The sequence below is a fragment of the Cornus florida genome, unplaced genomic scaffold, assembly GCF_030987335.1.
Source record: "Cornus florida cultivar Cherokee Brave unplaced genomic scaffold, ASM3098733v1 CherokeeBrave_3.0.0_Hap2_Chr04, whole genome shotgun sequence".
Lineage (NCBI taxonomy): Eukaryota > Viridiplantae > Streptophyta > Magnoliopsida > Cornales > Cornaceae > Cornus > Cornus florida.
This window is the reverse complement of record NW_026775574.1, coordinates 28,027,616-28,099,704: the sequence shown is the minus strand read 5'-3', so window position 1 is coordinate 28,099,704 and position 72,089 is coordinate 28,027,616. Positions and strand designations below refer to the sequence as shown.

Below are 72,089 nucleotides of genomic sequence, written 5' to 3'. Positions count from 1 at the left end.
AATTTTATATTAGTTAATTATTTAAGTGATTTATTTGTTTAATTGAATTATGTGTTTATCTGGCATTTCATTAATTGTTTAACTTGTTTAGTTTGTTTAAGTGACATTATAGGGTTAAATTGATTTATTTTGTTTATTTAAAATTCTGTAATTGTGTGGACTTAAATTAAGTGTTAAATTAAATTGATTTATTTCTTTTCCGTCACCTCACAAGATTAGAATTAGGGTAAAGTAATTGACCTATAAGTATACGTGTATAAGTCTGCCGAGGGTTTTAGAACCCTATTCATGAACAGTGGAGGCAGAGACAAAGAACAAAGAGGTTTGAAAGAGAACTAAGAGGGAGAATAAGGTTGGCTAGGAACAAGGGTTGAAGCTTGCTTGTAGGTTGAACCAGGAGCAACAGAGGGTCTATGAAAGCAACCAAGTTCGTCGGATTAATTAGCAAAGAAGGAGTTTGAGGTTTTGAACCAGAAATCTCAAGGCAAGTTCATATTCTGACTCCTTCCCTTAGACCTGTGTTTTATGCATGCCTATATAGTCTTCAGAACTTAAATCAAACTTTAAAACGGTTATTGTATGCATGTTAATTCAGACTGTAACTATTTTATATATTGACTAATTGAAATTGATTTATTGAACAAATTTGTTTCAGTTTATGTTTTGATTCCTATTAACGATGCGTACTGAGTTCATATGATTTTCTGGATGATTTGGGACATAGTCGGACCTCTAGGAACTTTAACTAATGAATTACAGAGGGATTTTAGCACCGTCGGAGACGAAGACGATGACGGGAAGCAAGGACAGAGCCGGCTCTCAAAGGGATATAGCCGGCTCCCTAAGTTTTTCTGGCCGAGGCTCTCTGTGAAAGAGAGAGCTGGGTCCATAGTAAAAGGAGCTGACTCCCTAAGGCACAGAGCCGGCTCCAAGGGTAGGGGAGCCGGCTCTTATTGGTACAGAATTGCCTCTCAACTTTTGAGAGCTTGCTCTCTTGCTACGGTGTGTACGGAAAGCGTTTTTAGGCACTGTTTTGGACATTTTTGGAATTTCAGAACTGTTATGGGTTATTAAAAGGGGATTCTAAATAATTTTCATGACATATTAGGATCCCATGAGGCATGATTTTTATCTATATGCTAATGATTTGAACAGTATGAAAATTTAATTAAGTTTGCATGCTGTTAGTGGATATGGAGGATTTAATTGTTAAATCTTATTTTAGCAATTTAAACAACAGTGACATGATTTCTAAATCTTGTATTGGATGCATAATATAATCATATATATATCAAATTGTCATTATGCATAAGCTTTGGATTTTAATTGATGAAATATTATATCTGTTTATTAATTAATTGATTGTATTGTGGATAATATGCACCAGTATAGGACGGTGACATATTAGGGATGGATTAGTTTAAAACACTAAGTCCTACCTATTCGGAAATAAGAAATGGATTTAGTATAAAAGTTAAGTCCTACTTATACTTTATGTTAGGTCAATAAACAGTTGAATGCTATACCTTTGTTTGGATGGATTTATATATATATATATATATATATATATATAAAATTATGATACCGTGATATGAGCTTGAGTCTCAGGATCACGGTTAGGGTGCGTATATCGCCTAGGATAGATAACTGGACATAGTAGATACCTGATCCCCTGGTAAGTCTAGGTATACATACCCACGTTATGTGCGATTTGTATGTTACCTTCTACTCAGGCTGAGACAGACCTATGGGCTAGTAAGCGTCCTATACTGTGTATTTATATATATATGGACTACTTTCATTATTGTTGAGATAACTAGGATATATATGCGTATCGGGTCTCTGTACGGATTGTAGTAGAGTAGAACTTGCTCGTAGACCTGACCCACTCTTATTTTTCAGGTGTTCGTCAGTTCTAAGCTTAGAGCTTGATCGTGCTCCTCCGACTACGTAAGATTTCCTTTCTTGTTAGCTTTGGATTTTATTTTCACTCTTTACTTTCTATTGGGATTTTATTAGGGATCCACTAGATGGATTATCGAGTTGTACTTATATTGGAGGTTTTGGAAAGTTTGGATTATTTTAGTTTTATAACTTTTGAGGATTTTATTAATTAGATTAATTTTAGCTTATTTATTTATTTATTAAATTCTTTTGTACCCATGCTTGTTAAATATTAATTAACTGGTATCCCTCAGATCTGTGCTCGGATTTGATCACCCGTGGCTCTAGAATCGAGTGGTATCACAGTTGGTATCAGAGCACTCCAGGTTCAAGTGTCTCTAAGATTCTATAGTATAAGACTTCCGCGTAGCGTATTCTCTTATTTAGAGCTTAAGTTTAGGATTTATTGTATTCCTTTACGGTTCGCTTAGAACGTACTGATGTCAAGTTTATTCTGTAATTTCAGAATGTTTGGCACTAGGAAAAGGATGTGGTCCGCAATAAAAGCAAAAAAGGACCCAAGGAGGAAAAAGATTACTCCGACGATTCCCTTGCGAAGGCAGACCAAGAAGGCAATATTAGAGACTAAGGAATTGGTTCCAATAGGTGTTACTTCGGAATATAAGCCAAGGAAGATTTCTAGTGTGTGAGATTGGCCACCATACTGTGGACCTAACACAACTTCGGTAGTGCTCGAAGCTGAGCCAAGTAGAGAGGAGGACCCCGAAGAAGATCATGATGGAGGAGGTACTAGAGCATCCAAGATGGAGGGCACCGGAGTTCATGGATGAATGTTCTTTTAAGAGTAATTTTTAATTACTAGTTGTAGTGGAGGTATTAGTAAAAGTGTAGTACGGATTTAATCACGTACACTAGCAGTATTATAAGGAATATGTGACAATTTTCTTTTGGAGGTTTACGATTTAAAGAAGTTCTTAATGAAGTGAACTAGTGGTTTTGGCTATCTCTATTGTGTTTTATGATAGCATTTTGTGATTTATATATCAATAATTTTATTAAACTATATTGGAATGTGTATGATGCAATAATATAGAAATATCACAGTGAAGTGGTTGGTATTTGGACAAGTAAACAAATTTTTGCTTATAGATACGTTGTGTTGAAACGGGACGATTACCAATGAGTTTACAAAAGAAACTTGTGGGAAGCAATTCTGTAAAATGGATTGTAGAGAAGACAGTTTAGCATCTTCAAAGGTAATTGCTATATTTGTGGAGAGTATAGTCATACTTCCAAGCAGTTTTCTAAAGTAGGATAAGGACAGAGACATCATGTGCAGCAGGGACAGGGGGCATTGGTATCTTTACCTGCTCTATAGGTTCCACAGATTCAGGGACAGACATATCCAGCTTTACCAGCACCACCACAGCCTCAGGGACAGGCACCACAGCAGTTGCACTATGGCAGAGTATACAACCCCATGCCACAAGCTGTTTAGGCATCCCAGGCTATTGAGGGTATGTTTCTTATTCATGGTTCACAGGGTCGTGTTTTATTTGATACAGGTGCTCCTCATTCATTCGTATCTAAATCTTTTGTTGCATTATCTGGGATAACGATGCGAGTATGCGATAGACCTCATGGTATTTCTACACTTTTAGGCAATACTGCCATTTTACATGAGAGTAATGGCATGTGACACTAGTTATTGGTAGACTCAGATTTTTAACCAGTCTATTGGTCCTGAACATGCACATTTATGATGTGATACTTGGGATGGATTGATTATCTCACTACCATGCCCAAGTTAATTGTTATGATAGATCTATTGGTTTTACCATACCTGGTCAGGATATGTACGTCGTTACAATGTCACGTTCTAACGGGGTTGCTAGCACTTATTTGTTCCATGTGGAGGAGGAAATGGATAAGGAGATTACTATGTTATTAGATAACATATCAATTGTACAGGAATTTCCAAATGTTTTTCAAGAGATTCCAGGGTTGCCACCTAGTCGAGAAATAGACTTTGTGATTGACTTAGCTCTAGGCACTACTCCTATTGCTTGAGCACCATACAAGATGGCACCAGTGGAGATGTGTGATACCCCTTGATTCTAAAGTCATGGGTGATTAAGTCCGAGCACAGATCCGAGAGATATCAAATAATTAATATATAATTGAACACGAATACAAAAAGAAATAAGAATAAAATAAAAAAAGGCTTAAAAGAATTCTAAATATTAAAATCCTTAAAAATTATAAATTAATATAATTCAAACTTTCCAATATCCGTACAATTCGGGAATTCATCTAGTGAACCCCTAATAATCCCAAATAAAAGTAAAATACTGAACCAAAATCCAAAACTAAAACATGGAAGAAAATCTTACATAATCGGAGGAGTGAGTGACTGTATTTGCTCAGCACGATCAAGCTCTAAGTCTGGAACTGACGAACATATGAAAAATAAGAGTGGATCAGGCCCATATGCAAGTTCTATCCTACTACAATCCATACAGAAACCCGATACGCAGATACATCCTAGATAGCTCTGCAATAACTAAAGTAGTCCATATAGATATAAATACACACTATAGGACGCTCACCAACCCACAGATCTGTCTCAGCCTGAGTAGAAGGTAACATGCAAATCGCACATCACGATAGGCATGTATACCTAGACCTACCAGGGAACAGCAACTAGGTCTAGTTATCCATCCTAGGAGATATCCTGAGACTCAAGCTCATATCACGGTACCATAAATATATATATAAATCCTTCCTAATTCAGAATATAAAACAAACATCAACTGTTTTAGTTGAGAAGACATGAATCCATGTAGGATTTAACTGTTTTAGTTAATCCATTCCGTATGTATGAATAGGTAGGAATTAAGGTTTTAATCTAATTCATCCCTAATATGCCACCGTCCCATACCGGTGCATATAATGCATATGATCCATAAATGATGCAACACTCAAAACAGTACATCAAATAAAATCCACATAATCCATATAGTTGATAGAAACAAAACTTCATGGTTCATCAACCCAAATCCAGAATAACATCCCTGTAATTGATAGAACAGTATTTAATGGTTCATGAATTAAAGTCCAGAATAACATCCATATAATTGATAGAACAGTATTTAATGGTTCATCAATTAAAGTCCAGAATAAGCATAATAAAATCTAATAAGTATATGACCCTATTATGCATCCAATAAAGATTTAAAAATCATATTACAGTCCGTTAAATTGCTAGAATAAGACTAAGTATTTAAATCCTCCAAACAGTCCAATAGTTGATGCAATTTACAATAAATAAAAACATCAATTAATCCAATCTAAACATAGTTATTTTCAGATAATCAACTACACTTGTAACACTGTTGAAATATGATTAAACACTATTAAATCATATACAGAAGATTTGTTAAATTTCAATAAGCAAATAAATCAACAAATCGATACTCAACATGTAGGTTTTTCTTTAATTTCATGTCGCTCCATTCCTTAATACATTAATTTAGGATTGCTTCTAAATATTTTTATAGGTCCATAATAGTTATTTAAATCATTTATTGCAATTTAAACAACTTAAGAATACCCCAGACGGCCAAACAGAGCCCTAAAAATCACTTTATGTGCGTTCCAAGGCGAGAGCAAGCTCTCAAAAGTTGAGAGCCAACTGTATACACATGGGAGCCGGCTCCCCACATGTGGGAGCAGGCTCTGGAAAGCTGGGAGCCAGCTCCATACTCCTGGGAGCCGGCTCTGTCCTTGAGGGAGCTGGCTCCCTCATTCTGGGAGCCATCTCTCTCTCCCTAAGAGCTGTCTTTCCCATTCTGTTCATCTTCTTCGCCTCCAGTGATGTGTAAACCTTCTGTACTGCTTAAATTTATATTCCTATAGTTCAATCTTAGTCCTGGATTAATTATAAGACATTATTATGCATCAACGGCATGAATTAAACACAAGCTTAAAACCAACAACAGCAAGACTTTAATTAGAAACTTCAATCAACCACAAACTAGTTTAATTCAACTCAATTAAATACAGTTCAAACATGCTTAGAAGGTATATTTTATCATCAATTTAAACCCTAGAGTCTACCTAGGCATGCACAGAATACATGTTTAAGGGAACGAGTTAGAATAAGAACTTGCCTTTGGTTTCAGTTTTGAAACCTTAAACCATCGTCTCTAAGTTTTCTGACAGATTCTAGACTGCCGTTCAACACCTCTATTACAATTGGTTCAATCCAGAAGCAATCCCTTCCTTCCTCCTTTAGCCTCTCTGATTAACTCTCAAGTCCTTCTCTGTTTTCCTCTCAAGTTTCCCTCTGTTTTTTCTCTCAAGTCTCTTTGTACGTGAATAGTGTATTCCTAACCCTAGACAGACGTACTTATATATTTATAGGCTTAAGAAAACCACAAACTCTAATTCTAATTGCGCTTAGAGAAGGAAAAGAAAAATAATTAAATCTATAACTAAGTCGGCTAAACCCAATACGTGATTACCTAGACATATAAAACCCTAACTATGTTTTAATAATTAATGAAACTAATTTAATCAAATAAACCAATTAATTCATTTAAATATAATACATAATACAAATTACGTCCACCTAAGCATACACAGAAATTAAAACAAATAACTCATATAAGCTAATAAATACAACAATTCAATTAAACAATTAACTAACTAATTAAATTAAATAAAAAATTATAATTAAATAATTAATTTAAATAAATACACAATTAACTAAATTAAGCAAATAAACAAATAAACAAATAATCAAATAAAAACCCTAAAACAAAAATTAAAATGCAGAGACTATCCTGTTAAAATTAAGGGTATTACAAGAAGCGAGAGCTGAGGGATCAGATTCAGCAATTACTCAGCTAGGGTTTTATTCGTAGGAGTACTTCACCCTAGGAAGCACTAGTTTTGTTTGTGAAAAAGAAAGATGGTTCACTTCGCCTGAGTATAGATTACAAGGAGTTGAACAAAATTACTATTCGTAATAAGTACCCTTTATCCAGGATTGATGATCTTTTTTATCAGTTGAAGAGAGCTACATACTTCTTTAAAATTGATCTGCATTCTAGATATCATCAACTTCGGGTTAGGGAGTAAGATGTTCCTAGGACAGCGTTTCTCACTAGATATAGTTCTTATAAGTTTCGTGTCATGACTTTTTGATTGACTAACGGACCAACAGTCTTCATGGATATAATGAACATAGTCTTCAGGGCATCGTCTTCATTGATGATATTTTAATTTAGTCTAAGTTGGAGGACGATCATGCTAGACATCTTTGCATAGTGTTGCAGACGCTTTATGAACACCAGTTTTGTGCCAAGTTCGAGAAGTGTGAATTTTGGCAGCGGGAAGTGAAGTTTTTGGGTCACATAGTGTTAGAAAAGGGAATAGCGGTAGATGCAGCCAAGGTTTCAGCAGTGGTAGAGTGGGGACAGCCTACTTCACTTACCGAGATTTAGAGTTTTCTTGGATTGGCAGGATATTATCGAAGGTTCATTCAGGGATTCTCAAAGATAGCGGGACCACTCACTTACTTAACTAACAAGGGGGTACGGTTCGTGTGGGATGAACACTGTCAGAAAGCTTTTGGTGAGCTAAAAAATAAGTTGACTTTTACACCGGTTCTGTCTACTCACAGAGCGGGATAGAGTATCGTGTCTACACAGATGTTTCTTTGCAAGGTCTTGGGTGTGTTTTGATGCAGGAGGAACAACCAATTTCGTATGGATCTCGTAAGCTTAAGTCTCATGAGCTTAATTATCCAATACATGATTTAGAGTTGGTAGTTGTGGTCTTTTCCTTACACATTTGGAGGCATTATCTGTTGGGAGAGTCCTTCAGATTATTTAGTGATCACAAGAGTCTGCAGTATTTGTTCACTCAGCGGGAGCTGAATTTGAGACAGCGCCGATGGTTGGAGTTTGTGAAGGACTATCACTTCTCTATATAGTACCATCCAGGGAAAGCGAATGTAGTGGCTGATACACTCAGTCGTCAACCCTATGCGAGTCTATCTGCTTTATTCACCATTGAGTGGAATGCTTTGAAAATAGTTAGTGAGTTGTCTGATGCTTTTATGGCTTGCTTGGTAGTTACACCTTCTATCATTCATAAGGTTTTGAAGGCACAACTCACGGATCAGTAGTGCATTGACAAAGTTGCGGAGATAGCTTCTGGGGAGGTTCCATTTTACTATATTGGGACTGATGGAGGTTTGAGGTACAAAGGGCGTTTAGTAGTACCTTCTGCTGAAGATTTAAGGAAGAATGTGATGACTGAGACTCATCATTCTGAGTTTTCTGTTCATCTAGGAGGAGACAAGATGTATCAGGATATGAAGCAACAGTTTTGATGGGCAGGTATGAAGAAAGACATTGCTATTTTTGTCTCTCAGTATAGTACTTGTCAGATGGTCAAGATTGATCATCAGAGGCCGCCAGGAGCTCTACAGCCACTACTTATACCAGAGTGGAGTGGGAGAGCATTTCTATGGATTTTGTGAAGGGATAGCCTAATTCATTTAAGGATCACAATTCTATTTTGGTTATTGTTGATAGGTTAACTAAATTAGCTCATTTCTTGCCTATTCGCACTGATTTCACTTCGGAACAATTGGCGAGACTTTACATTACAGAGATTATAAAGTTACATGGCATTCAGTTATCTATTATATCGGACAGGGATTCGAGCTTTGTGTCAGAATTTTAGAAGAGTTTTCAGCAGGCTTTGGGTACAGAATTACATCTTAGTACTGCTTATCATCCTCAGACTGATGGACAGACAGAGAAAGTTAATCAGATCATGGAGGATATGCTTCGTTCTTGTGTTCTTGACTTCAAGGGCCATTGGGAGGATTATTTGCCACTTGTGGAGTTTGCGTATAATAATAACTTCCAGAAGACCATTGGTATGGCACCGTTTGAGGAGTTATACGGCCGACCATGTTGATCTCCTATTTGTTGGATGGAGGTTGAAGAGAGCAGGTTTTTAGATCCTAAGTTCATTAAGGATACTTCTGAGAAGATTGCTCTTATTAGGGATCGCATGCGTACTACCTAGAGTAGGCAGAAAAGTTATGTTGATTGTCGTACTCGTGCATTGAAATTTCGAGGTTGGAAATCAGGTTCTACTCAAAGTGTCTCCTATGAAAAGAGTAATGCGCTTTGGGAAGAAAGGGAAGTTGTCACCGCAGTTTATCGGTCCATTCATAATTACGGATCGAGTTGAAGCTGTAGCTTATCGGTTGGCACTTCTGAATCATTTGGATCGTGTGCACAATGTGTTTCATGTGTCCATGTTGCGAAAATTTCTGCGAGATGAGGATCGCTACTAGCATATCGATGTTGGGGAGATTGAGTTGCAGCCGGATGCAACATATTTGGAGCCACCATGTCGTATTGTCGACCGTCGGGATCAAATTCTTCGCAATAATATTATTCCTTTAGTGCGTGTTCAGTGGAGTCACCACAATGAGGCTGAGTCTACTTGTGAATGGGAGGATGTCATTCTCTCACAGTTTCTTGAAATAATGTAAGAAGGTAAAAGTGAATTTTGATGACGGAATTTCTTTTGTTAGGGAGGAAGAATATAATACCCCTAATTTTAAAAGGATAGTCTTGATATTTTCTTTTATGATTTTATTATAATTTTATATTAGTTAATTATTTAAGTGATTTATTTGTTTAATTGAATTATGTGCTAATGTGGTATTTCATTAATTGTTTAACTTGTTTAAGTGACATTGTAGGGTTAAATTGATTTATTTTGTTTATTTGAAATTCTGTAATTGTGTGGACTTAAATTAAGTTTTAAATAACCCACTCCACCACATGGTATGATATTTCCGCTTTAGGCCTGAACCCGCACGGTTGTGCTCTTGGGCTTCACCCCAAAAGGCCTCATACCAATTAGAGATGACACACTTACATATAAGCACTTCACCTTTCCTCTACCCAGGCGATGTAGGACTTGTGCACCCGTAGCTCGCCAGTGTGGTAGCTTGACAGTGTCTATCCCACCAGCCCACGGCACACCCACCCACAGGGTCATCACAATCCACCCCCTTTAGAGGCATGACGCCCTCGTCGGCACACTTCCGGCTGGGTCAGGCTCTGATACCATTTATAATGACCCACTCCACCACATGGTATGATATTGTCCGCTTTGGGCCTGAACCTGTCAGGCTACCACACTGACGAGCTATGGGTGCACAAGTCCCACATCGCCTGGGTAGAGGAAAGGTGAAGTGCTTATATGTAAGTGTGTCATCTCTAATTGGTATGAGGCCTTTTGGGGCGAACCCCAAGAGCAAAACCATGCGGGCTCAGGCCATATCATACCATGTGGTGGAGTGGGTCGTTACAAATGGTATCAAAGGCTGACCCAGCCGGAAGTGTGCCGACGAGGGCGTCGGGACTCCAAGGGGGTTGGATTGTAATGACTATGTGGGCGGGTGTGCCGTGGGCGGGTAGGAAAGACACTGTCAAGCTACCACATTGGCGAGCTATGGGTGCACAAGTCCCACATCGCCTGGGTAGAGGAAAGCTGAAATGCTTATATGTAAGTGTATCATCTCTAATTGGTATGAGGCGTTTTGGGGTGAAGCCCAAGAGCAAAACCGTGCGGGTTCAGGCCCAAAGTGGACAATATCATACCATGTGGTGGAGTGGGTCGTTACAATTTATTTCTTTTCCGTCTCCTCACAAGATTAGAATTAGGGTAAAGTAATTGGCCTATAAGTATACGTGTATAAGTTTGCCGAGGGTTTTAGAACCCTATTCACGAACAGTGGAGGCAGAGAGAAAAAACAGAGAGGTTTGAGAGAGAACTGAGAGGGAGAATTAGGGTTGGCTAGGAACAAGGGTTGAAGCTTGCTCGTGGGTTGAACTAGGAGCAATGGAGGGTCTGTGAAAGCAACCAAGTTCGTCTGATTAATTAGCAAAGAATGAGTTTGAAGTTTTGAACCAGAAATCTCAGAGGCAAGTTCATATTCTAATTCCTTCCTTTAGACCTGTGTTCTATACATGCCTATATAGTCTCCAGGACTTAAATCAGACTTTAAAATGGTTATTGTATACATGTTAATTCAGACTATAACTATTTTATATATTGACTAATTGAAATTGATTTATTGAACAAATTTGTTTCAGTTTATGTTTTGATTCATGTTAACGATGCTTACTGAGTTCATATGATTTTATGGATGATTTGGGATATAGTCGGACCTCTAGGAACTCTAACAAATGAATTACAGAGGGATTTTAGCATCGTCAGAGATGAAGACGATGATGGGAAGCAGGAACAGAGCCGGCTCTCAAGGGGATGGAGCCGGCTCCCTAAGGTTTTTTTGGCCCAGGCTCTCTGTGAAAGAGAGAGCCGGCGCTGGCTCCCTAAGGCACATAGCTGGCTCCAAGGGTAGGGGAGCCGGCTCTCATTGGTACAGAGATGGCTTTCAACTTTTGAGAGCTTACTCTCTTGCTACGGTGTGTACGGGAGCGTTTTTAGGCACTATTTTAGACATTTTTGGGATTTCAGAACTGTTATGGGTTATTAAAGTGGGATTCTAAATAATTTTAATGACATATTAGGATCCCATGAGGCATGATTTTTATCTATATGCTAATGATTTGAACATTATGAAAATTTAATTAAGTTTGCATGTTGTAGTGGCTATGGAAGATTTAATTATTAAATCTTATTTTAGCAATTTAAACAACTGTGACATGATTTCTAAATCTTGTATTGGATGCATAATATAATCATATATATATATATATATATATCAGATTGTCATTATGCATAAGCTTTGAATTTCAATTGATGAAATATTATATATGTTTATCAATTAATGGATTGTATTGTGAATAGTATGCACCAGTATGGGACGGTGGCATATTAGGGATGGATTAGTTCAAAACACTAAGCCTTACCTATTCTGAAATAAGTAATGGATTAACTATAAAAGTTAAGTCCTACTTATACTTTATGTCAGGTCAATAAACAGTTGAATGACATACCTTTGCTTCGATGGATTTTTATATATATATATAATTATGATACTGTGATATGAGCTTGAGTCTCAGGATCACGGTTAGAGTGCGTATATCGCCTAGGATGGATAATTGGACATAGTAGATACTAGGTCCCCTGATAAGTCTAGCTATACATGCCCATGTTATGTGCGATTTGTATGTTACCTTCTACTCATGCTAAGACAGACTTATGGGCTAGTGAGCGTCCTATAATGTGTATTTGTAACACCCCCACATTTTCCACGCATAAGTTGATCAGGCTTATACATGAAAAACGAGGGATATCAAAAACAATTGGCAATATACAAGCATGGAATACAAAATGATGATAATAAAAGAATTTAGACAGGAAAGGAACACTAAATAATACAACATCCATCCATCCTTTATTTAATACAGTACTCCATTACAACTTGGAAATCCTATGTCAAGGATCCCTAAATATAACCCTGAGAGTTCAACGTCAAAAGTAAATAAAAACTGAAACTGAAGTAATACATAAAACTTCTACCCTGAACTGGATCGTAAGAGTAGATGAGTTTGGATGGTGGTCCCTTACTGCTAACCTCAACCTTGGAACGGGTACTGACCGTATCTTGAAATAACAACAATGGTGGGTTAACCCCACGAGCAAGTCCTCTCTACTATGACCCAAATCAGAGAATCAAATAAATTAATCATTATAAATCGGATGAGTACTATATCTGTATACATCCTAAGGGAACTATCCAAGGTATAACATGACCTCAACCAGAATAGACGGTGATCACTTAGACTCACACTAGGTGGTTAAGTGTCGCCTTTCCCTACCCGGGAAATCAGCTATTATACATGGTGCACGGTAATGACAACACAGACTATAACGAACTACACAGTGATAACACCTCTCAAATTACTGATGAATATACTGAGCATATAAATTAGGCAACACATGCCAATAATATTACTAAATATACTGAGCATGTCAATTAGGCAACACATGCCAATAATATTAAACTACATACCCCGACAGCCACACATCTGTCTATAGCAACGAATGCATAAGGTATAAATGAGTCTAAACTTATTAGCCAGCTCATATGGTTCTATATGGCAACACATCCATATAATATAAATGCGACATAATTAAACAGTCCATTTATTTTCGGAAATGCACACAGCATAATAATCATGGTTTATATATCATTTAACAGTATAAACATCCCATAAGATATCATGGATAATTTATCTGACTAAAACCATGGCATTATTTAATTTAACAGTAATGTTTGATACCATTTAATAAGATAATAACACTATTTATATTTAACAATGTCGTTAAATAAATCACATTAGTATCCGTACTGTGAACGAGCCAATAAATGCTTAGAAAAGATTAATCGGCCATAAGAATAAGTAACGGGTATTAAAATAATAATTTCGTGGCTCGTTAAACCCGTAAATACCAACACAGTACCTAAAAATCTAAGTTTAAGGTTCTGGAATTTACAAAACAGGCCCTAGGGGTATTCTGGTAATTTCCAGCAGCTGTAAAGACCCCACATGCGCCCTCACGGGCCTCCCAGAGCCTCCCCACGCGCAGCCCAACCTTCCCCACTCTCCCACGCGCCTCCACGTGCGTCTGGCATCAGCCACGCGCGCGCTAATGCATCCTGATGACGTGGCTCGTCCTAATTCGTTGGTTGCATCATCCTACTATGGGCGCGCTACACTGAATCATCTCACCCTCTCATCACTCAATCCTATGCTCATAGATCCGGGTGTACCGCGGTAACATGGACCGCGATGCACCGGATCAATCAGCTTCATCTAAGGCCCAGGATGCGCGCGCACACCCTCCTATGGTGCGCCGCATCACACCGAATCACTCCAGTCATCTCCCCCATTGTCGGCGACCGGAAAACTCGCCGGAGGGTCGCCGGAAAATACAGAAAAATTCCGAAAATTGCCCAAAAATTCTAGAAAAAATTCTAAAGCCTTAAATAACAATTTCCTAAGTTTCAAATAATTACCTAGGCTAATAATAAATTATTTAACCCTTAAATAATTAATATCTCATTATTTTAATAAATTAAATAATTAATTTCTCATTGTCCTAGCATGGTTTCTAACCTCAAAAAAAATAGCCGAATAAATGTAATGAATAATTTATGGACTCAAAGGGGAAAAGTAGATAATAACTTGCCTTTTTGGATTTAAAATAAATCCGCCGGTTGCGCGTAATCGGGTAAATTCCCTACACCGGTCCAGGCTCCTTTCTTTCTCTCTTTTCCTTTCGGTCTTATACAAGAACTCACTTTTATTATTTCCTTCTTCAACTTATGTGAATCCTCAACTAAAGGGCTAACTTTTATATATATATAACTTATATAATTTAAATATTACAAATATCTATTTTTGCATTTAATTAACCACATTCCCAACCATAAGGCTTTAAGGCTAGCAAGCCAAGTCAAGCAAGATGTCCTAAGGTAAATCCTATCCTAAGATTTAATTTCTTCATCATTACATTGATTTAATACTATTATTATTTATTATAAATATTATTATTTTTTTTATTATTAATAAACTATTATAATTATTATTATTATAAATATTATTATTATTATATTATTATTATTATTAAATACAAATTAAATACTTTAATTAAATAATATTAATTAATCTAAAACATAACCAATAAAATGTCTAAACTAATCATTATAATATATAGAACAAAAAAAATCAATATTACATGCACAAATAAATAAAATTAATTAAATAATTTAACATATATAATTAAAAGGTGAATAAATCTACACATTAAAGAATTAACCTAACACAAAATTAATTTAAATAAACTCTTTAAAATTACGGGGTATTACAGTATTTATACATATATGGACTACTTTAGTTATTGTTGAGATATCTAGAATGTATCTGCGTATCGAGTCTCTGTATGGATTATAGTAGAGTAGAACTTGTTCGTAAGTCTGACCCACTCTTATTTTTCAGGTGTTCGTCAGTTCTGGGCTTAGAGCTTGATCGTGCTGAACAGATACAATCACTCAGTCCTCCGACTACATAGGATTTCCTTTCTTGTTAGCTTTGGATTTTATTTTCGTTCTTTACTTTCTATTGGGATTTTATTAGGAGTCCACTAGATGGATTCCCGAGTTGTACTTATATTGGAGGTTTTGGAAAGTTTGGATTATTTTAGTTTTATAACTTTTGAGGATTTTATTAATTAGATTCATTTTAGCTTATTTATTTATTCATTAAATTCTTTTGTACTCATACTTGTTAAATATTAATTGTCTGGTATTCTTTGGATCTATGCTCGGACTTGATCACCCGTAACTCTAGAATCGAGGAGTATCACAAAACCTCTACTAGTTTTATATCTCTAGCCAAATTTCTTTGTATTTAGCAACACTTTCGAACAATTCAAGATACATATATAAACATCTTGAAATGTATGTTAATGAATGTTGTAGGTTCTAATTATACCATATGTTAATGAAGTTTCATTAAAATATTTGATATTATTAAGTTGCCGACATTGATGCCTTTATATAGGCATCCTCCTACATTATTCCTCTAAAATAGTACATAATTAATATCTGAATTCTTTTTGGAACACTATAAAATATTCCATAAATCCAATACTTCTCTTAGTACTCTAAAATATCATTCACCGCGCATATTACCTAAACAGTTCGACTCTTGCTACATAATATTAAAATAATATGAATTTAAAATCACTAAGAGAGTCCCTCAACAAGTACATTTTATTAACGGGTGGATTGCAATATAAGTAAATGGGCTAACTTGCCGAGATTGAAGCCATTATATAGGCATCTCCGAGACTCCTACATTATTCCTCTAAAATAGGCTAGAACCGAACATAAATATCTGAATTCTTTTTGGAAAACTCTCAAATATTCCATAAATCCAATATTACTTTGAGTACTCTAAAATATCATTCACCGTGCATGTTCACCTAAACACTTCGACTCTCGCTACATAATATTAAAATAATATGAATTTAAAAATTGAGACAAATACTAATAATAATAATTTTTTTATGTATTAAATTTTGAATTAGAAAGAGATATGTGTGATTTTATCATTGTGTCACATGAGTTGTGTAAAAAATATTCCTCTTCACAGGTGAAAAAAACAATTATTGGTAACAATTATTGGTTTTAAAATTGGTTAGTTAATTATTAGTTTATTTTGATTAATAAAAAAGCTTTTGAATAGTAAAGTCTAACTTTGTGAATAGTGAGGGAATTGAAACCATCAGAGGCTATAGTTTTAGGCACCGAGTTGTTTAATGGCCCGGGGTAATTGCCTCCGCTCAAAATTCTTTTGTTAAGTGTTGTTAGATAATTCAGAATTCAGTGTTTAATTCTGAACGAACAGAATTAAACACTTATATAAATAAGTGTGTTTGATTACATAATATAAATATTATTGAAAACGTAAACGTCACTTAAAATGGAGTAAATTTTTAAATGGTATGGAATATGGATATCATTTATCACTAAACGCTGAAAGTTGAAAATTTTAAAAAATATAAAAAAATAAATACTAACCAATCTTACTTGTCCAACCATGAGTGATTTTAGATAGTACAAAGATGTATTCCTTTATAGAGTCATGCTTAGAGATGATAGTAATAAACCATTTTGGAAAGAAAAATTCATTAATGGTCTACCTAATCTCTTTGCCCACAAAATCAGGGATACTCTTAGTAAAGCCACAAGTAATATTGATTATGATAACCTTACTTATGGCAATATCATCAGCTTAATCCAAAAGGAAGGATTAAGGATGTGTATTGACATGAAAATTAGCAACCAGTTACAAGATGATAGAAAAAGAGCTAACTATGAAATGGGAACCTTTTATGAACAATATGTTCTTCCCCCTATAGCTCCTTCCAGACAAAATCCCAAACCTCATAAGAAAGGTTACAAAGGTTATATCGTAGACATTACAAAAACAGAAAATCAGTATTCCCCAAAAAAGAATATTATTCTCAAAAGTCTAAACCTAAGAAGAAATTTAGCAGTAAAAAGACTTATATGAGAAAGGATAACACCAATACCATAGATGTTAGCAAAGTTAAATGTTACAAATGTGGTAGACTAGGTCACTTTGCAAAAGATTGTTATACAAAAAAGAAAATCAATCAGTTACAAATTTCTGATGAGATCAAAGACTCTATCTACCAAATACTCCAGTTAAAAGATACTGATAATAGTAGTAGTGACCCAGAAGTTAGTTCTTCCTCACAGTCATCTGATACTTCTCCCAACTCTCCTAATATTACCTTAGGATGTAAGGATAGCTATTACAATCCCAATAAGTCACTTAATGTTCTCACAAAAAATGATAAACAAGAGCATCTACTTATTGATTTAATCAGCAAAGTAGATGACCTTGAGTTAAAAACCCTATATCTTAAGAAACTGAAGATATTACTAGGTAATACTGAAACCGAACCCCCAACGGTTAGTAAACCTAATTTTAGCCTATATAAAATATTAGAGCGATTTAATAACCAGCCTAAAGAAGTTACCATCCAAGATCTTCAGGCAGAAATTAATATCATTAAGAATGAAATTAAAAGTCTCAAATTAGAAAATCAAGTCATAAAAAGTGAAATCAACGAATTAAATACAAATCCAGCTTTTTCTTTTAAAGGAAAAGAGTCATCTGAGTCATCTGATGAAGAAAGTCCTACACCTTCAGAGTCCTCACAGAAGCTCCAAACATTAACCCACATATCATTTCAAAAATGGTATGCTAAAGTTACCCTTATCGTCAACAAGGATTTCACACTTGAAATCATTGCTTTGATTGATACAGGAGCTGATCTTAATTGTATTCAGAAAGGTCTCATCCCAACTAAATATTATGAGAAAACCACTGAAAGACTAAGCTCAGCCAATGGAAGTAAATTGGACATAAAATACAAGTTATCTAAAACTCATATTTGCCAAAATAATGTATGTTTCAAGACATCCTTTGTCTTGGTCAATAATATGACTGATAAGTTAATTTTAGGAGTTCCATTTATCTACCTCCTTTATCCATTTACTACTAATAATAAAGGATTAGTTACTCGTCCTTTTAGTCAAGAAGTCCACTTTAAATTCCTAAGTCCCCCTTTTAGGAAAGAATTAAAATCAGTTATTGATTTCTCTGTTTCCAAATCTGTAAACCTACTTCAAAGAAAAACCCAACAACTTGCGTTCTTAAAAGATGAAATTAATTATAAACGCAAAGATAATCAGTTAACTGATCCCGTGCTCCAACAAAAAATTCAAGATTTTGAACAACAGATAAAAGATCAGGTCTGTTCTGATCTCCCAACTGCTTTCTGGCATAGAAAAAGACATTCAGTCAAGTTTCCTTACGTTAAATGCTTTAGGAGAAGACACATTCCTACTAAAGCAAGACCCATTCAAATGAGTCCTGAAGTCATGGAATTTTGCAAAAAAGAAATTGATGATCTTCTACATAAGAAGATTATTAGGAAAAGTAAGTCACCCTAGTCCTGCTCAGCTTTTTATGTTCAGAAAAACTCTGAAATCGAAAGAGGAGTTACCCGCTTAGTCATTAACTATAAACCACTTAATAAGGTTTTAGAATGGATTAGGTATCCCATCCCCAATAAGAAAGACTTTATTAGTCGCTTAAGTCAAGCTGTCATCTTTTCCAAGTTTGATATGAAGTCAGGATTTTGGCAAATCCGTTTAAGTAAAAAAGATAGATATAAGACTGCCTTCACCACCCCTTTTGGTCATTATAAGTGGAACGTTATGCCCTTTGGGTTAAAAAATGCCCCTAGTGAATTCCAAAATATCATGAATGATATTTTTAATCCTTACAGTCATTTTTCCATTGTTTATATTGATGATATTCTTCTCTTTTCCAAGTCCATTGATGAACACCGGAAGCATTTGAAAATATTTCTTGCTGTCCTCCAGAAAAATGATCTTGTAGTCTCTGCTACCAAAATCAAGTTATTCCAAACGAAAATACGTTTTCTTGGTTATCATATTCACCAAGGACAAATTCGTCCCATTGACCGCTCAATCCAGTTTGTTGAAAAGTTCCCTGATGAAATTCTTGATAAATCACAACTCCAGAGGTTCTTAGGATCCCTCAATTACATTGCTGATTTCTACAAAGATCTTCGTAAGTAATGTAAACCACTATTTGAGCTCCTCCATGGACTTCTGTTCATACTAACATAGTCAAATCTATCAAACAGTATGTTAAGACATTGCCTTGTCTTGGCATTCCCACTACAGATTCTTTTAAAATCATTGAAACTGATGCCTCTGATATTGGTTATGGTGGCATCCTCAAACAACGAGTCAGTCTAGATGCACCTGAACAATTAGTTCGATTCCATTCTGGTGTTTGGATAAAGCATAGAATAATTATAATACTATTAAAAAAGAAATTTTATCTATTGTTTTGTGTATTAGTAAGTTTCAAGATGATATTTTAAATCAAAAGTTTTTAGTCAAAGTTGATTGTCAAAGTGCAAAATATGTTTTAGAATAAAAATGTTGAAAATATTGCTTCTAAACAAATTTTTGCCTAGTGGCAAGCTATATTAAGTATATTTGATTTTGATATAGAATATATCAAAGGCAGTAACAATTCCATTCCAGATTTTCTTACAAGGGAATTCTTGCAGAAATTTGATTGCAGACCAGCAGCCTCCCCTGAGGCCTCAACTAGTTAAACCTTTTGATATTTGCTCAGGCAAAGCTCCAGTTACCAGATCCCAGTCACAATCCTCTTCTTCATTAGCAGTAACCAACAGATTCCAACCTTTTGCTTCCCATCAACTTTTAAGTCAGCCTTGGTCAATCCAACACCAGATCCTTTCCAAGTCCAACCCTATACTCAAACCCAGTCCCATGTGCAACAGTTCACTGCTAAAAAACCATCAAGTCCATATGTTGAAAAACCCCCTACTTCCTTATTTTTCATTGAGCCATACCTTAGTCACATTAAAGACCCACTCGAATTGGCCCGCTCTTATTTTCCAAGTAACCTTCACTATGCCCCAGGTCATCCTTCAACTCTTAGGTTTTACAGAGATATCCTGTACCATACTGAATCTATCACAGTCAAGACAACTTATGATAAAAATGATCCTTTCAAAGTTATTTACCATTCCCTGTACATCCGACGGATAATCTCCATGGAAAAATGGGGCAATCATCCTTACTTACCCCAACTATTACCTGATTATAATATTCAGTTTACGTATTATGATTATATGACAGCCTGGTCATCTGTCCTATTATACTAAAATGAGTTATTTACTCATTTATGGTTTATCAATTTTGATAGTCATTTCAAAAGTCAAATCTCTACCTGGTTTCTGAGATGGTGGACTCTTCATGGTGCTATTCCAGAAATCCTCCCCCTCTCCCTTGCAGATCAAGTCAAATACTTTCACACTGTTCACAAAGTTAACAAACATAGTTCCCAATTTCCAGTCCTCATGTTATTTTGTTGTAAATACTAAGTCCCATGGATATTTAAATGGCAATATGATATCCAAGACAACATAGTCATCCGCCGCCACTATGTTAAATGGTGGGATACTTCCACGTACAATTGACAAGATTATTGGGTATGTCGAAGATGATTATCCCAAACAATCATCAATCCAAGTTACTTCACAAAAACATGTCACTCTTCCAACAAAGCAAGTCATTCAACAGAAACAGCCTTCCCCTACTGGCTCTACCGTTTCCACCAAGTCACGAAAACATGCTCCCAAGTCAGAAATAAAAGAACTCAAGAAGATGGCAACCTCACTGACTGATCGCATCCAAGAGTTGTCTAAAGATGAAGAAGAAGCAGATGATGCTTCCTCTGCTACTGAACTAAGTCACCCAGTTAATTTATATGATGATTTATTATTCCAAGATAGTCAGAATCCATACCAAGATCCATTCAATTGAGATTGGAAAAAAGTCAAAACTGCTACAGTAAAAGTCAAAGTCACTATTTCAACAATAATTGTCGGCAGAATCACTATTTCTACAATATCCCGACAAAGTACTGTTCATCTATAGTAACCGTCAGCACAAAACGACATGAACAGTAACTTACTATTCATGAACAGTCAACAGATGCCTCAAAAGTCAAAAAGTTACTTTTCCAAAGCTAGAAATCACGCTGAAGAATCTCCAAACACTGGCAAAGCTCGGTTATAAATGCAGAGGCCAATCCCTTTGGAAGGCAGGCTTCATTCCATATTTATTTTTTAATAACATTTATTAACTCCAACACTTAAAATTCAGTTATTAAAATTTTTAATACTTAATTTTCAGTATTCAGTTTTATCAAACAGAACATTAGTATTATAAAGTACTGATTTTAAAAAAAAAAATTATATACTTACAAAATTTTACTTTTGCCCACTACTAAAATTACAAAAAAAAAAAAAAAAAAAAAAAAAAAAAAAAAAAAAAACCCACTATTTTCCTCCCTCGCATAAATTTCTAACTGTGTCCCACTTAGTACAATGATAAATTCTCACGTAAATCATATTTTTTTTTCAAGTAATAACTCTTTAACCAATGATTATTAATGTTCCAATTTTTTTATCAACAAAATTGATATCTAGAATTCAAAAAAAAAAAAAATAACAAAACAAAACAATCACCAAGTATAATCACTCCCCTGAGCATAAAAAATGTCAACCTTTCCAATTTAGCAACCACAAAATAAATATCCCAATTGAAAAGTCGATGTACTTATATATATATATATTTGAATCCTCTTTTTTTTTTTTTTAGTACTTCTTTTGTTTTTTTTTTTTTTTTTTTTTTTTTTTTTTTTTTTTTTTTGTCGGGGGTTGACAAAAGAGATGATTTCTTCCATAAAAATATTTTTTGGTTTTGTTCCTGTCAAAAGAGATAATTTTTTTAATAGGTTTTTTTTTTTTTTTTGGTTCTGGGAAAATAATCATTATACTTTTTTTTTTTTTTTTTGTCTTGTCAAAAGAGACCTAAAATATTAAAGATTAGAGATAAAGAGAGGAAATCTGAAAGAGTAATTCTATCATTTTAAAAATAATAATTATTTACTTATAAAATTAGGGTTAAAATTATTATTTCTTTTAAGATCAGAGTACAAATGTTAAAAAAGGGAGAGCCGAATATGGCCTTCCTTTATCATTAGTTGGTCAATGTAAAATAATGTTAAATCTGGGAAAATAAATGTTGAGTATTGTTATGTCAACTAGAGCTATATTGTTTTTTTTGTTTTTCTTTCTTTTTTTCCTTGTTGGATTCTTCCATGGTGTCCGTTAGAAGAATGAAAGTTATTAAATAATCATTTGCACCCACAAAAAAATGTTATGATTTACTTTTTATAAATTTAATATAAGAATGTTAAATTGGTAATGTTATAAAAAATATATAATGACTTTTTAATTGGAACATTTTATTTTGTGACATTATAAAATAATGGATGATATATTAATGGAGTACAATTAGAGAAAAGTGAAGTGTGAATATGACCTCCCATAATAAAAATATATATGTATATATATATTTAGATTTGGGTAAATTATACAAACCTCCCATATGGCTTGTCATAATTATAGGAATTTTCCCTATGGTTTGGAAAATTATTTGAATCTCTCCTACAAATAAAACTAACTTATACAGACCTCCCTTTCTATTGACGGATTGTCAAATGCACTAACAGATTTATTTAATTTACTGAAATACCTTCAAGTTGATATTGTAAATGACTGTAGTACCATCTGTATATGTAAGAGAGATGAGATTGACGAAAGGTAATATAGAAATTCCAATTTATTTAGTACGTGATATCAGCAAAATCCATCATTGACTTGCGTTGATCGTAACAGAAGGGAGGTTCATTAACTTGCGTTGATCGTAACAGAAGGGAGGTCCATGTAGGTTAATTTCATTCTTAAGAGAGATTCGAGTAATTTTTCAAACTATATGAAATGTGTTTGTAATTATGTCGAATCATAGAGGAAGTCCGTATAATTTATCCATTTTTTTGCAAGGCAAGAAATATTTCACTAACACACCCAATAGTTAACCACTTTACCACTTAACTATCAATACCATATTATGAGCTTATTCGGTATGCGTTTTGTTTTTGACATTTTTGTTTTTGTCAACTACTGTAGCAGTTCTAGTGAATAGTAGAAAAAATATGTTTTTATAAAAAATGTAATAAAATTTGATATGGTTGTGGATTCAATTGGCGGCCACTTTTAAGGATTTGAAAGTTTCTTATTAATTATTTATTATTTGACGGGTCAAGAACAGTGTCTATGGTTGTGTTTTAATACATAAACATTTATGTGGTATATTAATTTCTTCTATTTATAAACATTGAATTTGTCAACAACATTACATTGGATGTAACATTGAACACAATTTGGTGAGGTTGACGTTGACAATGTCCGCCTATATGACTCCGATTCCATTCTCTGTGTACTTGCCTAACGGTGAAGCTGCTACACTTCCATAGTATGCAAAAATAGTTCAATTAAGTTTAATCCTATTATGGCATATATATACATATAATAATAATAATAATAATAATAATAAACAAGAATCATAGATTAAGAAGCATTTGTTTTTTCATAGAGTTAGACCGATTTTAAACAATAGACCCATTATATAAAATAATGGTTTTCTCATCACACGGGAGTGATTCTTTATTGAATCGTGTTAATTAAGCCAAAATGGGACCCAGTCGTGTACAACTATCTTAAGCGCAAATCGATCTGGCAAAGAATTTTATATATATATTAGATAAATTTTACATACATACTTTAAAGTTTGTTTATATTTTTACATAAACCATTTTATGTTTCATAATTCTCACTTACCCCTCATACAGTGATTATTTTTTTTTTTTTGTCATGAAATGTTTGTTATCATTTCAGGCATTTCATTTGAATATTTACCATTACCACCAAGATTTGCACCAACGGCTGCTCGCACCTAGGGTTTTGCCACGACGGCTGGGTATAGGTCACGCACTTCAACGCCATTTATTTTTGGGACTAGTTGATTCGACAGATGAGTTGTTACACACTCCTTAATGGATTTCGACTACTATGACTACCATTCCGTTGTCTTAATCGACCAACACCCTTTGTGGGTTCTAGGCTAGCGCGTAACCCGACTTCAGAATGACAGTCGCTAACAAGGCAGATAAGAGGAATTACAGAAAAGGTAAGTAAGATTATGAAACGTAAAGAAATTTAATGTGAGATATTGACAAACTTTAAAGCAGATAAATAAAATTTAAGGTCAAGTGTAGAAAACACTCCCGAAGTATGCATACAGTGCATATTATACCCCTCCCGTGCAAAAAACACCCTTGAACTATGACATTTGTGCAAATAGGTCCTCTTTATACATTTAGAATAAAATTGGACTAAAATGCCCTTACTGACATATTTTATAAAGTATATAAAAAATAATAATATGATGTAAAATGACTAAAAAGTACCCAAAATTCATCTTTTTCAACTCGAGAAAAAAAATTCCCCTACCGGCACATCAAGACCCACCGGCGAAGCTTCACCATCATCCACGTACGAGCACTTTCGGTTCAGATTCATCCTTGGTCCCCGTTGAACTCACCATCATCCACGTACAGACCCACCATATGTAATAGCCAACCTTGTGATATATCTGGATTTTGGGGGATTCTTCCATAATTCCATTCATGCCAATAGCAGATGTGGTAATTGACTAAGCTTCTGGTTATGAGGTCCCCTCCTGCATTTGACTTATAAGGAAAGTCATCACAAATACAATAGTCAGTGGAATGGCATTTGTGTGCGTGATGTTAGCCGGATGAAGTAAGACAGGCTCCCTTCACGAGCTAGTCTAATCAACGAGACGGGCGCCCCTTTACTCCATTACTGGCCAAGATGGTTTTGAAATCTTCTGTCTTTCAAGGATCGCCACGGTCGTGACACGAATTTTGACCATGCGTCAGACCCATTTCCTCGTCGGTAAATTCATAGCTCACCGGCGTCAATCATCTTTGCGACCCTATTGGACGGTGAGATCATCCCCATCTTTGCGACCTTAATCCATCTTCTTCCCCAAATTCATCTTCTTCCCATATATGTATATATATACATGACCGTATCCGTATGTATGTGTGAAAATTAGGGCTTGCAGTTTGTAGACCGCCTCCGGGAACTGCGCCGCCATGCTGTACACCACGAACCAGCCACCGTCTGTGCCAGAACCGTCGCCGCCGCCAGTACCTTCGGCGGCGCCATAACTCGCCGTCGTTGTTCCACCATCTTCCTTGTAGCCCGTTGATCTCCATCATGCTTGCTGTCGTTGCTCGTCGAAAATTGTTAATGAAACCCATCGAGAATTTTTTGGTGTTCTACAACAGCCATTACAATGGCCTTTTAGAAAGGTGTAAGAGAAAAAGGATGTTTGGTTAAAGGTACTTCCTTATCCTAAACTAGTTTGAGATTGAAGGAGTTCAAAGTTTGGTATGGGCATTTTTGGAAGAGTAAAAGGATAAAATTGACATTATAGTACTAATTTATATCAAATTTTTTTATTGATGGGATGTTTTCGCATAATGTGAAAAGAATATGGGTGTTTTTTGTACACCTTTTCAAATAAGGGATAAAAGAGCTACGAAAAATATACTTTAAAGGTGTTTTTTGCACTTATCCCTACAATTTACCCGTTTTTTTGTTTATAATAATTATATTTCTTCATTTGCACATGAATTAAGGTTCCAAATTAGAAAATTTTGATGGAGTTTGGCATCAAGAACGGAACCAGTTGCACTTGCAACCACATTAGCAAAGACATCAGTGATGTCAAATCTTTAACAAATTTCATTGTCATGTGGAAATTAGTTTATGATTAAACTAAAGATTCAATCTCATGCGTTCATCTCTGTTAAATATTGGCCAAAGTTGGTAGAGGTCTGCTTCCAAAATGGTCCTTTCAATAGATCAACTACCATAGCCGCCGCAATTGTGATATGCCGAACAAATACTATCACATAATAAGATTTAGTTAAAGTCGTTGTACCATTGATATAAAAATCACATAATATGATTTGGATACAAGTCAAGTCATAGAGGGTTGAAGTTGATTGTTTTGATCTTACCATTGACAAATGAAAATCGAATTTAAGGTTTTAGTAACTTCATTACCTGCGCCTAGTTATATCACCCACCTATGTGTGTGTGTGGGGGGTTGGAAGTTAGGTATATTCCCCAAGACTAATTTTTTATTTTTTATTTTATATATTTTTTTATTTTTACCGGGTACTAGTTTGAGCACATGCTTCTACCTTGAATTATCTCATCTTACTCTCTATATTCTATTTTTTATGAGATATTTAATTTCACCTCATTTGATTTTTAATTAATTATTTTTAGGGATTATTACATGTAAATAGTATTAATGGCGATATTTACTATTTGATGGAGTCAAAGTCTTATCATTTCGAAAAAGTATAGTTAACCAAAATGCTGACGTGGACATAAAAAAACAATGTACACTCTCATAGATGTACCACTTTTAGGCACATAGGTACCACTTTTTGTGTAATAAGTATCACTTTTTTGAGCAGCACAAAAAGTGGTACCGGATGACAAAAAGCGGTATCTACATGCAAAAAAAATACAAAAAGCGATACCTATATGCCTAAATGTGGTACTTTTGTAAGGGTAACAATGTTTTTTCATCTCTTCATTTTTTTTTAAATTATGAGATTTTGACTCGATCAAATGACAAATATAGTCATTAGCACCATTTATATGTAATAATCCTTTTTGTTTTAAGGCAATATAATTGTATTGTATTGCAGCACATCCACATTAGACCCACCCATATGAACTATAATAATTGCACTTAATGCTCTCTGCTATCATTTTGTAACACATAACTCCTCTTCTCAATTATGTTTTTGGCATATAACTCTACTAAGCTACAAAAAATTGCACCTAATCCCTTATCGTTGAGGTAAAATGACCATATTGCCTATTTCAATATAGTTTCTTTTTATTACATATTTTTTTATATATATAAAAAAATTATTGACAATAAGGACATTTTACTCATTATTTAACAGACGACTAATAATAAGGTTATTGGTCAAGCCGAATGTGAGTTGAGAGTTTAAATGATACAAGTGATTTGTAGGCAAATTGTATACATCTATTATAAATCTGACATAGCAGAAGTTAGGTTTGTTAACAATGAACGATAAACTATTTTGAATTCATAAAATAAGAGATAAATTTAGAGAAAATCTAATACTATATTGATAATTGAATGATTAAATACTAATTATGTGTTTTCCATTGCACGTATTTATAATAAAAGAAATCCTAAACACTATAAGAAAACTAATACAATAAAGAAACTTAATAGTAAAAGGAACATATAGCACTAAAAATAAGGCTAAATTTCTGAAGAAAAAAAAATATTAATAAGCCTAATCATTAAAAATTACTAAATCTAAAATTTGAGATTAATCTAACTTCGTTTAAGCTTTGAACAAAAATTTCAAAATAATCAACAACCCTTTTATAAAACAGGAAAACAAGATTTCGAAGCCTTAAACCAAAGTTTTTAACCAAAAACCAACATGGCTCACAAGTTAAAGATAGTAAGTTTTTCTGAATAAGTTGTTTTCACCAAAAAAAAAAAAAAAATAACTTGTCATGATCTAGAACAATCATAATTCTAAGTAAAAATTTAAATAAAAATAAAATATTTACTTATATATAGAGATGTGATTGACCGTCATCATATAATTCCGAAGTATACAAAAATTTCATTATCTAAGGTAGCAAGTTGGTGGGTTTTAGGAAGTGGATTATGTGCCACAAATCATATATAGTCAAAGAAGTTGAGTGCAATTAAGGTTTTTAAATATTAAGAATTATTCAGTAGGTTATTCAGTACGTGAATGATTGTAGACACGCCATGCCATTAAAAGAATAAAAATTATATATATAATAGTAATATATATATATATATATCATAACATGGCATCACTGATGAGATTGTATAACAGAGTTGCTGACCTTTGAGTCCAGAATTTTCATTGAAGCTCAAACCTCCTCCACCAGAAGGCGACTTTTCCTTCGTTTTATTTTTAAAATTTTGCTTTTATCTTTTACCTTTTGAAATGTATTATTAAAGACAAAAGTCATCCATTACGTGTTCAGATATAGCTCACGCGCGTGTCTAAATCAGACCACGCGGACAAATTATCAAAGCGAGTGAGGACTCGTCAATGTACCGAATTTCACAACTACTTCAGAAGTTTCTAAGAACTACAAGTCGTTCATACACAGGCAACCAGGCTTGAATGATTACTGTAGAGTCAACTTTTTAAACATCATGCATTTTTAATCTGATGTCCAAATTATCCAATCTTCAAGCTAATTAGATTATTTTTATTATTAACTTACTATACTATTGAAACATCTGCAAAAATAATAATAAAATAAATAAGATGTTATTTTCAAGATATACTTCCATATTCTGCATTAAACGTGTCTTTAACAAAATAAGTGACATAATTGCTCTCAAAACTGTGGTGTATTGGTGGTATTTTTGGACAATTGTAAAATGCAGTAATTTTTAAGAACAATTGTGCTATTTTTTTTTTTCTTTAAAATAAATCAGCATATGTAGTGTGCCAATTTTTTTTTTTTTGAATTTTTTTTTTTTTTTTAACAATGTTACTTGCTAATTTCCCAAACCCCCATATAAAATCGAAGAGTTGACATTAAGAGATGTATAACATCCTTGTTGTACAATAATAATTAATGACTCACATTAAAACTTACAATATTATGTATTGATGTAAATTTCAATCACAACTCTTGATTATTATACATCAAAAGATTTTGATTTGTTACTAACAAGATTTTTATCTCTTTGATGCAATGAATAAATTCAAATATCAGTCTTATTCATTTCATTAAAGAAATAAAAATGCATTAAGTGATTTTGAAGTCGGGTTAAAAATTATTTTCTCTAATATAAAAAAAATAAGAAATAAGAAATGCTACTATAATTTAGTGAAATGTATGAATCACTAATTTCTTAAACATTATATCAAGTTCAATAAACCGTCATGTCATAAACTAATTTAGACTCAAGTTAAATTATTCATTTTCTTCAATTAAAGTACAATCCAAATTTAGTAATATTATGTCAGATTGCATGAAATTAGTATATTTTGAAATTAAAATTTGTGAATATTTAGTTCAAAGTTTAAACTATTTTTTCTTCACTCTAATCTAAAACGACTCGTATTTGTAATATAATAATAAAATAATAATAATAATGATAAGAACAGTAATAAAAAAGTGAATATTTTTGGACTGAGGTCTGATTCGTCTGAAAAAAAAAAAAAAAAAAAAAAAAAAAAAAAGAAAAAGTGGGGGGGGGGGGGGGGGGGTGGCCAAAATTGCACGTATACAGTCTGTCTTAAAAGAGAAATTGAATAATGTTTTCTTCTCTCCCAAACAAACAACCACTATAAATAAATTCTTTGGAGACAGTAAATGTTGAAAATGTAACCAAACACAATCTTTACAGTAATTTCTATTTCTCTCTCCGTCCGTCATTGCTGACCAACCACTCGTATTAAAACCCCATACAAATCAAACACCTCCAAACCATTCACTTTTTATAGCCCCTCAACATTACGCTTCCTTCCTCCATTGCAAAAACAACAACATCTAGAGAGAGAAACACAGAAATGCAGACGGCTCCCTCCCTCTCCGCGTCTCTTGGAGACCAATTTGCACAAACCGCCGCCGAAGTTACCGAATCGCTCAGCGGCAAGCTCGAATTGGACGATTCTAACAGTAATCAAATGGAAGATAGAGTTGACGGCGAATTTGAATTTGAAGCTGGAAAGGAGGATGACGAAGAAGAAGAAGACAACGAGGATTTCTCGTTTGTGTTTAACGACGCTAATAAATCGCCGATTTCGCCCGACGATGCGTTTCAGGACGGTCAGATCCGGCCGGTTTTTCCTTTGTTCGACCGACAACTACTCGCTGGAGACGATTCGGTGCCTTCCGAGAAGGATTTGCCGCTTCGACCTCAGGTGAGGAAGGTCTTCATCGAAGCGCCGACGGAAACCGAGGAAACAGAGACAGAAGCCACCGGTCCGTACTGCGCTTGGTCCAAAAAGGCCGTCGAGGCGTCGCCGGAGTCGTGCAAGAAGAGCAGTTCCACCGGATTCTCCAAGCTCTGGAGGTTCCGAGATCTATACAGTCGGAGCAACAGCGACGGCAGGGACGCGTTCGTGTTCTTGAACGGCTCACCGACCACGAGCGCAAAGAAAGAGGACAAAGTTGAGAAGACGGAATCGTCGTTGTCGGAGAAGAAGAAGCCCGCCGTCGAGGTTAAGGTTAACGTTAACGCCGGCGGAAGCAAAGCGAAGGCGAAGAAGGCAGAGAAGGTTGAGAAGTCGTCGTTGTCGGCTCATTACGCGAGGAACAGAGCCTTGAAGGAGGAGGATCGACGACGATCGTACCTTCCGTACCGGCCGGAGCTCGTCGGATTCTTCACGAATGTGAACGGTGGTCTGAGCAGGAACGTACACCCGTTCTAAGCACAGTTCCATCCATTTTCTTTTTGTGTAGTACCTTTTTTTTCTTTTTCTTTTTGGGGGGTCAAATTATTTTATTTATTTTTAAATGTATTTACACTTGTATGGATAAACATCGCTTGGCTGGAGACACTAGAAAGGTTAATTTGGGTTTTGATTTCTCCTAGTTTAGGGTTCTTAATTAAATACGATGAAGCTCTGTAAATTTAATAGCTATAGTTTGATTGATCTTGATTGCATTTTTTAATAATTAAATGATCAAACTTTGTCTCATGCGTTGGAACTTGGAACACTGTATTGGAGATATTTTTTATGGTATTATATACATTTTTATTTTCTTATCATCAAATATGGACTCCCGAATCATATTCTGATTCTCTAGACCGATGTAATAATTTTTCATCAACCACCTTAAATTGATTATATAATTGTGAAAAACAATTATTCATTTACGCAATTATGAATTAAAAAAATTTATTAGTTTCTTAAAATAGTAACCACAAGAGTATACGATTTGTATTAAATTAATTTATTAAGTGACAAATAGATCACGACATGAGAAAATAAAATCAGTTTATCAAATATTAAATAAACGATGTCGATTTAATAATTTCTTCCTTTTCCGTTGACTGTCTTTTTTTCCGGTTTTATTCATGATTTGTTGCAAATAATTTGGACCCCAATCTTTTCCATTTTCGGAATTTTAGTATTGGATGGAATCTTTGTGCCATAGTTGTGGCTTGGTTGCCTTGACATGTGGCTGTTTTTCATTGGTTGATAATTTGTACATGTGTCCAATTTTGATTGGTTTGGACTTTTTGCTACTTGTGCACGGGATAAGAGATCCTAATACGGGAGGGGATCCGGAATACGCTTATTATTTAAAATTCGTTTTGGGCCTGGATATCTGTTTTGGTGACTAGGATGAGCTGGCCATAAATAAAATCTTGCTGCTTAGAACATATCTTCTCCACATAACAAAACTCCAAATTCTAAGATAAGAACCAAATATGAATATGATGCATGCAAAACAAATAGGTTTCTGTTTTTCAAATCATCTATAAGATAGTATACAATATTGAAAAATCTCTAATGGATAAGCTGCCACCATATCAGCTACTTATATCAGCTATATAGGAAAGTGTAGATACTTCTAACAGATTTATCCATATTAAATGCACTCTGAATATGTTTACTTTACATGGATACTTTCAAAAAACACCGTGTATGATATTTCTTAAGACACTGTGTATGATATTTCTTAAGACACTGTGTATGATATTGATACTCATTATTTAAGGGTGCACACGGTCTGATTTAAACCTGATTGAGATTATTTTTGAGATCAAATCATTTATAATTGTTCCACTATTTTTGAAATCAGACCGAATCATAATACTTATAGAACCAAACCGAACCAAACCACGAAAAAACATCGACAGGGAACCAACAATTCAGTATATATATTTATATATATATTTTCTGATACAATTTAACAAACACTACTCTTCCACTTTAGTGTTTAAAGAACCAATAGTCTCCTGTGATCCCTAATGGTTATGCTTTATTTTTGCACCATGTGATCTCTAATTGTGTAGTTTTTTATTGTTCGGTAATTTTCATATGATATTTTTCTTATTATGGCCCATCATTTCGTTTTATTTCTCTCTTTGCTAGCTTTCATCATGGCCTGAAAAAAGTAAAAAGAATATATCTAGCCAAAACTATAAATTATATATATATATATATATATATAAGTTATATAATGGTTCAATCTGGGTTGGGCTGGTCAGGACCCCAAACCAGGACCAGACCGTAAAATTACGGTTTCATAATTTTGAGCCCAAAACAGGACCAATTCACTCTGCAACTAGTCCAAACCGTCCAGTTCAGTTCGGTCTGGTCCAGTTAGCAAATTTTTTGAATAGCCCTACTCATACCTAACACTTAGAGGGAATTACCTAATCGAATAATATTTAATTGGTTATTTATACCAACTACAACTAAGTGGAGGGTTCAATTTCCTTATTTATTGCATAATTGACCAATTAAAAAAGTAAGTCTAGCAATTCAATGCAACTATTTGGTGTAACAATCATTTTTTATTTCTTAAATATATATCTATAATTTATATTTTTCTACCACATATATATATTTTTAATTTCTAATACGTATCCAATACTTATTAAATATTTCAATTGTGTATCTGACATTCTTTTAGACACTTAATAATATATTTTTAACAAGTTTGTATATTAAAATATTTTTTTAACAATAATAACATAGTATAATTGTTAAAAAAACAGTTCAAATTTATTAATTGATGACTAGAGATGTTTGTCTTATATGTTATGAAACAAACTTCTATTACATTTAGATTCAGAACATTTTTAAGAAATTGACAAAAAAAATTAATATTTTTATATACTAAAAATAAATTTTTTAAATTTTTTTATTGTCAGTGTTCTGTCATACCCATATTTTGCTTCTTTTTTTATTATTATTATTATTTTTAATCTGTTGTATCACTACGCGTATTGTGTCATATTCGTATCTCGTATTCTTATTATTATTTTTATATATATTAAGATGGTGGTGTTAGACCTTTTAAAATACCTTATAATTCACCACCGAGCACCTGCAATCCCTCCGTCTTAAATGCACCGGACAATTACTAAAAAAAAAAATTATCTGAGGGTGACCCCGATGGTGATATCTTCAAATCCCATCTATAGGGACAAAATGAATGCATGCAAGTGTTACCCCTTGGGAAACAGTGGATGCTAAGATGGACGTTTTAAAACAGACTCCAAGCTATTTACTCTCTCCTCAAACCATTTATTTGAACAATATATACAATTTCTCAGTGTAGTTCAAAGTTTATGAAAAATATACATATCTGCTAAAACATTACTGTATTTCTTTCATAAAGGATGATACATCAAAACCGTTCCTGTTGTGAGGGATGTCGACTAAGGTTATTTGTCTGTTCAACCACAAACATTAGTACGTTGAACATGTATATTGTACACACCTGAACTTGTACACACACCATTCCATCAACGCAGGTCGCATATTTCTAACCTCAGATTTGGATTTATGTAGACATTGGAGCAGCTCTCGTATATGGAACTCCCATCGATCAGTTCTCGGTGAGGATGAAATCCATCCTCCTGGCACTGGCTTAGGATACTCATCCCACCAGGGTCAGATATCCTGAATATTCCATAGCTCCTGGGACATACCAATAACAACAAATAAACTTCTGCAAGTGGAACTCAGTGGTCATTCACCTGGAAACCGCGCGCATATTAATCATGCATTGCCAGTTTTATCATGCAGCTTCACATTTTGTGATTTCTTTTAGCAAAGGTAACTGTTCAATTCTTGTGTTGTGACCCTATGAGAAAATTGGGTTAATCTAAATTTCCGAATGGAACTTCATTTTTATAATTTCCAGTTACCTATCTCGTGTAAATCTTACTTGGTGCATACAAATTGAGAATTTAAGGCCAAGAACAGTATTTCAGTATGAATTGGTATATTATTTATCTAGAATAGATAGTTGAACCTACCTCTTGCGTGGATACTCTTGCGTTCAAAGAGAAACCCGGGGAGAGGAAGAACAAAAAAAAAAAGTAATGTTGTGCAAAGCATTACTGGTTTAAAATTCAATAAAACCACCAATGAGTCATGCAGGAAAACACACCTTGAGTTATCAGTTGGAGCCATAACAATTGCAACAGCCTCGGGTACCATTACCTGAAAAAATGGAAGTGAACAAGGTTTCTTAATCAAGAGCATAAGAGGAAAGAAAACACGATATGTTGCACACAAATCTTCTAGAGGCACAAAATCTAGTGGATGATGACGAGCATTAGTTGGAAATGTATATAGCTGATAACAAAACAAAGGATACGTTTACCCCATGTAATTAAACAAGTATTCATAGACCAATTATAAGGGCAGATTATGTAGCCGCTGAGAATGATGGTAGAAAATTGCTATCACTTTTCCAAACATGAATAGTTGACATTCCATCAAATTGCTAATTGTTGCATCAAAATACACAATGCAAAAATACAAGCTTGCTTAGCAGGAGCACTTTTACAGATTTCTCATTTTTGTTTCCCACCATATGCATCCAAATGAGCTTCTGTTAAAGGTTTCTTTTACTTTCATAATAAATTGGCGTGCAAAAATTTATGTATTATAGCATGAGTAGCACACAATTGATGAAACATGAAGCTATTCAACACAAAGGACAGCCGCCAATAATAGAATCAGTTACCTGATATGAATATTGGGTGTGTAAATCTATTGATGACATGAAACAACTCTGAGAAGGATGTGTCTGAAGACAGAAACAAGAGATCAGATGTCAATAGTCAATACACACTCACAAACATATAGATTTATATAATATAATAGACGTCAGTGCTCTAAAAATATTTATTCATTCCAAACTAAACAATTTTTATCAATTGTAATTTGTTGTAGTTAAGTGCAAAGCTCTAAAAATATTCATTCATTCCAAACTCTGGAAGTACATTACTAGAATTTAATGCAGACAAAAGAATGGACAATGTTCTGCAAGACCAGAAGCAAGCTTCCAACCATCTTATCTATTCCTTCCTCTCCTCTTTTAAGATCGAGGGCATCATTGAAGCTGCTTTCAGATAAATTTTCAGAGAGAAGAAAAAATAAATAAATAAATAAATAGGAGCTGAAAATGCATACATGGATCCATCCAACAGGAAATAGGGATTGTTCATTTTGTATGGCAAATATCTCCTCCTCATTTAGGGCCTGACACTATCAACCAGTACAATTGAGTCAGTAACATGCAATACTATGAACTGACAAGGTAGAAAACGAATGCAGAAAATTCTAATAGCGAATCAAATTGAGTTTAATCAGCATCCAAGACTTACAGAACCAGATGTCGATTCTTGTTTAGGTATTATCAGAGTTGTAACATAGAAGGTCCCCTCTTTCTGGAGAAATAATGAAAATAAGTACAAATTCCAAGTCAGTATAATATTTTAATCAAGCTTCTTACGCTTTCCTAACACCATGGAGGATGGGGAAAAATGGGAGAAAGCACACTATACCAAGCTACAAAACAGGGGGAAATTTAAAAATGGAAACAATATTGGAACTTGTCCCTTAGTCTACAACATTATGCCGCAAATTACCGCCAATTGTCAATCAAGAGGCTTCATGTGGTACATCAAGACATTTAATGACCAGCAGGACAGAAATAGGCACCAACCAAATATTTTGACACTTGGTAGTGGATGAACCACTAGACAGTTTATATTAAGTAATTGAAATATTTGGAAGGGCTCAATGGTTTAAATGTTTAAAAAATTTAGAATATTAACAAAATAATATGGTACTAAGTTACTAACAGAATCGGGAGAGGCTCAACAAGCAAAACTCAAATTGGATAGGACTGAGCTCATTTTTATTGGATTGAGCAATGGCAGTATCCTTTTCTGGGATCATGTGAGTGGTTATGGAAATCAGTTTCATCTACTGAAATTAAGTAAATAAGTGTGATAATTGGGCCGAAGGGGTTAGTGAAGTAGTACTATATTTTATGTTTTAATTGCAAGGTTTGACTTCATGCAACATACAGCAAGAACTGAGTCTGAATTCGCACTTGCAGCAACAATCTCTATTGATTCTAGCCCAACTTTGCCTCAACAGATACCGCTCCCGTAACACTCCCTGATTAATTGAAAGCCCTGCTCCTCCCCCATAGATCCAACCTTCTGCACTAAACTTTAATCCTCCCCCATTGGATCCTACCTTCGGCATCATCTCAGTGCAGTAGAATATCAAGCTAGGCTCGCATGATCCTCCCACCTCTGCTTCTGGATCTCCTATTCCATCCACATTGGTGTTGTGTAATGAGATTTGTGACATGTTCTTGTTTTGGCAGGGTGGGGTTGGGAAGAAGGGAAGAGGTTGCAAGCATAATTTTAGTAATCTTTTAAGTGACCTAAACTTTTTACCATCCCAATGCAGCAAAAATTCAGGCCTAAATCTTAATCAGCTCGGCCACATGGAAGCACAATGGCACATATTACAATCTGATTGGACCAAATAAAAATTGGGAAAAGTTTTTGAATCTGGATATGATAGAATGAGAACCAGATTCAACCCTTCTCGTCCTGCCAAAACTATTTTTCGTGCACTTACTAGTAATTATAAATATATTACAACTATTTGCAGAGAAATATAAAAGCTGAGATTGTGTTACCATGAAACTACACCTTTAAGAGTTTTAGAAAGCATACATTAAACAATGCTATAATACGGAGTAAAATATTTCCTTTTGGTTCTAGAATGTAAGGGAAAAATCATGAAGCTTACAAGAAAAGCACCAAGAACCCCACAGGTCTCTAAATCATTGTTTGTGTTGTCTCTAGCAAGTTCAAGAAAATCATCCAACAGCCGTGCTGACTGGGAACAAAGAAAAAGCAATCATTTGAACATGAAGGCAAATACATATAAAAAAAAATCCAACTTTTAAAGCTCCTACAAAGAAAAGCATGGACTGAAAAACGATTGAAAACGAGATATGACTTAAGGAAGAAGAGAAGCATAGGATCACAATTGGAAAGCACGTGTACCATTACTGTGTTGCAGTATAAAAAAGAGAAGCCTATTCTTGAGTTCTTACTATATGTACATCTTTAAGGACTGTAGAAGCAGCCAACCCATCACCTAAAGAATTTGAACCACCAGGTCTTGAATCAGCATCGGTTATCCGTGAGACTTCTGCGACATGTGGTGCAACGTGTACACAAGAGATAGCAGGAGTAGTAGAAGACTGTGTGACTGAATGCACAAAAATCTGCCAATAACAGCTGACAGCCATGAAAGGGATTGATCGAAGGGACTGAAGATGGTAACTCCCAGAAGACTATGTTGCATGACAGAGAGCTGCTCAAACATGATTTTAAGTAGGAATATATATCAGCTTTTATCAATTACAGGAAGGTTATAAATGTAAAAAAAAAAAAGAAAAAAAATAGACAAATATTATGCTGCTGACCAAAGGGCCTCTAACCCAATGGTATGATCTCTCATCTCCAAAGGGGAAGATTGAGAGTTCAAATCACACTAGGGACATATCGTGGATAATGGGTGTGCGTGTTTATTTCAACTTCCACAATATATATGTGTGTGTGTGTGTGTGTGTGTGTGTGTGTATTACGCTTCTGACTACTTTTTTCTATCTGTTGTCATCGACATAGAAGCTGCTCAAAGATAACTTGGGTTGATCGAAGGGACTGAAGATGGTAGCTCCCAGAAGACTATGCTGCATGACAGAGAGCTGCTCAAACATGATTTTGAGTAGGAATATATATCAGCTTTTAGCAATTACAGGAAGGTTAAAAAAAAAAAAAAAAAAAAAGGACAAATATTATGCTTCTGACCAAAGGGCCTCTAACCCAATGGTATGATCTCTCATGCCAAAGGGGAAGATTGAGAGTTCAAGTCACACTAAGGACATATCGTGGATAATGGGTGTGTGTGTTTATTTCAACTTCCACAATATGTGTGTGTGTGTGTGTGTGTGTATTACGCTTCTGACTACTTTTTTCTATCTGTTGTCATCGACATAGAAGCTGCTCAAAGATAACTTGGGTTGAAGTAATTAAAAATGGATTTAACTAATTAAATATGAGATGATATGGCTTGTAATAGAATAGAATAGAAAAAGAAAATTCGTGCTATTAAATATGGGATAAAGGTAAGGACGATAACGATGATTTTATTATGCCTAGGCAACTTCTAGCATAATTTTTTAAGTAGCAAAGTTTTAGGATGATTGAGATTAGGTTGAACATGGGTTCCTCATGTGCAAAAATGGTAGCATATTGGTGTCCTTATATTCCTTTAGCATGTGTTCATAGCTCAATAATCCCTCTTTACAGGTAAGATCTACGTTACCCTCTGTTTTGTCCTCACTGCATATTTGAATAGAAAATATAGGAAAATTCCCCATCCATGAGTCTAGGTTGTTTTTTAATCTTGACTAGCAGATTCTCCCCCAAAAAAAAAAACAGAAAAAGAGTTTAGCACTTCAATGGTGGACCCCAATTCCACTAATTAAATTAGCAATAACAAAGATTTGACTTCTATGTTTTTTTTGCAGTACAAGCAAACCTCCAAATTCAATTTACAATATCCAAACAAGACCCTTTTCTTTTCTCTCTTATCTTTTCTTTCCTGCTTATCCTTACATGATCCTGATCCCTAGTTTGGACCTGAATACTTTGTTCCAAAAAGGGCTATTCGTGTTGATTCAGATGATAATAAGGCAATCAACAATCAATCATTAACCCAGAAAAAGTTAACAAACAAAGCCTGAAAAGTTTCAAAAATCCCAGAAACGAGCTGTACTAACAAGTTTAGAATGATCAAGAAAGTTGGAAGATATTCATATATATATATATATATATATATATATATATATTATCTCCATATATAGCTGCTTCTAACTGGGAATTTTAAGCAAACATGTTATAGGCAATCTGATAAGACAACAACAACTTATGAAGAGGGTTATGATCATGAAGAGCTTTTTAACAGACTTTGGTGAAGAGATTAAGAGACTTTGTACCTTCAATATTTATATGTATCGAGTGTTTTGTGGTGTTTCCTTTATGCTTCAACACTTTGACCTGATACTAAGCCAAAGAAAGTGAATTCATTATCAGCAGCGACTTTGATAGAAAATTAGGAAATATATGAAGAAGAGAGAGAGAGAGAGAGAGTTTGGCAAGTGGAGAAAACAAGCACTTTTTATTTCTCTAGTCTTCGTTTCAATCAACAAAAATGAGACGTTGATATCACAGAATTAAAAAAAGAAAAATAGAAGGCTGAAAAAAAGTGCACTTTCTATTTCTCTAGTCTACTCGTCTCTCTGGGTGGGTAGTTGGATTTTCAAAATTATTTTTCGATAAACAAATTACTATTGTCATCATCTTTTTTTTTTTTTTTTTTTTTTTTTTTTTTTTTTTTTTTTTTGCAAAAATAAGAATTATTTTTATGTTACATGAATTCTAAAAACGTACATGAAATGCAGTGTTAGATATATTTGTACAAAATTTTACACTTTTTCGCTCTCTACTTTTTCCCTCGCCTCCCTTTAACCCTTCACCCGCTGCCCTTCGTTCTCTCCTTTCTGATTGCTCCCCACTCCCTCCCATAAGAGTGGGGAGGTGCCGATCCTTACCACTCACCGCTTAATAAACTCAGCGTGGTGTAATAAGTTTGTTCGGTGGGTGAGTTTCACGTCGTTTTGCTATTGTTTTGCTGGATATGCTCTTGTTTGGCTGGTTTTCTGGCTCGATAGGGTGGATCTATTATTTTGTCTTCGGTTAAATTTATATCTATGTCAGGTTTTATTGTTCTCACCTTCTTGTGCAGGGTTGGGTAGTTTTTCCCCTGGTCGACGGCGCCTTGTGGATACAGCCTTGGAGTTATTGCCTTGATGATGGTCTGACCTAAGGATGGCAGTTTGACCCACCCTGCGATTACTCACCCCACCCCGTCCTGTTTTTGGTAGTTTTGGGGAACCGTTTTGCTTATTTAGGTGAGGATGATTTGATGCAATAAAAATCCGCGCGAGTTTGGTGCAGGGGCGGGGGAGGTCGCCCCGCACCGTTTAAATAGACAAATTACTTAAGTACCCTTATTCATTAATATATATATATCCTACTATATATTAATTACCCCATATAACAATATTAAAGTAACAAATGAATTTTATTAGAAATAAAATTGTAATGGTGAAGAATTGAAGATGAGGTTAGAAAAAAAAAAAAAAAAACAAATCCATTTCAACAATAATTAAATTATGGTCTTAAACGGGGCGGGGCGGGTACCCGCGGAGGTAAAAATGTTAAACGGTTACGGGGATGGAGTGGAAAGTTCTCCCGTTTTTGCGGTTTTTGGTAGGGACGGGAGTGGGGTTTTTAAACGGTTGCAGGGACAGGGGAGGGTACACTCGCCCAAACCCGCCCCCGTTGCCAACCTTAGCCTGACCTTTGGGTTACTCTCGTTGATGCTCTTCACACTTAGTGGTTTCCGCTATTGCGTGTTGGCTTGTTTCTCAACAAATCTGGAGCCTGTTATTTAGTTTTTCTTTGTTACTTTATGATTTGTTTGCCTCTGTTTGGCCATTTTTTGCAGCGTTTGTAGGTACCTTATGGCTGTTTTTCTTATTGCTAGGCTAATATATATATACACACATTTAATAATTTAATTTAATTTAATTATTACTTTAAAATGAATTAAATACCTATTTTATTCTATATGTTACATTGATATTGTGTTTTACCCAAAAACTTAAAAAAAAAAAAAAAAAAAAAAAAAAAAAAATCCAAAAATATAAAATATTATTAATATTTAGCAACGTGGAACTCTTGGACACAAACTCCCTCACTAATGCTACTATGAGGCCCACCTCGGGTGAAAATCACCTCCAATAAAATAGTGTGTCATTTCTTTTATTTTAAAATGAGTGGCCATTTCAATGTTTAGGATGCACAGTAAGAAAATGTTGGGATGCATCGTAGAAAAATATTGGGATATACCTTACGAAAATGTTGGGATGTACTTTCACTCACAAGAATGGAGGAAATGAAGTACTGTGCAAATGAAAAGAATTCTTATTCCATCTACCTCATTATACTTACTCAAAAGTTCTTCTTTAAATTAATATATTTTAAGTAAATAAAATAATGCACAAATTATATTACCACGTTATCAATATTAAAATTATCTCACTTTCATAAATAAATAAATAAATAATCGGTTCAAAATACCATAAAATGAAATTTTACGATATGATCTAAAGCTAATAGTATAATTTAGTCAAAATGAAGAGACCAAAACTTTACTATTTTGTGTGATCTTGTGTAAATTAATTTTGATACCGAATTTTAACTATATAATTTTTGGTTAAAAATGTGATTAGATGGACGTCAGGCAAGGCTAGCCCTACGCCTAGGTGGTCACTTAGGGCCTCAAATTTAGGACATATGCAAAAAAAAATAAAAAAATAAAAATAAAAAAATAAAAATTTGCTTAAAGGGCCAAAAAAATTTGTGTTGACTATTTCCTTTTAATTTTTGTGATGTAAATACTCTTTATAAAACATTAAGACCGGTTTTGTTTTGTGTATTTTTAATATTAGTATATTTTATGTACTTATTTTCACATTTTAATAAAAATTTTACTCTTATAAAGTGGGAAGCTTTAGGTATAACGTAAGATGTAAGATATTCATGTCATACTGATCAACCCACACGCTTTGAATATGTTTTTATGTAAAATGTTAGTAAGATTCTTGTAGTTGGACCAGTTTTGTTCAACCTGAACTGAAATTGCTGATATACTGGATTTGATCATTTGGGTTAAAATATTATTGGGTTTGGGCTAGGCTTGGCCCATAGTTGGTGCGCTAGGTTCACTAACCAGCATGAGTCCATTTTAGTGGTTATAGTGAACTTGGTTGAGATGGAGTAGTAATCTACAAGGTGAGATTCTGATTAACTTTAGAGGACTTGAGGTTCTGATTAACTAACCTTTCGCTTTCTTTATATTCAATTTTGAGCTCCCTATACACTCTTCCATTTTGTCAATATTGGGGGATGGTCCATCTTAATATTATTCAAGTTTATTTTTGGCCCATCCTCATCTTCCCCTCCTATTTAATCTTCTTCATACAGACTGACTCATAAGCCTCACAGTTTCTGCTACACCAGTATCTCCTTTAGGCCAGGTGGAAGACAGTCCATTTCTGTAGCTCATAACTCCAATTTGGTATACTCTCTGTCTCTCTCTATATCTCTCTCTGTTACACAGGTTTGATAAATACTTGGTCGTTATTATTATTATTTTGAGTAAGAGTTGATATTATTGTGACATCAATAACAATATTAATTGCATCATGATGATATTAACGCTCACTCATATAAATCAATCGGAGTTGTTGGACTTTGTAATTCCAAATCATTATCCTTTTGATAACTATCACGTCATGCTTGTGTGACTGTTACTAATGTTACTTGAGTTTAATTACCTTAAAAGGGCAGTATAATCGATATAATTGTAGTCATTTGCTATAATTGTAGTTTTTTTTTTTTTTTTTTTTTTTTTTGAAAGTTTGTAATTGTAGTTGTTGCTTCAAAAAGTTTTTTACATACTCCTATGTGCATTAAGATGATATGCGTGTCAACCTTTTCCGAATATTAATACATAAAAAAGTTATTTTTATTGTGATATAGAACTGTCGTAACACTCATAACCCACTTATAAAGTCCGTTATTTAATGACAATGTGTTACAGTATGTGAGTATTGCGACAATCACATGTTGACGCAACAAATAACATGCTCGTAAAACATATATATCAACACTCCAATATAATAATAAATTGGTTCAATTGCATGTTCTCCATAATGTATAGCAGGTGTGTGGAGAGAGAGAGAGGCGGGCAGAGAGAAGTATGGCTGGAAAGTTTAAGAAGTGCATGATGATATGTTGTTCAAGAAAGCTTCAACAGGTAAGATGTCTCTTAAACTGTTTTCATTCTTTATTTATTAATTTATAATGGGTAATTTACACAAATCTTCCCTATAATTTGTCATAATTACACGGTTCTCCTTTTTAATTTGGGAATTTACTCGGACCTCCCTTAACAATGAAAATATTCTACACAGACCTCCCTTAGATGTGACAGACCGCCAAATACACTAACGGATCTATCAAAATTACTGAAATACCCTCACGTTGCTATCTGAAATTACTAAAGTATCCATATGTTATTGACTAAGCATGATGTGCTGGAACAATCTCGACAGTCTAGGAGGAGTTTGAGCTCTCGTAATCAAAGAGGGACTACAAACAACAGTATCTAAAAATCTCAGAAATATCAATTGATATATGTATGGTTTGGGAAGACTTGATTTGCAGATATCCTCACAACGATTGTATATATATATATATATATATATCAATTGGTAGGGACAAGGGTATTGAGGATAATCTCCTCCAGTATGTTCAGGTTTTCATTCTATTAATCTCAGGCTTTTGCTTTTCCGTAACTTTTTCTTTAATCCAATAGGAAATCGGACTTGTAGAAGCTGCCTGAGGTTTATTGAGAGAAAAGGGAGTAATCTTCTTTGGTCATGGCTTGCTGCCAATGAGAATTAGTAAGCTTCTGGTAAAGAATTTCATACTTTCGCCTCAGCAGAGTGTATATATATATATATATATATATCAATTGGTAGGGACAAGGGTATTAGAGATTTTAGTAAAATTTGTAGCTGAAGTCATCAATTTTTGTCATTGACTAATGTTGACACTAACAGAAGGAGGTCTGTGTAGGATATTTTCATTTTTAAGAGAGATTCGAGTAAATTCCTAAATCAGATGGGAGGTCCATGTAATTATGACAAATTATAAGAAAAATTTGTGTAAATTACCCAAATTATAATAGTAGCACTCAATCTATAACTGCAGAGCGCAACCCTAGGCAAGGTGCTTTAAATACTAAGTCAACCCCTCTCAATTCATGCAACTCTCCACAAATAATATGGACCATTGCAATTTTCATTACTTTAATTTCAACCTACAAGTGCTAGTGTTAAAAAATAATAATAATAAAAATAAAAATAAAAACCTACAAATGCTAGAGTGAAAAGTTTGGATTTTCAATCGTTACATCTCTCCTTGATGTTCCGTTCGTTAAGAATGAAGTAAATTAGATGGAAGGGATAGAGAAGAAGGGAATGATGAGACATTCATAGGGAAGAGATTATGGATTTCCCTCGTTTTGTTCGGTTGGATGGAAGAGAAGAGAAGAACCTACCAAATTTCTTTACTCGTTACGAGAGAAGGGAAGGAAGAATTTAAAATTATTTTTATCATTATACCTTCATTATTTTTTTTTTTTCCCGGTAAATAGCCATCATCTTTACTACTCATTTAAACAGTACCATTAATTTCACTCTAATTTATTGTTTGTTTTAATTATATATATATATATATATATATATATATATATAGATAATCATATTTCATCATGTAGATCGTGTATTTTTTCTTTATGTAGACTGTATTTTTTCTTCTGAATCCTCTTTTTTACTAACAAGGAAATTATATAACAAACAATCCATATATATATATATATATATATATATATATACTTTCTCCTTTATCTTGCCTTGAACCTTCTCCTTTATCTTACACACACACACACATATATATGTGTGTGTGTGTGTGTGCAATCCTTGTTTGGTCGAGATCTGGATCTTTTATATATATAACACATGAATCATATCTTGATAGATTGTTTTTTTTTTTTTTTTTGCGTGAGATGAGATGTGTAGGATTTAATTTTTAATATTTGGAAAGGATAATATTGTAATTTCATAGTATTATAATAGCTCTACTTGTTTTCTCTTTTGTCTTCCGTCCAAATTTGGGGGGATGAAAATTTGTTAAAGGGAGGATAAGACATCCCTCTTATTATCCTTTCCCTCCACGTCTCTTTCTTACCGAACGAAGGAATTTTGTTCCTTCCCTCCTATTTTCTCTCTACCCCTTTTTCTTCCTTCCTACTGAACAAAGCATAAGGAAGGAAGAGAAATAAACAATTTGTTAAGACAAAGACTCAATATTTGAATGATGAAACTCCAGGAATGTAGTTGCCTCGATAACCCAGTAAATTAGTGCCTTCCATTGATCTTGGAGTGTCAAGTTTTGACTCTCTATATCTATTATTTCAACATCTAACACTTTTTGCCTTTAAAAAAAAAAAAAAAAAAAAACACACTAATGCAGGTATCAAAAGTTTGTACATTATTTAAGGAGGTAGGATGGACAACACTAGTTGGATAACGAGCTCAAGTCCTTGTGAGACGGATCCAAAGAGTCTTGTACATTATTTAAAGAGGTAGGATGGACAACACTTGTTGGATAATGAGTTCAAATCCTTGTGAGACGGATCCAGAGAGTCGTATGAGAGGGGACGTAATAATACTATATAGTGGTGTATTTTTAGAAATTGAGTAGGGGCATTTTAATATTTTCACAAAAAATTAGGAATATTTTAAAGATTTTTACAAAATTTATAGGTAATTTTATAAATAAATAAAAAATTCAGTGGGGGCAGCTGCTCCCACTGAGCCCATTAGTGGATCTGTGCCTAACTATACTATATCATATTATGTACATTTACAATATTCACATACACACGTGACAATTATAAACCTTTGTATGTAGAATAACACTTGTATTGTATAACTTAATATACATATATATTTTACTTGGTCAATAACTTATACATAATTTTTGTCTCTAGAAAATTTGAACCCTCCCTTTTTTATTTTATAAAATAGAAAAAAAATTCCACTATATACAACCCTAAATTAGTAGAGGCTCTTTCAGTGTACAAAGTTACTTTAACACATCATTAATTGTTAAACTTACTTTAACACATCATTAATTGTTGACTCCTAATACTTTGTCTAGTTGTGGAAGATTTCTAAAACCAGTCCCTTATTAAATTAATAATTTTCACAAGACCTCATGATTCCTATATGGGGTAAACATCTTCTGGACAGGTCACAAACTATAGCCCTTGGTTGAAAAATCCCAGCCGTCCAGTCAAAAACCCCAACTGCTTCTTCTCCCAAAGCCTCAAAACCATTGACTCACTAAGACCAACTTTGATTTTCCTTTGTTTTGATCCCACGGTCCTAACCCTCCAAATGGTCTAGAAAACCACGGGCCATTTGGCAATTACGTTTGCTTTGACCCCAAGCAAAAATAATATTTGATTTTGCTTTGACCCCAAGCAAAAATAATATTTGATCACGTATATTTGTTACAAAATTTTTTAAAACACAATAACATATTTGATAAAAAAAAAAAAAAAAAAAAAGGTAGAGAAAACTATTAACCCAAAAAAAAAAAAAAAATGACTTTAGGAGGTCTTATTACTTGGAGATGGGGTCAAAGTCAATACTTTTCAAAGTTATGGACTTTGACCGAAATCTATGTGAATATAGAAAAACATTTGTGATGTAAGTATCATTCTTGTGGTCAAAGGTACCACTTTTATGTAGGTAAGTATCACTCTTGTATAGAAGTACCATGTTTATGCATGTAAGTATCACTCTTGTGTACAAAAATACCACTTTTTGTGCAGTCTATTTTCATTACTTGATTTACACAAAAATGATATATCTGATCACAAAAGTAATACCCGAATATATTAGGGGTAATTTGGGTAAATAAATAATATTTTTTCATGTCCACGTTAAACTTTGGTCAAAGCCAGTTACTTTGAAAAGTGTTGATTTTGATTCCATTGTGAATTATCATAAGGCTTACTATTTTTTTTTTTTTTTTTCAAAAATGTATTATAAGTTTACAACATTAAATGGCTAATTAAAAAAGTCATCTCAGAATAGTTTTTTTTTTTTTTTAAATATATATATATTTTTTGATACCATTCGAACCCCCATAAACATTACCAAATATATTTTGACGCAAAGCGCCTAGAAGCAAACAATAGACTCATTTTGTTTTGATTTTTATTTTGTCAATAACTTCTAAAACAAATTAGACTAAATAGAAATACGACTATAAGAGAATTTCACCAAAGAATATCCTTCTTCTTTGATTTTCGGATAATGAAAGGAAGAAACCTGAGTAAATGAATTCACTATCAAGCAAGAGACATGTCAACAAAATGTATTTAGAATTCTGTCTTATTGTGAATCAAGAAAAATATAAATTAAAAATTAATTGCGAAAAATTACAATTATGTTATCAAAGGAACATAATCGATTATATATTTATTTTATTCAAAATTAAGTGTTAAATTGAATGGTCAAACTAACACTTAAAGAATCATAAATATAAATAAACCACCCAACAATGAGATTTAATAGTTGAACAAAAGATGATGGGATCAAATTAATCTCAAGACTTCAATTTTTTTATTCCCACAAAAAACATACATGCATGTGTGTGGTCCATAGCTCTCCCTTCCACTAAAAATTTCCTACCACTGAAAGAGAGATAATACCAATTATTTTTTTAATTTTAAATTTCAGAATCCAAATTGATAAAAAAGTTGTGGCTGAAAAGATGTTATATATCCACCTATCTTCTGCTAATTCTGTATAATTTTTTATTTTTTTTTTGGCAATTCTGATCATTCTTAAGAAGCCACAATTTGTGTCCAAAGATTGAACACGTGGCACGTTTGTTCTACTCTTTAGGATCAACTATGACCACCAATCTTATTGTAGCCAAACGGATATGGTTTATCCATTTAGAGAGGTCCATTTCATGAGCGTTGTTTTCACAAGTTTCACCTCCAATGGTAAAACTCTAACCACACTATACATTCAAATAAATAAATAAAACAAATTTAGGAATTTCAAATTACACTTGAAAATTCAAAGTTTAAATTTTTTTTTTTTTTTTTAAATATATATGCATGACCTTTATAGTTAATATTTAACAACTATGCAAGTGTCGTGTTACACTAATAGTTGAGTTGCTCATTGTGTTCAAGCATTGTATTCTTTTTTTTGGAAAAAAAACTTAATTGCATCAGTTATATTAGTGACTTAATATCACCAATTAAGATATTGGTACATAGTGATATATTGAACTCACTTAAAATAAAAGCACTTTCATTTACGTGACAAAATACACAGGTACCAAAGCTTTAAAGGGGTGAAAATCCCCCTTCCTACACCTCTCTAACCACACTCCTAAATGAATACACACACACATATATATATAACAACTATAACAGTAAATTATTTATTTTATGTTAATTACGCATCCAAAACATCATGAAGAATATAAAAAGAACAAAAAATAAAAATAATAAAATATTTATCTTTATATATTTAAAAAAAAATGTTACTATACAAGTTTCTAATTTTGTTCCCAAACTCGCTCCTGTCATGAATAGAATAAGCCCAAATTGATTCCATTAGAGCATCTCTTCTGAAATTGACTTCTCTAATATTAAATGCACAATTGGGTAGTTTTTAATTATAAAAAGAAGGGTTCACTTGGTTTTTTTTTTTAATGTAAATTGTTTCATTAAAATAAGTCGGAACTATGTTGGTTCTAGTGAAAACGTTTTCTTCGATGAAAACAAAATATTTTTTTATTTAATCATTTGTACTAAAAAATAAAAATAATATTGAAAACACTTTTTAAATAGAATTACTCACAAAAGGACGGCTAGGATCAAAGTAATCAAGAGTGGGTAGTCGTGTCCCACCACATGGAGGGAGCCATCACAAAGCCCTCTTTGGTTGACTTTACCCGCCAAATCACGCGCAGGCCGTCGAAAATTATTAAAGACTCTGAACTGGCCAAGCCCTTATACAATTAGATCATATTAATCCACCAGATCCAGAAATTTATGATCAAATATACCTTCGCCATTATTCACCTCATGCTAGTTAATACTCTTTTTTTGTCATAAACAATATATATATAATTTTTTTTTTCTTTTTGAATGTCCTTAAAAAAAATTAGATCCTAAGTTTTTGCATGTGCAGTTAGTTATAACACTATTTCGGTTTTATATTAATTGTCTATTTCAAAAACTTTGCCTGAGAAGTCATCGTGGACTACTAATATAAGAAAGAAATAATACTTTTTAGTGCATTCTAGAGAATTGAATTTTTTTTTTTTTTTTTTCTCTTTGATAAAAAATTTATGATATTTTTTCATGTGTACCTTTTTTTTTGAAAAAGTCGAGGAGATAATATTAAATTAAAAAAAAAAAATTAATAATAATGATAAAAAAGAAAGAAGAAAAACAAAAAGTCATCTACATTAAACAAAGGCTTTTAATGCAACCGTTTTAATTATGAAAAAGGAAATGGTATTGCGTGTATAATCCGGAAAATGAACTTTTCCTCTTCATAAACATTTTGGAACCAACCGTGAACCACGGTCAATTGTTCCACCAATAAATTAAATTTTCACTGTGGTGACCTGCCCCTATAAATAGAGACCATATATATATATATATATAATACTGATAATATATCACACATACGTGAGAGTGGTTTGTGTGTGCTGGTGAAGAAAAGTGATCAGGTGAGTAGTAGTTCTCGTTTCAGAGCTTCAAAAAGGTCCGTACCAATGTTCTTTAGCCTTCAAACTTCCAACTATTCATACATATATCCATATATATGAATCTGTATCGATTCTGATTCATTTAATCATCCAGAATTTTTGTTTCTGCATTCAATTCAGTTTATTTTCATTAAATTCATTCAACACAGACGAGCTTCTTTCAGTTTTCATCTGATTTCAAGGTTTTTCTCGTAATTTTTTTTCTGTTGAATGATAATCAAAGATCGATCCGTTCACAGTTTCACAGATACATCCGAATTTTCCGCTGAAGCTGACTTGAGCTCATCGATGAGATCATCTCATATTACACACAGACACACACAACAAAATAACGATATATATGTATGTATATATGTTTGTGTCTGTATAGATGTATATACAGTATTACACACAGACACACACATCAAAGTATGAAATATGTGTGTTTATAGATGTATATACACTCTGATTTCGATCATATATTGAAATTTTTTTGATGAAGTTCTGATCCTTTTTGTTGAATTCCTTTTAGAGAGACGATATGTCGAACGATTACGAGGAGGCCATTGCAGGGTTGCAGAAGCTTCTCAGGTAGACTGTCTGTGTCTTCTCTGTCATTTCGTCTTATAGGGATTCACACCACTCATCAATGAATTTATTTTATTTTTTATTTTATTTTTGATTTTATCCGTAATTGAGTGGGGGAAAGCTGTCCTCTTCTGTCATTTCCGTTTCCCAAAGGGGTGTTGATTTCATCACCCCAAATAGTGGTAACAACTTTTTCTTTTTGTTTTGTTCAAATGTGAAAAATAATGGGAACAAATTGCAGAACGGTTATCGTGGTTTGGTTGTCCGTGTGGGACCAGACGGCAAATGGCTTTCATCAGCCGTTCACATCACAGTGGGTCCCACACGGCTTTGATCACGTTATTTACATCCATTTTTAATGTTGTGTATGTTTTTTTCCCCTGATTTCTAACGTTGTGTTGGTAAAATCAAATTCTATATATATATATATATTTTATCAAAATCAAATTTTTAATGAAATTGAATTTATGGAAAGAAAATGCTAAATGCAAAGCTCACATAAAAATGATATTGCGACTAGTAGAATTTTTTGATGAACAATGATACATCTTCAAAATTAAGACAAATAAGAATAATGTGAGCTCGTTGCGGTTCTTAAATTATGCAGTGGGTTCACACTCTCACTCACACAATAATCAACTTGAGAAGATGTGTCATTTTTCATTTCTTGCAACTGGAATTCAGAATCATAAATGTTAGTACTTATTTGAAATTGAATTTATGGAAAGAAAATGCTAAATGCAAAGCTCACATAAATATGATATTGTGACTAGTATAATTTTTTGATGAACTTTAATACATCTTCGAAATTAAGACGAATAAGAATAATGTGAGTGAGATGTGAACGTCTCATACTCTTAAATTATGTAGTGGGTTCACACACTCACTCACACAATAATCAACTATCACTCACACAATAATCAACTAACATCTCCAAATTTGAATTCGGAGACGTGTCATTTTCATTTCTTGCAACTGGAATTCCGAATCATAAATGTTAGTACTTATTTGATGGGTGGTTATTATTACTTCCAACTTGCAGTGAAAATGGTGACCTGGAGAAGGTGGCGGCCGGAAAAATCAAGCAGTTAACGGCGGAGCTGGAAGCGGCTGCAGCCGTATCGTTCAACCCGGTGGAGAGGATTAAAACCGGGTTCACCCACTTCAAGACCGAGAAATTCGAGTACGTAGTCGTACCTTAAAAGGCTCAGTACAGAGTAGTCTTGGAACCTGCTCTTACAGTTCTTTTTTCTGGTGGTTGTCTTTTAACACACAGATTGGCAGATTCCCGAATATGCTTGCAGCATTTTCTAATTTAAAACTGTTCTTATCGTTTCATGAATCCCAAAATGCCCCCAATTGTGTATTTGTGCACTCACTTATCACCTGCCCACCACAGTTATCAGGTTAATAACTGAGTGGAATGTTACAAATTTTGGACTGGACTTAGCTTTTATCCAAATTATAACATTATATTAACTTTTCCCCCAAAGTAATTGAATTATATAAAGTTATAGTTCAAGAGTGGAATACGGTACAAATTCTTCTTGTCTCAAAAGTTTCAAATATTCCATAAACTTCTAGTATTGGTCCCAATAAATTGGGAAGAAAATAAGGAAAAACTCGAGCACTTTTTTGTTTTCCAGAGTTATGTTTGCTTTACTAGTCTAGCTGAAAATCAACTAAAGGGTCGTATAATTTCTCTTCATGAGAAGTTATTACATGGTCTCGAGCCATGTGTAATCTTTATTCAGCTTGACAAATGATAATTGGTCAGGATTAATGGTCTGGGACCATCAATTTTTTTTTTTTTTTTCTTCCCATTACAAGGAAAGAAGCAAATACTACTACAAGGAGAATGTCGTCCTTTTAATTTGCAAAAAATGAATTTATTAAATTTCTAGTTATTTATTGGGTTCTCTGCCTATATGCAGCAAAAATCCAGATTTGTATGGTGCACTTGCGAAAGGCCAGAGTCCTAAGGTTAGTAAAATGGTTATGAAACATGGTTGTTATTACAGTGTAATTGCTTTTTCAGTTATTTTAGTGATTAAAGTTGCAGCTTTTTTTTTTTAATCAGAGTTGCTGCTTTTTAAACACACTTTTTTGGATTAGTAGGACACATCTTGTACCTAAAAGGTGTACTTTGATGCCACACAAAATGAATAATTGGTACCTTGTACAAGACGAATCTCCAAACTCAAATATGCCTGGAATATAGTTTTGCAGGTTAATTCATCTACCAAATTACAAATAACATAATTCAAACAAATAATTATTGTTTTCTCAACTTTTTAGTTTTGGTATTTTGTGAATTTTCTCACTTAAATTATTGTAGTTTGAAAATTGCTCCCTGAATCTTATAGCTAATGGATGCCTTGCATTATGACACATATACTAAATTCTATTGTTATTTATTTATTTTCACACAGTAGTTAAGATCATCTTATTTTTGTTTTGGGTTAAAACCTTGACCTTTGGTTGTATTTGTTTCTAATTTACATGCAGTTTATGGTATTTGCCTGCTCGGACTCCCGAGTCTGCCCATCGCACATCCTTGATTTCCAACCAGGGGAGGCTTTCGTCGTGCGAAACATTGCCAACATGGTCCCTCCATATGACACCGTACGTTCTGCAAACATACCTTCACTAATTCATTTACATATTCATTTATTTTTCTTACCATTTGATCTTTATCTCTTTTCCCTTTTCTTTTTTTTTTTTGTGGCATGCTTTGGGTGTTAATAAGATTCTAACAGATGCACTTTTAATTCAACAGGAAATAGCACTACTCTAGTTTTATAAAGCATCTAAATGTTTTGATTAAGTTATTGGTCAAATAAGGTCTAGTCTTGTTTGGTTGCTCTGGATCAATAATGTCATATCATTGTTTGTTTGACTTTGTTTGATTATTTGGTGCAGACGAAATACTCTGGAGTTGGGGCGGCCATTGAATATGCAGTACTGCATCTGAAGGTGAATATAATAACCGTTGCTTTTGGTATCCAACTTTGCTTTTACCATCTCTACTTGCTTCTTCTTTATTAAAGCTACCTTAGTTAGTGGTGGGGAACTTTGCGGTGGAGGCAACATGATGTAGCCGTGTCAATAAGGCATTGCCCACACGTTCATGTCTGTCGCTTCTAGTGCCCGACCCAAGAATCTAGCCACCAAACCCCACCCCATAAAGAGACCAAAGGTCATCTAACCCCGATGGTATAACATTTCCATCCCCAAAGAAAAGGAGGGATTCGAGTTCCGACATAGGCAAAAAGTGTGTATTTCTTGTCAATGTAAAAAAAAATCCCTAAAGAGCTGCTCTATTCTTGTTTTGGGTATGCTTGGTTCAATGTTCTAAGAACATATTTTTGTTTTCGAAAACTGGAAAAAAAAAAAAAAATATTATGTTTTGGTTTGACAATTTTTGAAAAAAAATCCTATTTCATAGAACTATCTTATCTGAAAAACTATTTTTGTGTGTGTGTGTGTATATATATATATATATTTTTTTTTGGATTTCTCGAGAACTGTTTTTAAAGAATTGAACCAAACAAAGCCTTAGTGTACATCAATTGAAGTCGGATGATACCACTTATGGCTATAGGCTAGAAAACTGGCATATCCTCTACATCCTCACCTCTCAAAATGGAAGGTTGAAGGTTGGAGTTTACAATGGAACAAATGGACTTGTGATTTACCTATACACGTGTGCACACTCACACAAAAAAGAAAAGAAAAAAAAAAAAAAAAAAAAAAAAAAAAAAAAAAAAAAAGAAAAGTACCCTTTGTATATAATGATTGGATGTAATTCTTTGTTTATCATGTTGCCCATTGATTGAACTATGAACAGTATTGACACATAAACACCCTGCATTGATAATGGTTGGGGGTGATTAAATTTTCCTTAGTACTTGTCAGCTGTTGGTGATTAAATTTTCCTTGGTACTTGTCAGTTGTGATAACTATTCTCCGTAGTCCATTTTGCCCTTTAATTTGTTGCTATTTCCACACCCACACCCACACCCACACCCACACCCACACTGTGTGTAAAATGTTCCCATTTATATGGAGTGCAAGAAGCAAAGAGTTGGTGCGAAAGGCACTTATCATCTTTCCATTTCTCTTTTGGAGCTGAGTTGAAAAAGAATGTATTTTCAGGTGGAGAATATTGTGGTGATTGGACACAGCTGTTGTGGTGGGATAAAGGGGCTCATGTCTATCCCAGATGATGGGACCACAGCTAGGTAAGCCCACCTTTCTTAATCTCAATTTCAAAGTTTGTATTTTAATTGAGAAGCCACATTTAACTTATTCAATTAGCATTTCTTTTATCTTTTCTGTGTGTATGTGTGTGTGTTTGTGTGTGTCGGTTCCCTGAACTTCCAAATTAAGCTACTCCTTGCATGTGATTTTCTTTCTTAATAATATAGCATATGCAATTTTAAAAACTTAAATTAGTTTCAGAGCACATGAAGGTACTTTGTTTGGGTTTGGGTTTGATCCTTTAAGAGTTGGATCTGTCATCTGCCGACATTAAATAGCTTACCACATGGCCAAATCATCATCATCTTTGTCTTAATCCCATATGAATGGTGTCGGTCGCATGAATTCTCTCTCTCCAACTTTTATTTTTATTATTATTACCATAAATAAATAAAAAATAAGAAAAGAAAGAAAAATAGAGAAGAAAAAGAAAAGATAGAAGCCTAGGAAAAAAGAAAAAAAAGAAGAAGAAGATAGAAGATCAAATTGAGACTCGTTATGTCAAGTAATGATTCAGAGTGATAGCTTCAACTACTCTACAATATGGAGCGAAGATATGTGTCAACTCTGCAACATCATCCAAGGCATAATTTTTTTTGTTAAAATTTGCTGTATTTTTTCTTGGCTCCACTTGAACAGCAATGCAGAAACCTCATCTTAATAATACTCATGCCTATATATTGTCGGACAGTTTGGATGGTGGAGAATTCTTGAGGGTGTTTGTAGAAAATAAAATGTAGATAAAATAAATCCCATTTCTTGCTTGTTTCCTCATCAATTCTGGGAATAAAATGATCTTCATATGTTGGGCATGAGCAATGGACCGTTGACTTCACGTACTTGTGAGTTCAAATCCTTATTGTCCTTTGTCATTTTGGCATGATGAAAAAAAGTAAGGAATTAGAATTGATTAATGTAGCTCTTTAGCATTGCTCTGCTCTGTGAGCCAGACATACATTCCGGCCACACACACTTGCTCTGCTAGATTGAATCTTTCCAAGTAAATTCGTCGGCCACTTTTATTTATATACTAGGCTGTGCATATCACTCATAATATTGATAAAGATATTTCTGTGTAGAACCATTCCTTGTTTAGTTGTGTCTGTATGTCAAAACCAGAAGGATGGTGATAAAAAAATACTAACTGTGTCCCTCGTTTTGTTTGTTTTAAATTACAGTGAATTTATAGAAAACTGGGTTAAAATCTGCTTGCCTGCAAAGACCAGGGTGAAAGCTGAATTTGACAGTTTGGATTTCGCGGAACAGTGCCATAACTGCGAGAAGGTAAGTTACCACTGCACCATTTTTTATTATTATTAATATTACCGAAGGATAAATTGAAAATCAGTGTTCACATCGAGCAAGATAGGTTCGAAAGAACCCTTTTCTTCTACCGTAGTTCCAATCTCTATGCCAGTTCCCCTTAAGTTTTGGAAGTTACTAAAGTCTGAACTTGAAATTCAGACTGCCCAAAATGTGACAACAATTTCATAAATAGTGGACTTTTCCCATATTTTGGATGTGTTTCAACATTGGACAGTTAAGCCTACCCTGTATCAAGCAATACCAGTTTGCTTAAAATCCACTGAAAAATGTTTCAGATGCCTTGAATTCATACTCAATTTAGCAGATATCTTGGTCGAAACTAATTATTTTGGTGTATGCTACCTTCCCTAAATCTGTCTGAAAGAACTCGATTGCTAGCCCTTCCAAATTGTAACAATTAGCTTAAAATTATGATTTCAGAGGAAGCAATGTTAAAATTATGTTTGATAAATCCGCGAAAGTTTCTTCTATGTTCATCTCATTCTTTTTTCTTATTTCTTTTTTTTTTGTGGGTTGAATGCAGGAGGCTGTGAATGTGTCCTTGGGAAACCTATTAACATATCCATTTGTGAGACACGGCGTCATGAAGAAAACCCTATCGGTGCAGGGAGCACACTATGATTTTGTTAAGGGATGTTTTGAGCTCTGGAATCTTGATTATGGCGTTTCGACCACTCTCTCTGTATGAGCATCCACCATTTCACTTGCTGCTGCACCTTCTTTTGTTTTTCTTTTACTCCTTTCTTTCAGCTAATGCTGTATAAATGTCTTCCCTTGAACAAACAGGTTAGACAAAAATAATGCTGGTTGGCTTCTCTAACTGGCATATGAAATATATTTTGTGCTTGAACCTATTGTTAAGAAAGCTGGTTGGCTTCTAACTGGCATATGAAATATATATTATGCTTGTCCCATCTAAAGAATTCCAATTTTGAGGGGTTATTGAACTATGTTGAATAGTAACAAGTAAGGGTTGTTAACAACGAGCCATTAGCTCAATGGTGTAACCTCTTCCGTCTCGAATGGGAGATGAGGGAGTCAAGCCGTGTAGTGGACAATTTGTGAGATGTATGTGTGAGTACTACGTAACTCTGAGACCAAATACTAGAAAACAGTATGAAAAGAATTCAAGGTTCAGGTAAATTGGTCATGAATTCTCAAGTTCGTAGTTGGGTTTGTGGACATGGAATCCGGATTGATTGCCTGAAAATTCTTCATCGTCGCCGTTGAGTGCGCAGGAATTTGGGTTCCATCATCAATGTGGACTTGGACTTGTGATGTTGCATTGTCAAACGTCTATCTTGTTGTTTGAAACATGATTGTGCGGTTGTATTTGCATGTTGGTCAAGATGGAAGTGAGGATGGCAACGGGGGCGGATTTGGGCGAGTGTACTCTCCCCAGCCCTGCAACTGTTTAAAAACTCTATCCCCGTCCTCGCCCAAAACCGCAAAAACGGGAGGACTTTTTACCTTATCCCCATAACCGTTTAACATTTTTATTCCTGCGAGTACCCGCCCCGCCTCGGTTAAGACCATAATTTATTTATTGTTGAAATAGATTTACTTTTTTTTTTTCCCTCATCTTTAGTTTTTCACCATTGCAACTTTTTTCCTAATCAAATTCATTTTTTACTTTAATATTGTTATATAGGGTACTTAATATATATACTGAGAAATATATATAGTAATGAAATAAGGATAATTAAGTAATTTGGGCTTCTAAATGGGGCGGGGCGACCTCCCCCGAACCAAACCCGCACGGGTTTTTATTACATAAAACCATCCCCACCCAAATAAGCTAAACGGTCCCCCAAAACCGTCAAAAAGGGAGAGGGGCGAGGAGGGTAATCGCGGGAGCGGGTCAAATTGTCATCCCTAAATAGGAGAGGTGGTTTGGGCCCGAATAGTGATTGCAGGTGGGTGCAGAATCATATGGGCCTACTTAGTTGTGCCCCAAGCCCAATCAATACTTATGAGACGGTCCAAAATGTGGGCTTTGTATCTGCTTCGTCCTGCCAATAATAGGCTAAGCCCAAGTATGCGATTTTGACTGAGCGTTGTTTGATACAATTAGTTTTTGGTGTTTTTATTTTTATATCTTCGCTATCTTTCAAAATGAATGATGAAGGTTTGAGTCTCCAAATGAGAAAAATTGGGTGTGTGATTGGTGTATGTGAGTTCCTTGTCAATGAAAATAATAATAATAAATAAACAAGGAAAAAATGCATTTGGTAAAAATATATATTCCGTATTTTATTTGGTATAGTGCCGACACGGTCTTGAATAGCAGCCAAAAGTCAAAATATCAATTTAGTATTTTTACATATTTTCACACAGTAGCAATGAACGGTACCAAAAAAAATTTTAAACTTTGAAATGAACTTTTAAAATTAGTCATTATATATTTTTTTAAACTTGTTTTACCAACCCATGTTTTTATTTCTAAAATTTTTGCAACAATTACTTCAAATTTATACCATTAAAGATCTGAGTTCAACTTGGAGAAGGCGGTAACTACATGGTTAGTGCCTCTTCTAGAACCAGCACTACTATTTAATCCCATGTTACCAAAAATGCTTTCGAGTACTATTCAAAGCATCATACGACAAAACACTTAGTTTTGTATTGGATTAAAATAAAATGCATATCAAACATGCCCTAGATGTACAAATTCACTGATCAGTGGGGCCCCCACTAGATTTTTTATATTTTTATTTTATATCTTAATTTTTTAAGAATTTATGAAGATGCCCCCACTAAAATTACAATTCGCCCCACTGAATTCTTTTTTTATTTTTTTTTTTTACATTTTAATATTTTATATTTCAAATGTTTAAGAATTTATGAAAATGCCCTCACTATTTTTTTATTTTTTATTTTTTTGCATTTTATACTTTAAATTTTTAAAAATTTATGAAAAGAACTCCATTGAAATTATAAAAATGGATCCACCATATAAGTTTGCCCCCACAAGTTAAAAGTCCGCCCCCTTCACAAAATTTTCTGGATCCGTCAATGTGTACAATCATACAAAAAAAAAATAAAAAAATAACTACAAAGAAAAAACATCAATTAGAAGAGGCACCTTGTGGGAGAGTACATGTGTGGACTAAAAATTGTAGGCAAGGTTGGCCAATTAAGTGCTCTTCCGGGTCAGGCTTTCTTCAATTCGGCTCCGATATGGGTTGCCGGAGGCGACCAATTCGCCTCCTCACCCTGCGACCAACGGGTGTTTGGGTTGCAGACCATGGTGTGTATACCTTCTGCAAATGGTGTAGTCGAGTTGGGTTCCACAGAATTGTTATTACAGTCGTCGAATCTGATGAACAAGACTAGGGTTTTGTTCAATTTCAATAGAATCGAAATGGGTTCTTGGTTTGATTTTCCGGCGAAGGTTGATATTGGTGAGGTGATGAATTTGGGTATGAAGAGATCGAGTTTATTGGGTTTGTTTGATCTGGGTTTTGCAAAGGGTGAGGGTGAGATAGAGAGACGTTAGAGAGAGGGAGAAAAGAGAGTGCAGGGGGGATGAGAGAGGGAGATGATTAGGTGCGGGTGTAAACATGTTAGGTGTGGAATATAAAAATAATTTTATCAAATATGTCTACAATTGATTGGTGTGGTCCACCAACTAAGCAAAATGAGTTGGTGGACTTGGTTCATACAATAATTTCTCATCAGCGCGGCCCTAATCCAGATTTGGATGCACTATCCAACCACTAATATTATGATTTTATGATACATGGTAGGACTTATAGGGCTTACTTAATTTTTTAATATTTGCATTACAATCTTAAATAAAATGATAATTTTAATTATAATTTTATAAGTAAATAATTATTACTTTTTAAAAGACACAAATGTCCATGTCTATTCAGATTTTATCTATTTCTCTCTAATCTTTAATATTTAGGTCTATTTTGATTTTTGACAAGACAAGACCAAAAAAAAAACATTTTGAATATTTTTTTTAAAGGAAAAAAAAATTATGTTGAATATTTTTTGGTCTTTTTTTTTTTTTTTTGATAGGACCAAAAAAAATAAAGGTTATTTTTATCCAATAAGTTATTTACTTTGACAGAGAAAAAAAAGTTATTTATTTTGACAGAATAAAAAATTACCAAAAACAAAGTTACCTCTTTCGAGAAAATAAAAAAAAGTTAACTTTCACTATAAAAAAATAGTAATAAAAAAAATGTCAAAAAAATAGTACCGAAGAAAAGTAGAGAACGAATACCACCTCTACATGGTATTATTAATATTATTATTTTTTGTTAGACAAATTAATGGAGGGAAGACTCTGATATGGAATGAAAAATACCTTAATAAAAAATGGACACGACTTTCTTACTCACCAGTGAGTTGCTAACTGCTATTGTGGTTCAATCACAGCAAAGTGATAGATAAGAAAATTAAACAGCTGACTGAATTTTGAAAAAAAAAAAAAAAAAAAAGAAAAAGAAAGAGAAAAAGAGTTAAAATTGTACTTATTGATAATTCCATTGCAAAAGTCACGTGCATAGCCACACAAGATCCAATATCAATGGTAATGAATTTAAACCGGCCACTCATTTGAAGCTACCCAAACAACTGGTTCAGCAACAATTATTATTACTAATTGATAATCGTACCAACTGGTTCAGCAATTATTATTATTTTTATTATTATTGCAAATAAATTATTTCATGACATAAATTTTGGTAAAGTGAAAATTTGTCAGCCATATAACATTACATTGGAAAACTTATTTTTATCATCTCCTACTTATATTTTAGACCTAGCAGCACATATACCATTAGATTGGAGATGTTCCGATATATGAAAAAGTAGCAAAGATATGAACAAAAAGAGCCATAATGACTATTTTATCATTTTAAAGGGCCATAATGATGATCATAATAACAAAAATATTGGTCATGAAGAGATTATTTGCCAAAAGAATAATTTAAAGAGGTTTATGCATAATAAGTAATAATATAACGGAGTTGTTTAGCAATTAACCTTATCCGCCTTGCCAAACATAAATATATCCCTTGTTATATACAAGTATTATTGTCAAGAAAGTGACGGCCTTTTCATTCTATCTTCAAAGGACACACACAGATCTCCGACTCTCTTCCGAAACCTTAAACAAACGCTCCTTTTTCCGTCCTCCGATTCTCTTCTCCGCAAATCAGGTTCTTTTTCTATTCATCTCATTTAATTAATTTGTTTATTTTAATAAAGTTTATCGAATTGGGGTTTTTGATTTGTTGAATGTTCTCATTATATGCACTACTGATTGTATAATGTTTGATTGGTGTTAAAACTAATAGATCTGTAGAGAATTTTATTTACTTTATCCGTTATAAAAATTAATTATGCTTAATTTTTATTTTTATGTTTTAGTCCTCAATCAATGTGTTTGTGTGTATATATAGTTTCTAAATCATGTTTGCTTGCCGAGAAAACAAGAAAAAAGAATTTTTTTTGAATCATATGCGTTCAATATGTGTGTATATTATATATAGTTTCTAAATCATGTTTGGTGACCGAGGAAACAGAAGAAAGGAATAATTTTAAATCATATGTTATATTTTTAATTCGACTATTGTGAGCCAAATGGTTGTTTTTTTTTTTTTCCTGAATGTGGAGATTTTATAAATAAGAATGTACATTACAATAATTTTAAGAAGGCATACCTTCTTTTACAAAACATGAGCTAGAATAAGCCCATTTCCAGTAGTCACCAATCAACATCAAAAACATTATAATGTAAAAACAGTTAACAAATCATGTAAACTAAAATTGAGATATGCAAGCACATCCCAAATGATGGATTGAACAACATACTCAGCCTCATGTTTGCAACCATTGTGGAGGCTTGAGTTTCTCATTAACCAAATCTTCCATATAGTAGCAGCGAACAGAGCACACAAAATCTTGGACTTAGTATTATGTATGCTAGTTTGCACCACAAACCAATCCACAATCTCACTAAGAGAGCTGACCCTCGGCCACTGCAGGTTAAACAAACTGAATAGCTTACTCCAAATAGCTTTGGCTTACACACAATTACAGAAAAGATGATCATTAGTGTCTTCATACTCAAAGCAGTTGTGGCAAATAGCTGTAAGGATAAATCCTCTCTATTTAAGGTTAACCAGAGATAAATTCTTGTTATGCAAAATGATACTGACTCCCACTGAAACCCTTGGTCTATAGCCTTTCCAACAAAGTTTGCTCCAATTAACTTTCTGTTTTTTAGCTCTACAAACATTTCATACAGATTTTAATGAAAAAACCCCATGCCTCCAAGAAATAGTATCAGTACCAGTCCTTAAAGCAATTCTGTGAATAGCAGTTCGAACCTCAACAGCATAATGTAAAGGTATAAACCAAATTCCATATGCAATGAAGACATCCACTGTCTCTGCTCTATTAATTTGCCTGAACACAGTAGCACCAAATCTCTGAATCAAAGTTTGATTATCACACCAAGGATCAGTTAACAGTTTGAAAGACAAACCATTCCCAACCTTGAAGTCAATATTATCCAATAAAATCTGTCTAGCTTCAAGAATTTGCTTCCAAATTGGAGAATCACCAACCCCTGCAATCACATTCCAAAAAGAGGACCGTTTTAAATAAATAGCTTAAAGCCATTGAATCCAAAGCTTGTCCTTTTTCTGCAGAAAATCCCAACACAAAGTGATTTTTGCAGCAAAATCGATGTCTTTGATTTTTATTGATGTTAAACCCCCCTTCATCGACAGGGACAGTAATAGAGCTCCATTTTACTTGAGAAATTTTCTTCAAGTCTTGCTTGCCACTCCAAAGAAAGTGCTTAAATTTCTTCTCCAGCTGAACAACCAGTGATACAAGTAGGAATACAGAACTGATTTGATCAATTCCACTCTACCTGCCAAAGACAAATTACTAGTGTTCCAATGAGCTAATCTGGCATTAACTTTGTCCAACAAGCTACTAAAATCTCCTACCCTTAACTTGTGATTAGACAAAGGTAAACCAAGATATTTGAAAGGGAAATTTTCAGTTTGAAATTGAAGAATAGCAGCCAGTCTTTTCTTGCATCTAACTGATTTTGAAAAAATGACAGAGCTTTTCTCTTGACTAACCTGTAAACCAGATGCATCTTTGAATTTTCTGAACAATTCTGCAATTGCTTTTATTGTTGAGATATTAGCCTTAACCACCAACAAAAGGTCGTCAGCATAAAATACATGAGAAATCTTCAGACCTGTATTGACCACTGATTTGCAAAGTTTAATCCTCCCACTATCAATGTACTCAGTCATTAAAGTGCTGAAATATTCAGTAACTAAAGCAAATAACAGTGGAGATAAAGGGCAGCCTTGGCGAATCCCTCTAGAAGCTGAAAAATAACCTGCAGGCACACCATTGCACAAAACAGAGAAATTTGAAGAAGAGATACAAGCTGTAATGCATTGATCACTGAACCTATGAGCCTTCAGCCTGCTTAAAATAAAACTCCAATCAACCGAGTCATAAGCCTTCTTCAAATCAACTTTTAAAGTCATATTAGAATCACCAAATTTCTTTCCAAAATCCTTTACCAGGTCTGAAACCAAAAGAATATTATCATGTAATCTCCTATTCTTAATGAAAGCAACCTGCTCAAGACCAACCAAATTAGGTAAAACAACACTCAATCTGTTGGCTAAAATCTTGGCAATGACCTTGTAGACCAAATTGCATAAAGCAATAGGTCTGTAATTTGAGATTTTATCAGCATGATTCAGTTTGGGGATTAAAGCAAGGAATGTAGAATTGATACCTTGAGGGAAATGACTAGTGTTAAAAAAGAACAACACAGCCTTAATTACATCTGCCCCAACCACACTCCAATACTTCTGAAAAAATCTAGCTGGGAAGCCGTCTGGTCCTGGAGCTTTGTCAGGATGGAATCCCATTTTCACTCCCTTGATTTCCTCAACAGAAAAAACACTATCCAGCATACAACATTCCTCTTGATTTAAGCTCTTCCTAGCTGGAGTAGAATCTTGTAAAATACCCCCTCTGTGTTTGTAAAGGTCAGTGTAAAACTGAATCAACCACTCTTTAATGACATTAGGATCAGAGGAGACATCCCTATTCACATTCTCTAGCTGAGTAATAGCATTTTTCCCTCTGCGTTGTTTAACAATATTATGGAAAAAGCTTGTACACCTGTCCCCCTCCTTAATCCATTTAATTCTAGATTTCTGAGCCCATATAATCTCTTCAAGATCAAGAACATGCTGCAGACGTCCAGAGGCTTCCCTTTCTATATTTATACTATCTTGATTAGCAGGTTGCAAAAGCATCTCCATCTGAATTTTGTGTAAGCTATCCCTTGCCCCTTTGACTTGATCTGAAACACTTCCAAAATTCTTATTCCATTCTTTAACTGTATTCTTTACAGCCCTGAGTTTCTGTTGTAGGACATGGAAAGGATTACCTGCCCCTACCCCTATGGATTCCCAAGCCTTTTCCACAATGTTTTTCATCTCTTCTTGCATGCACCATATTTTCAAGAACTTGAAAGGTTTTGGCCCTTCTGAACAGTTGAAATGCCAATTAATGCTCATTCCATAGTGATCAGATAATGAGGCAGGAGTAAAGTAAGCCTTTGTATCAGGAAACTGCTGCAGCCACAAGTCATTAGTCAGAACTCTGTCAAGGTTGGCATTGATTCTTGAACTCAGATTTTGTTTATTGCACCAAGACCAATCCCCATTATTAATAGGGATATCATCCATCTTTAAATCATAGATAACACTATTAAACTCATCCAATCTGCTTTGAGGAATTCTCAAACCTCCCTTCTTCTCAAAATTGAATTGAACAATGCTCCAATCTCCCAGAGCTATCCAAGGACCATCAATTATAGTAGCTTGCTCCTTTAAATCCTTCCATAACTCCCTTCTATCCCCAACTCTATTAGCAGCATACACAGCAGTAGCATAAACAATTAAACCAGATTGCAAATGCTTAACCTGTAACAGCATGGATTGTACATCTTCATGCACTAAAATAACATCAAAAATGGATCCATTCCATCCAACCCAAATCATTCCCAAATAATTAGACCTGTAATTAGCTAACCAAGTCCAATGAGGACAAATTTTCATTTGTATTCTAAGAGATTTACCTTCCTTAACCCTAGTTTCCACAAGGACAGCTAAAGCAAACTTTTGATCTGAAATCCATTGCTTAGCTTCCTTCTGCATTAGAGGTCTATTAAGACCTCGGACATTCCAAACCCCTAACATTCAAAGGGTTGTGACAGTGAACCACTGCCTACATTCTTTCCTCTGGTCACTCTATCTGAAGGGGGAATAGCAGGTTTGTTTCTCTTCTTTGACTGTTTTCCTCCTCCTAAAGTTACATCATCTGATAAGATAACATTCTCCAATTCCTTTTCTGTTGTTTTACACTGGTGTTCTTCCTTAACCTTAACTGGAGCCAAATAAGTAGTACCAACATCTCTGCTATCTGCATCCTCCTGCAAATCTTCATCATACACACTATTTGGCACCATAGAAGAATCCTCCTTCTCCATATCAGCACCATCCACCACCTGTTGTTGAAGGACAACCGCAAGTATATTCTCAATTTCCTGACTTGAGATACTTGGAGAGTCAACTTTGGATTCAACAAGTTGTTGTTGCTGGATAACATTAACCTCCTCCATAACAGGACTAGTAACATTTTCCAAATCCTGGGCCACATCTTCATTATCTTCTAGCAAGGTAAAAGAGTTCTTCGTAATAATAGTGTTGTTTGTTTACAGGTCTCTCACAGGTATATTATCATTAATCTTGTCCACAATCTCACCTTCGACCGTCTTTCTCTTTTGTTTAACCACCCACCTATCCAAAGTTTTCCTTGGTCTGGACTGTAACACTTTCTTTGGACATTTGTCTTCTGTGTGATCCACTCTACTACAGAGTTTGCAAACCACTAGTTTCCATTCATATTCAAAAGATAAATCGCAATCAGTGCCATGTATGTCAACCACCATTGCTTCGGGTAAAGATTCCTTAACTTCAACCTCTACCATAACTCTGACAAACAGCCCTTTGTCTCTTGTAGTGTTGGGGTCATCCATATAGATAGGTCTTGCAAAGGATGAACAAACTTTAGACACAGAAATCTCATTACGACAGTGAACAGGCAGATTGTAAACACGCAGCCACACCGGTACAGTTTCAAGAACTTCCTTTTGGAAATTGACATTCTTGCACCACTTTTTCAAGATGATTGGCCTTCCTTCAAAAGTATGGATCCTAGACAAAACTTTCTGGACATCAGCATCGTTCTTAAATCGGACCATGAAAAAGCCATCCTTAAGGTAAACTAATGTGAAGTCTTTGGACCAGTACTTCTGCACAAAAGATTTGAAGTATGGATAGTATGGCTTCCTTCCCATTACGTATCCAATAACAGATGAACGCCAGTATGCAACTTCCTCAGCCACATCTTCGTTTGTGATGGAAACTTTTGCACCACGACATTCGTGATGATATTGCAAGTTTTTGAAAGAAGATTGGGATTCATCAAAGAAACTACTATATGTAGGTTTACTGGGGGTAGGATTCCGGCTTGGAGCTCTTGCCGGAGGTGTTGGGGAGGAGGATTGACCCTCCTCCATGCTGCGAACTCCCCTTACAGGCTACAAACCCTAGCAAGTTTTGTCGCCCTAGAACGAGAGAAAAAGGGTATTTTTGTAACATAAAATAAATTACTCTACTTTGTATTAGGTTGCTTTCAATCACATTTTTATCTACCAAACAGAGTAAAAAAAAAATACCGTTTTCTTTTCTTTCTCTTTACATATTCTGCTTTTGTTTTACTTTTGCTGCTGTTGCAATGTTATGATCTTATGTTTTAATGATTAATTTCCTTAATTTGGCATGTCAAAAGGGTTTGTTGGAAATGGCTGAACAAAAGAAGCAACCAGTTTTCACCAAGGTCGACCAGCTGCGACCTGGAGCAAATGGCATTAACCTTACAGTAAAAGTTGTTTCTTCTAAGATGATAATGCAGAGGGGTCGTGCTGATGGAACTCAGGGACGCCAAATGCGACTTGCTGAATGTTTGGTTGGCGATGAGACAGGAATGATAATCTTCACCGCAAGAAATGATCAAGGTTTAACTTTTAATGGCTTAATGTTTATACTTTGAATGTTGTTTTGTTTTAGGAATACTTGTATTATTTATACTTGTTAATTTATTGGTAATTTATATATATTTATATTAATTTTATTTCGTATTTAACCATAAATGTCATACAAATTCATTCCGTGCCCACTCATCCCACCATAATCGCCCGGCCATATCCCTCTTTTAATTTAAATCATTTACTAAACATTAGTAAATCAGAGCCGTTTAAATTGGTTTGCTATATAAACAAATTGATTGCTTTGCACAATATAATTGCTGCCCTCTTCAAAATGTATGACGCTACTCATTGTCTTAAATATTAGTGGAAGGAGTTAGGGTAGGGTAGCTTACATGAGTTTTTTTTGTTTATACTCCCCAACCCACACTTCCACTTCTAAGCTATACACACTTCCTCTTAGGACTTATATGACTATAAATGAGTCTCCTACCCTTTATATAGGCATTATAGACACTCGTGAACGGTTAGGATGGATTACAATCAATGACTAAGATCTAGAACACCCAAATTATCATAGATATTTACAAAGTCAATAAAAATCTTTACTCTTTTAGAATATTCTTCAATTTACCAATTTCTATAAACTATTCAATGTAATAAAAATGTCCATATCTTTACACAACACTTGACAGTTCTCTACACAGATTTGGAAGATTCTAAAACTCAATCCACGTATGTTAAGCTTAAGTCGTGTGGAATCCTCCTTGACTCTAGCGTTGAGCAACCTTCCTTCAATCTAGTGGGGCGTGACAATATGCACCCGGCAATACTAAAAAACGGATAACTTAAATTACTTTAAGGCACATAAAAAGTGCATTGTTTGAGTTTGGATCCTTTCCAGTATCCGGGCACCTAGTACATCTTGATCTTGTAACAATCAAATCTATTCCCGGGTTTTAAGATATGTTAGAGAAATTGAAAGTGAGCTTTTCATTTCTAAGACTTATTTGCTTAAAAGTAGTCATGTTGGTTCCCCGTCTTAGTTATGTTAATAAATCTTCCTTTTCTTTTTATTTCAAAGCTTTTTACTTGCTGTCGAATGTGGATGTTTAATGTCCAACAGTTTCTATTTTTTGATGTTGTATATTGGGCAGATGCTCTGTTATATATTTTAGAATTGCCATTTATTTTACCTGTACAGTTCTATAAAGTTGTTGGCATGAGAAATGGATCAAAGCTTTCATGTGATTTATTTCATTAGTATATTTGTTGTTCCAAGAATAAGCTCCATTTGATATATTGAAGTATACAATCTAAGCATTTTTCCAACATTCTAGATCTTTATCACTCTGGTGGAGGGATGGCCACCACTATAAACGTACCTCACTATAAGGTATCCCCGCGGGGCCGCAGCCATTGTTATCATTAGTTACTTATTATTTTCTTTGACTTGTTCTTGTTCTTAAGAGAATATGGTGGCTAGTTAGAGTTTCATTTGATGTGGCGCAGTAGCCTTATGGAATTTTGTGGGCAGGGTTTTGTAGATTACGTTCTATAGTTTGAATTTGTTTCCTTTTTATATTTAGAGTAGCTCAAGATTTCAAGATTTGGAGGCTGGTGTAGGTGTTGAACTGGTAATATGGATTAACCCCGTGTCTATCTTATCCTGATTCGGCTTGTTCTCGTAGAACATGTGTTACTTAAATGATAGGAATTTAAAAATCTGACTCAAAATTCTTCTATGCTCTATACATTTCTGTAGCTCTCTAAATCAAGCATTTGGGAGTGGATGTTTAATTGCACAGCAACACAGAATTCCTAGCTGACTTTGTTATATGTTACTGCTTTAACTATTCAAATAGTTTCAATGCTAATATTCTGGAATTGTAATTGGATTTGTAATAATATTTTGTGGTTTTAAATGGAATAAGTTTAAAATTTTAGGATGGGAAGACATTTTTTCAATCTAATATATTTGGGATAGCGGGGAAAGTTGCCTCTCTTTTAGTATTTTAATGTCATGCAATATTTGTGTTTTTTTTTGTTTTTTTTTAAATATGATTTTGAAATTGTGATGGACCATCCTCAGTTATTAGTCAGGTGCTGTGTCTGAACACGAATAATTTATACCCTTTAGTTTGAAGTGTTTTTACTTACAACTTTTTTCATGTTTAGTGGACGTGATGAAAGAGGGTACAACTGTAATCCTACGTAATGCAAAAATCGACATGTTCAAGGGGTCGATGAGGCTTGCTGTGGACAGATGGGGCCGCGTTGAAGTCACCGAGGCTGCTGATTTTTCTGTCAAGGAAGACAGCAATCTCTCCCTGATAGAGTTCGAACTTGTGAATGTCGTTGAAGGGTGACTTGGTAATTGACTCTTTCTTCCGTGTTACATCCACAACCCTAAAATACGTGGAGGACGACCTGAGCAATCAGATGGTGATTGCAGTACTAGCACTGAAAACTCGTTTTGTTTTTGCTCGCTTACTTCTTATTTTCCTGACACAAATGTTCTTCAGTTTTGTTTTTCTGGACAGAAATGTTGTTTGACCATGTATGATCAGTATGATGAAATTTTGTTTTTTGTTCTTCGATTATACCCTTAAATATGGTTTTTACTAATATTAACCAATACTTATGATAGATTCATTACTTTTCATATATTTTTCATTGGGTGTTTGAAATTTACCATGCTTGATGAATTTTACACTATGATTCTTTGGTTCTTAGGATCTTGTACTTCATAAGTCTTGTGGACTTAAAAGATGATTCTGCTATTGACTCTTCTACCCCTACTTAGATAGCATGTTTTATTAAATTTGTACACACAAAGACCACAAAGACCATTTATTTTGTTACTTTTCACCATCCAAAAAGACTATACTAAACATACCGTAGGGACACGCATCAAAGCTCTTCGATAAGCACCGATGATGTTTTATTTGAATTAGCATCTTTATTCTCTGGAATATTAATTCAATATTATATAACTCCTATATATATGTTTCTGTTGATGTTTCTATTGACAGCACTAAGAATTGAAACATTGTTCCATTCATTCCTTCCTATTATGGATGTCATGAAAGATTTTAGACTTTATTATTATTATTATTATTTCTATTGATGAATAAATACATGTATATATATGCATATGTTAACAGCACATTGGTAATAAAATATTTTTTTGATGAGTAAAATACATGTAAATGCCTCTACTGAAACAATGCTTCATTGTTTTATTTACTACTAATTTATTTATTTATCTAGCACAAGATATTGTCTGTCTGGTTGAGATTTGAGAGAAGTAGGGCATGAGCAACCTAGAAGTAGGTGGACCATTCAACAACATGAATGTCATTAGCATGATACAGTACATTTGAATTTTCTCTTCTTTTTCTTGGCAAACCACTACAGCATGATACAGTACATTTGAATTTTCTCCTCTCTTTCTTGGGAAACCACAACAGTAGGCAAAGCCCTGCAAAGCTTCTGAAGAAAAGTTTCCTTTGATCACTAGTTGTGTACAAATAGTTACACATTTAGCTGTGTCACACTCTGTGCACACTTTTGTATAAGTTGAAAGATTAGTTTTTGTAGTCTTTACACACACACTAGCACCACTAAGTGCACACTGCATTCCTCCTGTCTACAGCATCCTTGCTTGGACCAAATGAGTACTCTCAGCGCATAAACAATACATAAAAGAGGTTACAATCAATAATACTCAAGCTATAATACAAGATCTGAGTAAGAAACAAGCTTAAAGTATCAACACCAGCACCTGTTCTTCATTTTATAGCAGTTAGGGTTTGAGGGATAAAATTAAAAATTCGTGTGCCCTCAAGCCCAGAGATGAATTCCATAGCTTTAAATTTTCAATGTAAACATGCTCTAATGATGATCTTGATGAATATAGCATATGTATAATAATTCAAGTTTCAACACCAAGTTTTAAACCACATAAAACTTGAAGAACTAGAGTTTTGCCGTCATACGTGTTTTTGCTATAACCCTTTGGAAGAAAACAGGATAAAACTTTTTTTTAAAAAAAAATTCAAAATGTTGAATAATAGATTAATTTTTTCACCTTTTATCTAGTACTGGTAAGGTTATGCAATGTTATGATGTAAAAAAATATATATGTAGGAAGTGACAAAAAAAGGGGTATAAAAGAGGAAAAATTTCACCTTAGCCTTACTTTTGAAGCCTAAAGACAATTAAGTCCTAAATGTTTTTAACTTGGGCCAAGGAGTCGGTTTTCAAATTTGTTTCCAAATTAGTTCAAACATATATATTTCCAAAACTACCCTTATTAGGACTGCAGATTCCCTCTCTTAACCTATGTACTACACAAATGCAAAGGGTTATATTAGTGTGTGTATATATACACACTACAACTCTCATCTCCATCCCGGCGTTCAAGAAATTTGCGCCTGCAGCTTTTCCAACGTTCAGGATTCATTGGTTCTTCAAGGAATTGAGCCAAACTACTTTTGTTCATGTATTTATATTTGTACAACAATATACATCTAACTCAACTTTTCTTTTGTTTCTTTTTCTTTGTTTTTTGTTTTTTGTTTTTCTTCTAGTTGCTAACTTGCAATTCAAAGAACAGAGTAGGAAGAAATAGCCGGCAAAAATGGTGCATGATGTTGGTGGAAGAAGATGTTGAGAAAATATAGAGGCTAACATGTTCCTTTTTTCTGTAGATATTGTTACATCCATGGAAATTGAGAGATAGAGGTCGTGGTGGTCGTAGATGAGGTGGAAACTCGGTGGCCGTGGAGGTTACGGTTGTGAGATATGAGATTGAATGGAAATTGAGGTGTTCGTGGAGGTTACGGTGGTAAATGGATGCCATGGTCACCGGAATCCATAAACTCCGGCCAACCAAGTTCAGTACGATGTTGCTGCAAGACCCAC

General features: G+C 34.2%; 4 protein-coding genes and 1 long non-coding RNA gene across 10 annotated transcripts; 4 read left to right on the top strand and 1 right to left on the bottom strand.

Moving 5' to 3' along the window:
• Positions 1-24,538: 24,538 nt before the first annotated feature.
• LOC132302215 (uncharacterized) lies at positions 24,539-25,702 on the top strand. Its single transcript, XR_009480774.1, has 2 exons — positions 24,539-25,091; positions 25,205-25,702. It is a non-coding gene; the product is annotated as an uncharacterized LOC132302215 (long non-coding RNA).
• Positions 25,703-29,603: 3,901 nt separating this feature from the next.
• LOC132303058 (uncharacterized) lies at positions 29,604-30,932 on the top strand. The gene has a single exon (XM_059800129.1). It carries the CDS (start codon positions 29,799-29,801, stop codon positions 30,660-30,662), a length of 864 nt encoding a protein of 287 aa, XP_059656112.1. The 5' UTR covers positions 29,604-29,798; the 3' UTR covers positions 30,663-30,932.
• Positions 30,933-33,474: 2,542 nt separating this feature from the next.
• On the bottom strand, positions 33,475-39,558 carry LOC132303057 (AMSH-like ubiquitin thioesterase 2). 3 transcript variants are annotated; one of them, XM_059800126.1, is made up of 9 exons: positions 39,483-39,558; positions 39,304-39,364; positions 37,354-37,616; positions 37,044-37,133; positions 35,594-35,656; positions 35,400-35,474; positions 34,951-35,013; positions 34,369-34,421; positions 33,475-33,893 (listed from the first exon to the last, which is right to left on the bottom strand). In XM_059800126.1, exons 3-9 carry the CDS (start codon positions 37,549-37,551, stop codon positions 33,719-33,721), a joined length of 717 nt encoding a protein of 238 aa, XP_059656109.1. In that variant the 5' UTR covers positions 37,552-37,616; positions 39,304-39,364; positions 39,483-39,558; the 3' UTR covers positions 33,475-33,718. The 3 variants fall into 3 exon arrangements, with proteins under 3 accessions (XP_059656109.1, XP_059656108.1, XP_059656111.1); XM_059800125.1 differs by lacking the exon at positions 39,483-39,558 and adding an exon at positions 37,903-38,010 and having other exon boundaries at positions 39,304-39,476; XM_059800128.1 differs by lacking the exons at positions 37,044-37,133; positions 39,483-39,558 and having other exon boundaries at positions 39,304-39,476.
• A 2,806-nt stretch (positions 39,559-42,364) lies between these two features.
• On the top strand, positions 42,365-56,958 carry LOC132303056 (carbonic anhydrase 2-like). 4 transcript variants are annotated; one of them, XM_059800121.1, is made up of 10 exons: positions 42,365-42,512; positions 43,158-43,253; positions 50,391-50,449; positions 51,489-51,629; positions 52,381-52,429; positions 52,955-53,071; positions 53,369-53,422; positions 54,605-54,690; positions 55,888-55,993; positions 56,559-56,958. In XM_059800121.1, exons 2-10 carry the CDS (start codon positions 43,197-43,199, stop codon positions 56,721-56,723), a joined length of 834 nt encoding a protein of 277 aa, XP_059656104.1. In that variant the 5' UTR covers positions 42,365-42,512; positions 43,158-43,196; the 3' UTR covers positions 56,724-56,958. The 4 variants fall into 4 exon arrangements, with proteins under 4 accessions (XP_059656104.1, XP_059656105.1, XP_059656107.1 ...); XM_059800122.1 differs by having other exon boundaries at positions 42,383-42,512; positions 43,161-43,253; XM_059800124.1 differs by lacking the exons at positions 42,365-42,512; positions 43,158-43,253 and adding an exon at positions 49,683-49,840.
• A 4,081-nt stretch (positions 56,959-61,039) lies between these two features.
• LOC132303055 (uncharacterized protein At4g28440-like) lies at positions 61,040-69,763 on the top strand. The gene is made up of 3 exons (XM_059800120.1): positions 61,040-61,212; positions 66,965-67,190; positions 69,339-69,763. The coding sequence occupies exons 2-3, from the start codon at positions 66,977-66,979 to the stop codon at positions 69,527-69,529; spliced, it is 405 nt and encodes a 134-aa protein (XP_059656103.1). The 5' UTR covers positions 61,040-61,212; positions 66,965-66,976; the 3' UTR covers positions 69,530-69,763.
• The last annotated feature ends 2,326 nt before the right edge of the window (positions 69,764-72,089 follow it).

Coding starts and splice junctions, on each gene's coding strand:
- LOC132303058 (XM_059800129.1), top strand. CDS start 29,799: ATGCAGACGGCTCCCTCCCTCTCCGCGTCTCTTGGAGACCAATTTGCA.
- LOC132303057 (XM_059800126.1), bottom strand. CDS start 37,551: ATGGCTGTCAGCTGTTATTGGCAGATTTTTGTGCATTCAGTCACACAG. Junction 34,422..34,950: donor ACACCCAATATTCATATCAG/GTAACTGATTCT, acceptor CCATTTTTTCAG/GTAATGGTACCCGAGGCTGT. Junction 33,894..34,368: donor GCTCCAACTGATAACTCAAG/GTGTGTTTTCCT, acceptor GGTATGTCCCAG/GAGCTATGGAATATTCAGGA.
- LOC132303056 (XM_059800121.1), top strand. CDS start 43,197: ATGGCTGGAAAGTTTAAGAAGTGCATGATGATATGTTGTTCAAGAAAG. Junction 50,450..51,488: donor GGGTTGCAGAAGCTTCTCAG/GTAGACTGTCTG, acceptor TCCAACTTGCAG/TGAAAATGGTGACCTGGAGA. Junction 53,072..53,368: donor TGGTCCCTCCATATGACACC/GTACGTTCTGCA, acceptor TATTTGGTGCAG/ACGAAATACTCTGGAGTTGG.
- LOC132303055 (XM_059800120.1), top strand. CDS start 66,977: ATGGCTGAACAAAAGAAGCAACCAGTTTTCACCAAGGTCGACCAGCTG. Junction 67,191..69,338: donor CACCGCAAGAAATGATCAAG/GTTTAACTTTTA, acceptor TTTCATGTTTAG/TGGACGTGATGAAAGAGGGT.